Source organism: Melanostigma gelatinosum, assembly GCF_949748355.1.
Source record: "Melanostigma gelatinosum genome assembly, chromosome: 20".
Lineage (NCBI taxonomy): Eukaryota > Metazoa > Chordata > Actinopteri > Perciformes > Zoarcidae > Melanostigma > Melanostigma gelatinosum.
The window spans coordinates 9,370,481-9,431,428 of record NC_136653.1 but is presented as its reverse complement, the minus strand read 5'-3'; the positions used below and the strand labels follow the sequence as shown (position 1 = coordinate 9,431,428).

Here is a 60,948-nt window from a genome sequence, read left to right as displayed (position 1 = left end):
CTCCAGGGTTTTTATTCTCAGCATCTCTCTACTTTTATTTTTTCAACCCCATCCTTCACCGTGGCTTTATGTCACAAAAAGTGAAGCAATATTCTTCAAGGTGAGTTTGTTCCTCAAAAAGAAAAGAAAAAGTGCTTCAAGCTGCATCCCCGTGTGTGTTGGGATTATTTTCTTGGACTCAGTGTGACTCATCTGAATCCTTTTCATCCCTCAGACACTATTCCTGTCTCCTGCTTCTGATCCAGTCTCTCCCGGACCCAGACGAGCCACTGTGTGTGATGTGAATGAATGACTCATTTAGTGGCATGCTAATAAATCAAACCACTCCTGCATACCACGGTGGGTTTCATGCTTTGTATGAGGAAGACCATAATATGCAGCATGAAATATTCTCACAATCGATCTGTCCAGGTGTTTGTATTAGTAAGCAGCATTCACTTAAGTTTGCATTCAAGGAATGTGCGTATTATGTTAATGCAAGTCAGCAAGTATAGGTTTCAAACTGAAAAATATAAACGTGTGTGTGTGTGTGTGTGCGCACGCGTGTATAAGTGCGAGAATAGATGTAAACAGGAAGACGCACCTCCTTTTAGAAAAAGGCCTCTTTGAACCACTTTTGTACTCGCAGCAGCAGGATGCAACACCCAGAATACAACAAGGCACAAACACGTCACCGGAAAAGTGAAACTGACTTCCGAGGATACAAATATCTCAGAGATACACTTAAAACATAAAACATTGTATACGGAGAAATTGTACGTCATCCATGAACTTATTCACATATTTCTCATAACATAATGTTCGCCTGCGAATGATTTTCCTTAAAACCGTTCATACCGACAGCAATGCAAATTGCAAATTTGCAACAGTTTCAATCAAAGATTTGAATAGATCGATGCTGGGAGAGGACCAACTACCAGGATCCTATTGACCCACAGCAGCGTCTGGCAGTCTGTACCTGGTCAAGTGATGTATAGCATGTCTCTGCAATTTATTGTGAAAGGAAAGACCGGAAGAAGTGAATCTGGTAAGTGCTGCCTTTGTCAAGATCAAAAGGAGTCAAAGTTTTGCGTTTTGGTTCGGACTACGGGAGGAGTACCTGTCTGCAGCCAATGTTGAACGTGTAATCCCACCCGTTGATTTCATTGGTTTATCCGTCGAATTTGGGCGGGGTTAAACTTCCGTTTCATTGGGTTTGGACTTGGATGGAGATATGGAACTTCCTCTGGCACTTGGTAGGTCTGCTGTGAATACAACTAGACCTACAAACAATGACATTGCACATCCATACAAACCCCCGTGTAACCTTTGTACATATTGCCAGCTGAATGATTACTGTGTCACAGCAACATAGCGAAGAAGTAACAAGATGTGGAAACTGCAAACATCTGGCAGCCTGTAAATCTGTCAGAAAGAGAACTTAATAAGATTTCACTCAAACTGACAGGAAGTCAGCATCAGCCTGTATCTTTATCTTCAGCGTGTTCTCTCCACAGTATACACATTCGATTCTCACTGCGGCAATGACCCAGTTTTTTTTTAATTTTTTTTATGGGAATCATTAAAATGTCATCTAATCTTTCATCTCATTCCATCTTATGGAGTTTTACAGATAAAAGATGTAGGAATTGGGTTTTACAACTACACGCATGCAGGTTTAGCCCCCAGTTATGTTGAACTATGAAGAAAACAAACTTCTGCACTCAAAAAGACAACAAGAAGAAGATATTTGTTTTGGGTTGTTGCGGAGCAGAGAGTGTCGGTAGTTAAAGTGTCAAACTGATTTCTCCATCGGCATCTTATCGGTGAGACTAATGAGAAACTATCCTGGAAACGTTCAACACTATAACCGGTCATACACACAGTCATTGAACAGTAAAAAAACGCTAAGCAACATACTCAAAGGGGAGATGTTGCAAAAAATCAATAATATCTGAAATAGAGCCAGTTGTCACGCGACTATGTTGATGCTGTTATTGGAAAAATAATGCAAGATTGCAAAAGTTGTGCAAAAGTGGCCCCAGCCTGTGGATTTGGACACTCACAAATTATACTGCAAAAATGTCTGGGCTTATAACATGGCACACATTCATTTAGTAATGCCCTCTTGGATTGAGCTGTTTTGATTCAGCCAAGTGTGTGTGTGTGTGTGTGTGAGAGAGAAGAGAGATATAGACTGTGTTAGTGTGTGTGACAGAGTCCAGCTGTGTGGTGATCTGGCCAGCAACAGGGGGAGTCAATCAAAATAGGGCAGAGGGGTCACTGGGGAAAAGGGGAGAGGAGGAGGAGAAATATATGAGAAAGGTGAAAGCAGAAGATGAGGATTAGAGAGTGATAGCGGAAATGTCATCGGGTGAGGACGAACAAGCACTGGGGATGGCGAAATAAAGATGGAGGATCAAGTAAGGCGGCTAAAACGCTGGAGCAGGGGTTTTATATTTTGGCAGCCCTGTTTCCTAAAAGTTTTGTTCATATACAACTAATACGCAAAGTTTTTTGTTTTTTTTGTAGGCAATGTAATACCACCTGGATTATAGACTTTTATAGTTTTGAGCTGTGTTTACAGTTTGTTTTCCACTCCTCTCTAGTGGCAAAAAATCAGCTAATGCAGGCTTAGCTGAGCATTTTAGAATGCTAAACCTGACAACACGTAGGACACGTTGCCATTTCCTAGGAGACATGGATATATTTGAAAAGTCAGATAGCGAATCAAAGGTTGACAGAGGTGTTCAAAGAAACGACTTAACTGTTACTTTAGCTGATGCTGAAATTTCCCTCAGAATTAATTTTCAAACGCCGTCTTTCACAGGAAATTAATCAACAAAAGGATTATTATTTTTTTCATGGTGGTTTTATTACATCAATCAGTTTCCTTGTTCTCTGTTGTCCAAATCTGACTGATGCTAAGAAAGCTTAGTGTTGGCTCATTCAATAAGTAACAAAAAAAAAAAGAAAAAAGTAAAGAACTGGGAAAGGGTGGTTTATGGAGGGGGTGGAGGAGCAGAGTGGGAACTGAATAGGGTGAAAGATTGGGAGGATGTCCTGTTCGGGTCATGTACTTCAGAGATTTTTACTGTGGGAAAGTGTGTGTGGTGTTGGTGTGTGAGTGTGTGTGTGGTCTGGTTTAGCTACTTGTGTGAACTGAAGGACATTTTGGATAGTCGTCATGGTAATTTTTAGTCATTGACAGAGGCTCTGTGGAGCTGGGCATGCGGCGTTTGAGCCCCGTCAAATGAATTCAAGTCAATACAATGTGTCCCCGCAAATGTAGAAGACCACCATTTGTGTATATGTACAGTATGTATTTGTGTCTTGTTTGTGAAGAGTGTTCCTTCCCCTACTTCTGGGCCTCTACACACACAAACACAAGACATTTATCATTAACTATAAAAGCAAAACATACCACTTGACCCCTGGAGTGATGAGTCACACTGTGTACATTGCATCAAAAATAGAACCATTTGAAAACATGTCTGTGCGTGTGTGTGTGTGTGTGTGTGTGTGTGTGTGTGTGTGTGTGTGTGTGTGTGTGTGTGTGTGTGTGTGTGTGTGTATGCTGGGATGAAGACAACAGAACAGAAGAGGAAATTGATGGAAGGAACTGGGAAAACAGCAGCAACCATTTAAACATGAATAAGAATGTGTTTTCTCCATACACGGTGTCTTAATGAGACACTGTTTAATGTTTCACTTTGATGACAAACAATGAGTGGCAGGGTTCATCATGCCAAAACAAACGCTGAAAAAAGTAAAGTACAGTATATAAATAAAGAAGTGGCCACTTTGATTCTGCAGAGGACTCTTTTTTAAAATTTAATATTGGTCTATTTTGACTTGTGATAAGAAAAAGCACAGGTGTATCTAATAACATCCACGATGAATTCACTCATGTGGAATGGCAAAAAACATACACTACACAGGAGTCAGCATGGCTTGCGGGCCAACAGCAGCAGCCGTCATACAGCTGCCTATCAAACACTTTACTGGTATTAACCTCATAAGACAGCGTGACAGTGAGCCAGCGTGCACTACTGTATACCAGGACCCTGAAACTGAGCTGTTTTTCCTGTGGCATGTCAAAATGTCTAATGGGAGAAAGACATGTTCGGGCATCAGCCCTGTTTCGTACAAATTAAATTCACACATTTATAATCACAGTCCTTGGAGGTCGGTGTGGTGGATGGGTCAAACCAACACAGGACTTTCACCCATGAGCCTACTGTTAGTGTCCCGTGTGAAACCAAAAGTCAACTTTTACTTATTTGAATTCACGTCCCTAAAATGGTAACGTTTGTTACATTATTTAAGCTAGGCTAAGTCAATTTAAACCAAACCATGATGTTTTTACTAAACCTACCCAATAGGTTTTGTTGTGTTTCTGTTTTCTTTCATTTACAATTTTAACCAAGTGTTTTAAAACTGTTTAAAACTTTTACCGTAATCCGGTAGCAAGTACCTGCAGCTTTTTATTCCAACTAAATACTTCCCCAGCTGATTTCCCTGATTCCTCTCAGGTGAAGGGGGTGAACTCGTCAGTAGGGGTGACACGGATCACAAACCTCATGGTTCGGTTCGGATCACGGTTCAGGAGTCACGGTTCGGATCATTTTTCGGATCAACAAAGAAAAGGGGAGGAGACAAATATAACTTTGCTTTCCATTTATTAAAGAACTTCAAGAACACTTAAAGCAAAGAACTTTGGGCGATAGTCTTACATGAAAACAAAAATATTGAAGATGTCCAATTTGAAACAAAATGAAATAAATAAATAAAAATAATACATTCAAGAATTCTGTTTAAGTGCAACATGAGTTATGTTGATATCCTCGTCCTTTGATCAATACTGAAAGAAAGAAACAGCCAGTGAGCTGCTTCTACTGTTTACACTGAACTGAACTGCTCGGCAACAACTTGGGTCTCTGTTTACTTCCTGTCAGGTCATTCAAATACACAATAATGTTTACCATTACTGTGACATTATTTTCAAAAAGATGAGAATATCTCCATTGTCTGGGGAGAGGGTCGACCTTTCTGTGGGGACTGGAATATTATTGGGCCTGTCTAGCTTCACTCTGATACTTCTGTCAGCACCTGAACCAGGTGTGTGTGCGTGACTGTCACAAAGGGGGCGTGTCTACAGCACCTGCCCCAGGTGTGTGTGTGTGTGTGCGTGACTGTCACAGAGGGGGCGTGTCTACAGCACCGGACTAAGAATCACTCCGCCGTGGTGAAAGCAGTCTCTACAGTCTTTTCCTTCTCATAGAGGTCTGGAACAGCTTCACACTGAAGTGGGTGCGTGAGTGGACTTCGTAGCGTGGCTCAAGCATTTTAACCAGATTTAGAAATCCTTTGTTTTCTACACCGGAGTGTCCCCGTCGCTGACAGACGGGATGGTGTCTCTTCATATGTGTGGACATGCCGATGTTTTGCCGTTGTCGTGTGTCTCTCTTTAAATAACGCCTACATACCGTAACGCTTTGTCCACCACCCTCATCCGTCATTATACGTTACAGCAGGGGGTGCGCGAGCTGCCTCTAGGGGGTGCGCGAGAGGAAAAATGTAATGGCGGTGCAGTCCTGTCTCCTAAAAATTACGTTCCCCCAAAACTAAAATGCATTCTCAATTACGTTTTACCACGAACGTATTTTCTCCCTGGTTACGTTTGTGTTTGACGTACAAATACGCTTCTCATCAACATATCTTTGCTGTACTCTCGTCTTTATTATTTTTCTGTGATCTGCCTCGCCTCTGCCCCGCCACCTACAAGTTATTGACCCGCGGCCTGTTCCGAGGGCTGACAGACCCGACGATCGGGTGCCTCACGGCGGAGGCGGCTGGAGACCTCGCGTCCCGGCGCCAACGAGTGAGCGCCCGCCACTCGGAACCATAAAACCAAGTCCCGGATTTCACCCGGGGGACATTCTGGAGGTATTGTGACCGGGTGATGTGCCTCGTTGCTGGGGAGGTATGAGCCGAGAGTGGCGGGGTGTTATGGAGGTATATATTACAACTCGATGTTGTTCCCGTGCGTGGATGAGCGCATTTCTGCCGGAGACAGGCGGCGTGTTGTGGTAGTATTCTGACCGCGTAATAGGGAGGAGAGGCGGTGGTGGAGAGGGAAACATGTTAAAGAGATGGTGGAATGTATGATTGGAGAGAGAGAAGCGAAAAAGTTGGACGTGATCCCGCGTCCAACAACACTGTGTCGCGCGCATCGATGCTTTGTCCGAAGACATCCTGGCTGCATCAGTCGGTCGCGTGAAGAAGAGTGAGTTTTACTCTCTGCAAGTAGACGAGCCTACAGGTGTGGCCAATCTGGCCAATCGTCCGTTACCTTCGTAACGTTACGTCCGTTACCTTTTCGAAGGCACGGTGCAGGAAGAGTTTTTGTGTTTTTTATCTTGTAAACAAACGCCACGCGCGAGCAAACTGTTCTCGCATTCGTCCGATTTTTATGCGGCTCTGTTGCTTTTTCTTTTTTAAGGTGTGTGTGTGTGTGTGTGTGTGGGGGGGGGGGGGGGGGGTTGGGGGTGCGTGAACCCGGTCGGGATGTAGAAGGGGGTGCGTGGCCTAAAAAGTTTGGGAACCGCTGCGTTACAGGGAAGACAAAATGTTCCTAGCGACTTAAATGAAGCCGCGGCTTCTGACGTTCCTCCGCTCGCCATGACGTCACCGTTAAATGCTTCTAAGCTGCTCCGTTCACGTGAACACACTACTGCTTTATATCTGTTCACTGACACTCTGCATTGATATTCGGGGACTTGTTACTTGAAAAGGAACAGCAGCAGTAGAACTTTACACACTATGATGATTACACTGTAAAAAATAAATAAATACTCGATTGATCCGCGGTTCACGAGTGATCCGAACCGTGAGGGGTGATCCGAACCGTGAGGGCTGATCCGAACGGATCACGGATCGATCCGTGATCCGTGACACCACTACTCGTCAGTGAAGTCTCCTGCTGAGATGTAGAGTGAAAACCTGCTGATTGTTCGCCCTGTATGGCACATGGTTCAAAATCCCAAAGTAGGAATCCAGTAGTTTGAAATCTACAATACTAGCAGAAATTAACTTTCAGAAATTGACGCACACCTTGAAAAGCCACAGTTTGGCTGCAGTGCTTTGTGCCTTGCCAGCAGTTCACCCGTCACAACAGTGCAGCCATGCGTGGAAGCGTGGCACTCTCGCACTTCCTGCACTGCTTTTGGTCAAAACCGCTGGGTCAACCCACTTCCCTGTATTCTTCTGTCAACTCTGGGAAAAAGCCTTAATATCCTTCCTGCCTCCAAGACGCTGGCCGTGGAGGCGTTGTAAAAAGCCATCCTTAAGGGCAACTGCACTGCGCCTCAACACAGACTGAACGATTGTCTACTCTGTCTTTGTGTCTCTAAACACTGTTGTTTTGCCTCTCAGAAGAAACAAAAAAAAACCTCTTGTTTCGCTTCCTGGACAGTTTCAGATGGAATAAATATTGCCTGATATCTTGCCGTTTGTTTTGTTTAGGAGGAGCACGTAATGATACTGTGATTGTTTTGTGGTCATTGAGTTTTTCTTTTTCCGGCTTTGTGCCTCACAGTCCGGACACAACAGCAACGTCAACATCATTGACCATCACCCACTGACAGAGATGACTGCATTGTTTGACTCCGAGTGTATTTACATGATACAAAGATAAGATTTGAAACCGCACCACTGGGTTTTCTTTGTATTGTTCCAAGATTTACACAGCAAATCCTCCATGGATCCAGCTGTCCTGTCTCTTTGTAAAGGTCAAGATAATATTGTTGTCCGAATAAAAGAATGAGGTCTGAACGCACGCAGACACACATGCTTGACAGAGTAAACTCTCTCTGTGTTCTGAGGTGTTGAGGCTGAATAAACTCGATTCATTTTCCAAAAGCACATTTTCTCTGGAGTGTGAAAGAAGTCGTTCATTAAGTTTTCCACCTAATCTAAGGAGGCTTTCAGAAAGTCTGACTTTTCCTGTCTTACGTACTAGTTTTGCTTTGTATCAATAAAGGGCTTGTTACACCAGCAAACAGTCAAACTAAATGTGTTCATTGCCGATTGTCTTCCTGTATATAGAGTGTAAGTTAAAGGCTAACACCCTAGCCATCCAAAACATGCCAGTTCTAATTAATAGCTCTACGAGTTCCTTATTATTTCTCTGTTCCTTCTGTTTTCTCCCCCCTGCCATTTTTTCTCTAGGTCGCTTCGGCACAGTTAAGTTAACAAGTTTATCAAACCGAGATATCTGTACCATTGTCTCATTATTGTTTAAAAGACATACCACTTTTGTGGAACAGTTTATAAACTGTAGGTAACCGAAATAAAAGTAGGTAGATAAGTAGGCTTAGTAAATGAAACAAAAAAAAACAATAGCTGCAACACAGTTAATGAGCTACGATGTCTTCCTCCATTTTGGACACGCAGATTCTCGGTTTGCACAAAAGGACGCTCTGTCAATGGGGTTTATGAGCCAACAGCAAGTTGAATACGACACAATGTGTTCTCACTAGCTCATCCACTGATGATACATTTTGTCAGTACAGATGCTGGTGTGACCAGGTTTTGGTACAAATATATATTTGTCATAGAAATTGTTGGGCTGTAAACTTTTCTTCTGGTAATGGTGCTGAACATGGAAGTAAATATAAAGAGCTAAAAAAAGTTGAGAAGAGCTTCATTTCACACTCCTACGGTACAATGCAGATCGATCAGAGATTGGAGATTCATGTATTTGTGTCAGCTTCTCTGTCATATGGTGTGTCCTCCCGATTGCTAAAGAAACGAAAAGGCAAACTGGGACCGGAAGCATAGTTTTGGTTTGAGTGTAATTGTAACCTTATATCTACAGTAAATAAGTCAGCGAGCAGATCTTCAAATGATAACGTGAACGTGCCGATGCAAGCCTGTAATGATTGCGTTTCATTTTGACAGTGATGGATGTTTAGTGCCACACTGACACACTCATTATAAAACCTCTCAGATGACACATTAAATGACTGAATGAGATGAATTGGACAGCCTGGCAGGTTTTATTTGTAAACGGGGGGCCGCTCAGGCGGGTGGAGCAGCTTCTGGACGACATCAGAGGTTTGTTTCATGGAGGAAACACCTGCAGGCTGTGTGATGAATGATGACACTTACTGAATGTGGAGCATGTGAGTGTTTGTTTAAGATGACCCCTGCGCTGGGCTGGAGCTCTTCCAAAGGGAGGTTACACAAAAACAATCCTACTAAAAACCCACCAGAAAGTTAAGTCTAAAGGAGTCGGTAGTAGAAAACTGAAGGAAGGCAGTTTGAATCCAGCATGGGAATGTCGGACCCTGCCACTATCAGTGAAAAAGACTGTATAGAGAGGGAGTTACAGAATGTAAATACAATGAGTAGCTATTGCAGGAAAAAATGGCAACCATATAGTGTCAAAAATGGGGTTTGATTTTGGGAAATCTTAAGAATATTAACTTTAACTTGAGGAGTTTAAGAGGTCTCTGGCAATCTGACAGGTATATTGACTGTTTTTGTTGGCATCTAAGTGGTTAATGACTGTTAGGCAAGGTTTGTAAATGTAAATTAGCATAATTTAAACATTTTAACAGCGCAATAATACCATATAGGGCTATGCATCCTGCCCCATATGTCCTGAAGTCCAAATGTTTTTTTAAAGTAATGAAATATACAATCCATTCGTGAAAAACGTAGGCTTGGTCAGCGGTGGACTAATTGCACTTGACTCCTACGACAGGTCTGGTAAATTGTGTCCGTACCTAAGAGAAAATTGAAAATATAAGAAAATTGGTGAATGCAGACCTGTTCGTACGAGTGCTTATTGCGTGAGGCCCGATGAGTTAAATCACAGATTGCAGAAATTGAGCTAGAAAGTGCTTGTTTTCTGTGTACTTGCTTTGTTCACGTAATCAAGGAGAGCAACCACTTATTTTTAGAGATTTAATCAGTTTCCATAGACAAAAGTGTGAAGGTGAGGGCTGACATACAGAGATTGTTGCCTTATGCTTTGGAAGAAAAATAAAATGGCAGTGCTTGGTTTAGTTTGCCTCGTGGATGTTGAGGATTGCGGTTCAAAGAACCAATGAAGTGCGTACATTAAATCAAGCCGTTCCCCAAAGGGGTTCACTTCAAAGCATCAGTGTATATTTCTCACTGGTCTAAGTAACACTGGAGAGTCAATGCAGATACAGTAGACAGCACGGACGGAGAGCATAACTGTACAGTATGAGGTTTCGATGTCAGTTCATCGTTCTTTGTTTCCATTGAGAACCCCCTCTTTGTGAGTATCAACAGTATTTTACTCAACAGTATCTGATAAGTAACATTGTTATAAAACAGTCCCTTGAGGCTCAGGTAGTCACACAAGAAATGTTAGTCCCAAAAGGTATGGATCATCGTGTTGCTTTGTTTTTGGGTTGCACAACCAGTGTATCCTTTCCAGTGGTGGAGTAAGATACAACTTGCAGAATCAGTATTAAGTCCAAATTTGGCTTATTTTCTTTTCTCCAAGCCATCATAGTATCATGTTACAATGTTGTTCTCTGGGAGTCATTTCCCACCAGTTTAGACTTCAGTCACTGCCTTAGTGACGGGGCTTAGTGGATACGTTGGACTTCAGCAAAGGTTCAGAGGTCTGACATAAATCTCCGAGGTCAGCGATCCAGATCCATGAGCTTCAAAGAATGCCCAAAGATGTAGTCGAGTGTCCCGCTCGTCAATTTACCCATTGAGTGATGTCAAAGTCAAACTCCTCTGTGTCTCTAAGAAAGAGTTCGACCATTTGGGAAAATATACTTATTTGATTTTTTTTAGTCGAGAGATAAATGAGAAGATCAATACATACAATACTCTTTCGTGTCTGTACGCTAAAAAAATAAGCAGCTAGTTAGCTTAGCTTAGTTTAAAGGAATACTTCACCCTTAAAATTGCCATTTGTATATCAATTACTCACCATGTGTTACCTTGAATTCTTGAGGAAAACAGAGTAAATGGGGGCCTCGTTTAACAACAGCAGAACTATATCATTATCCAATAAACTTTTGTTAATCCAGTAGCATGCTCAATACTTCACTAACACATGCATTGTTGCCAAAATCTGACGATTTAAAACACTTCAGTTCCGAAGAGTTTTCTTCCAGAATCCCAGGTAACACGTGATGAGTAATTGGCATACAAATGGTCATTTTGTGAGTGAAGTATTCCTTTAAGGCTAGATACAAGGTAAACAGCTCATATGGCTCCATCCAAATGTAACAAAATCCACCGACCAGCACCTCTAAAGCTCTGTAATTAACAAGTGTTATCTTGTTTTACAAAGTGTAAAAAGCGATAAGTTGTGGTTTTATGGGGGTTCTTTACTATGTCTTGTTCAGGTGCTGCACCAAAATGTATCATTCTTCTGTTTTGGTACGGAATAAACTAACGTGATTGAGTGTGTTAATAAGTAAGCTATATGGTTGCTGTTTTTTTCTTTTACTTTTGGAAAGAGCCAAGCAGCCTGTTTCCTCCTGTTTCTGGCAAAAAAAGACTATTTCCCCCAAATTCTACTGTTGACCATAAACACATCAGATGTTCAACAGTGCAATTAAATCCTGTGCTTAAAAGTCCTGTTGAGCATATTGAGCATATTGAGTCAATGTCAGTCCTGTGAAATTGCAAATAATATTTTAAAATATTAAAGAAAATACTACTTTGTACTCCAAGGCACTACCTTCCTCATTTTCCCTGAAAGTTTAGGTGATTTGTGGCATCACTTATGGGGTAATTGGATCAGCTGAAGCAACCTTCCAAAACCTTTGTGCACGCCTCTAAACATAATTGTTTTAGTGGAGAGGTCCGAACTCAGCCCGTCTCCATCTTCTTCAATCTTCCATCTTCCTCTCCTCCTAAGCCAGGATATCACTCCTCTTGCTGCACCAGACCACCAGGGCGATCATGGCCAATGTAAGGACAACAGGGATGAGGATCAGGATGGTTAGCTTGTCGTCCGGCGGGTCCACCCATACCCCCTGACCCATGGGGCACTTGGAGAAAAAGTGCTTGTGTATCAGGATGATGTAGCTCTCCACCAGCGGATTAGGCCAGTAGCAGCTGACGTTTTCGGCCTTTTTCTCTGTGCAGAGGGTGAAGAGGTGGTACTCACTGGGAAAAGAAATGGGTGAAAGAGACGGGAAGGATTAGAAGAAAATCACAACTGACTTCTGTTTGGGCACACAATAATTTAAAACCCTATTACTGTTTAGCTGGTATTCCTCAAAGCAGCGAAGGCTCTGCAACTAATCCATCATTGTGACCAGGGATATTCTGCCATTTATTTTCTGGCCTACTACTCTGCTCTATTTAAACAAGCTTTCAGTGCTGTTCAGAGCCTCCGTAAAACTTTCCAGGCTCAGAGCTCTGCTTTGATGAATCCATTCAGCCAACCCTAAACCCTCTTCTTTCTCCATCCTGAATTTCAATCAGCCAGATCCAGATTTGTTTCTCAAGACATCCTGGAGCCATTGGTATTCTCAACAGCACATCTAGAACATAATGTAAAGAACTGTATTTCGCCACTCCACAAATAGTTGTTAATAAAACATGGAAGTATCAGAGCTTTCAGGCAGGAGTGATCAAAATGCAGCATGCAGGACTGTAGGGAATAACAAGACTTTTGAAGTTTTTTACACAACAGCTAGCTGGTTTTCAAACCGTCCACACACAATAAACAGGGTATAAAACAGCTTGAACAGGTTCACAGTTGATTTACTTATATTTTGGCAGAGACACATTATATTTGTGCATGCCAGTTTCTGACGACATAAGATACCGATAGCTGATACTGAAGCTACTGAGAGCTGAGCTTTTGTGCCAATGTTTACTTTCTAATATGATATATTTTTTTAGTAGCTGTGCCTACGGTGTGATAGAATCTGAATTGTAAGTCGCTTTGGATAAAAGTGTCTGCTAAATGACAAGCAAGACAACCCACCACATCTGTTTACTGGCTGATGAACGCTGCACATTCATGTTTCTTAATGGTGTTGCAAATGTTCATTTGATGCACCTCTAAATATACATTTTAGTGAAGATGGTTCTCTCGACTGGCTGATACACTATGTGAATGCTACCGACAGTCACTTCATACATGCATCTCGCTCACCTTGATGCATTCACATCACAGACACACACTAACACACACTAGTATAAGGATGCAATGCTGCTTCTCTTCATTGGCATTTACCGTTTCCAGTTGTTTGTTTGTCTTCTGAGACTGATGGCTCTGCTTCGTGGTAAATCAGATTAAACGAATAAACACTTAAACAGTGCGGAAGAGAATTTCTCGCAAATGAGGCAACGCCTTTTTTTGGACTATGTATCCCATGTTTTGTTACTTAGTCATCTTAGGTAGATGATTGAAGTGCGTAAATACTCGTATAGACACACTGTATCGGCTTATATCCAACGATAACAATCAGGTTGGCTGAGTGTTTGGCCAGCAGCTATAGCACTGCAGAGATGCACGGCTCATTTGTCAACGAGAGGAAGCTTTGCAGGGGTCTCTGCTTGTTTAAACATGAGGCCCCTTGCTCTTCCAAGGCCGATCCCCTCTCACCATGCTCTTGTTCCTCTTGTGCCTTCGCTCTGCCTATTTCTTTCCCGCCTTCTTATCACCTTCCTCCAGGCTCCAAAGTAAACTGCCGCTGAGAAAGTCTGTGTATCCTAAATGAAGTATCATACACGAATACACCCAAATGAAACATTCCTCTCATAAAAAATGTGGACTAATGCAGGCAGTGTTCCTGGAAAGGCAAGTCATGTTGTGTTTCCTGCTACGTTTAGGCTATGAAACAGTCTTTGTTAATATGTTCTTTCATCTGTCAATCACACTTGATGTGTCAGACATCACTGAACAGATCAGAAGTTGATAAAAGGTGCTTCTGACTCTTTGAAATCTCTCTCCTTATCCTTAGTTTTGAGTCGGTAAGCATTAAGGCTTGAGCAGAATAAGAAGAAAATGTCAAGAACAGAGCTCAGACTTTACACCACCCAGCCTGCACTTCAGGTAGACCAAAACAGGCCTTGAAAGGATCCAAAAAAAACTAGAATTACCAATCATATTGCAGTTGGCTGTCCAAAATGTCATCACGTCAGCTTTTTATGCTATAAGACATCTGTGTGAAATTGTCAGAACTAGCATATTAATTCTTGAGTTGTGGACAAAAACGTGTTTTGTGAGGTGACAGTGACATTTGACCACCAAAATCGAATCAGTTCAACCTGGAGTCCAAGTGCACATGGGACAAGTTTGCCTTAAATCTCCAATTCTACTTGGTCCTGTGTTATGGTGTTTCTTTTGAAACCAGCAGGGACTTTCTGTATTCAGACAGTATTCAACACCAACAGTACCCCTGTTCAAAAACACACAATCAAACTGACTTTAACCACCTCAAGCTGTTTCACTAATCTTCAATTTATATTTCCATAAAGGATCACTCCAGGTCATTTTCAACTTAAACCTTATTTTACCCGTTTTGAATGATTTGCGTTGTGAAATTCAACAGATCCCACAGGGTTGTGTCGCGTAGCACAGCCAGCAGATCATTATGACTCGGACTCCTGTTGTGATCCCGTCATGCATTTACCTGACAAATGTCAGAAAACACCTGCCTGTACTTTGACTTTAATACTACTTGAGACACAGTGGCGGGCCGTCAGGGCCTGCAAGGCCTTCTCTGCTGGCCTAAACAGAATCACAAAGCTCTATATATATATATATATATATATATATATATATATATAAAAAAGATCTATTTTATAATTGAATAATTTTTCTTAAATACACTACATGTATTATAATTTATAAAAATATTTTTCCCATTATCTTATTTTCTCATTGCAAAGCTACTGTCTTCCTCAGTTGCTCTGCTTCCAGTGCAGCTTGTTTTAAGTCGAGCTTTTATCCAATCAGATCTCACCTCTGTGTCTCTATGTAAGAACAGAGCCAGAGGCAGAGCCAGAGGCCTGCAGACTCTCACCTGCAGCCAGTGCAGATTAAAGTGAATGGGGACGATATTGTTGATTGTCATCGTGTTCAACCAATCAGATCTTTAGTTTGACATGTTGGGCGTATTCTTTGACGTGTCAGCGCCTGCTAGCCAGCCTATAATGACGTCAGCATTACGTGCAGCTCAGTGTTCATCTGTAGCTTTCCCGCTCGCTGCAGAGTGTGCTGTGATTGGTCAGTGGGCGAGCACGTGACTATCGTGAAACAAAACTTAACAGCCAGCAGAGGCTGATGGGTAGTGAATCACATCACGTGATGCAGTTCAGCCAATCCAAATGCATTCTGACTGAGTTGAGCTGCACCATGACAGAGAGTGCTGAGAGGAAGAAAGACACTGCAGAGCAGTACGTTCAATGTTCAAGTTGTGAAAGTAAAATCCTATGTAATCTCTTTGGGTCATGGCTTGTCATTAAGGAATGACAGTGGATCCCACAGCCAGACCAGCTGAGAACATTATATTTTCCTGAATTTAGGCTTTTGCATTCTCTAAATGCTCGACTCGTACCGAAAGGTTTAATACGAAGACGTACATAGTTACAGCCTTAAAAATGAGCTGTGGTGCCACCATAAGGTGGTATTTCAGCTGCAGCACCAGCAGTGAAGGCCCAGGTATAAAATGCACGGCCCGCCACTGTTGAGACACCATTTGGACTTGAGCTCTGTAATGTAAAATACTTGATACTCTTCAATACTCCCACTTGAACAATAATGGTTGGACCAGCTTCATGTTCTGAGCCACAGCAGAAATCCAGTGTTCAGTGTAGCTCTATTTGAAAATCAGAGTATTTTTTGGGCTGTCTCTAAACTGTATTAAAGCTGAGATTAAATGAGAGGAAGCGGTTGAACTTGGATGAGAACTACTGTTGATCCCATTTTTTGGTAAACTTGCATTCAACCGATTGTTTTGGGGCAGTGGAAATGAGTTTTCAACACAACACCAACAATTACTAATCTAATCTAATGTTGCAAACGTGTAAGCAAATATTTGCCTACTTACCCATCAAACGGATAAGGAGAAACATTAGCATTCTTTGGTCATTTTGTTTGTGCCTACCCAAGGAATATTAGTTCAATCACTCTCTTTTAGCTCTGCTTTTGGTCTCCACCAAGTCCTGTTGGAAATATCTGCCTCTTTAGATGCTAAGTGTTCCACTATGTTCACCAGTTAGTTGCCAGCTGTTGTTTGGTGTTGCGTAGTGTACAGTGGATGAGCTTTTTCGCCAAAAACATCTGCCTGCTGTGTCTGGTCATGAGAGAACTATGAGAGAACCAAAACAGTAGGTTTTCAGGCCAGACGACTGAAACAATCATCTGAATAACACTAATCGCTCCATACAGCTGAGGCGGAACTGCAGAATCGGATGACTGAGTCGGTTGACACACAAGTAGTGCTTTGATCCATTAGAAGAATATTGACTGTAGCAGCTTTAACTTAGCTTTGGCATTTGGTTTGCTTTGTCAACTGCCTGGATCTAATTTCACATTTCATCGTACTACAGTTTTGCTATTTTCTTTCCAATTATTGTTTCTGTCCAAGCATTCCTTATATACATTTCCACAAGGCATTCATGAATTCAGTGCCTACAAAGGTCCCACTGCTGACAGCCAGACCAATAGATGGCTGTTGAAATGTCTAAATGGAAGAGTCAGTTGCTAACTGGCCTCCCAAATGTTTACCATGACCATAATGGCTATAGTCAGCCATCTGGCTTTGTGAGCTTCATGTTTAGTTGACACAGTTACTCTTGATGTGGTTAATTTCATCCAAAAGCTTACCTTTATCTCACATTTTGGACTTCCTTTAATTTTAAATTTCTGAAATAAATCAGTGTATGAATGTGAGAAACTGTATTCGTACAAAAAAAAACTGTTGCTGCTAAAAGGTATGATGAATTTTCCTGGAAAGAAATAATGGTTTAAAAGAAAAACAGAGAGAGACGACTGATGGATGAAGCTCGTGGTTCCTCTTCCCAGAATCTTTTATTACATTTGTCCTGAAACTCTTTGAATCAGACGATTATTTTGGCGTTGATTTTAAGCTCCCATGTGTATGTGTGCGCAAGAAACCTCAAGTCCCATGGCTCTCTCCCTCCACCTCTGGCTCCGCAGTTAAAAGAAAAAAAGGCCGAATGCCAGAGGTTAAAGGTGAGCGGAAGGAATGAGGTGGAAAGCGGGATAAAGATAGATACAGATGGGTGGTCAAGGCTCAGATGCTCTTTAAAAACAGCTCTGGTTTTGGGAAGAAAACCTCCAGCTGTTCTCCCTCCCACACACATCCAACCAGCTGTATGAGGCTGAGATGGATTCCAGTCTTTCTATCAATCAAGTGTTTTGTTGAAAGTGCCACCATGTAGAACTGACAACCCTTTAACTGAGACTACAAATATAGAGCAAACAGACAGGAAGACAACAGTACATGAGGAAAGAGGACTGACAAAGATAAGAGGGTGACTTTATATAAGCAGACAGTTTAGTTTTACTCTTTCACACAAGAGATTCTCTACTGTTCTCAACATCAGCTCTTCATTTTTGGGCCAACAAGGAGAATATATGGGCTCTCGGGGAAGGGATGCGTTTCTCTGCTGCAGGCCAATTTTGGATAATAACAAAACCATTTAATGGCAAAGAACACCAAAACCTATTTTGAGAATTAAGCAGGTACAGTTATTCCCATGCTGCTGGGTTAAAATCTTCTTATCGGCATAAATAAGGAGTAGGAGCGTAGCTGCTGATGATCCATTTGGGGAATGTAAAAAAATCACGTTAGGCAGTGAGAAATGCCTCAAAATGCAATTATAACTGAGCTGATTCTGTGTGTGTGTGAATTTCTGAATGACGGCATCTGCTACATGTGATGCAAACAAATGCAGCTAGGTATGGAGGACGCAGCAGAGATGTAAACAAATATATGACGGCATTATTCGGATACACTGAGTGAGGGTCTCGGGACAAGAGGATGTCAAATGTGTACATATTGTAAAGCCCTCTGAGGCAAATTTGTAATTTGTGATTTTGGGCTATACAAAAATAAATTGAATTGAATTTGTCATCTATTGACACAATTTGCCTCAACTTTCACACCACTTCCTCTCATTCAATTCAGACTTTATGTTTTCAGTACCGACATTAAACCACGTGGTTGCTGAGTGTTAGTGCTAACAGCTAAAGCAGTATGACTTTCCATGATGCTAAATCCCCAAAATGTAAATAAAGACACTTCAATATTCGGGGGGGGGGGGGGGGGGGGGTTATCTGCATAACTTGCCATCAGTTTTTCAACAGATTTGTGGTGCAGTGCAAATATAAAGCTTGACAGATGTTGCACAGCTGTGAAAATCCAATAGTGAAGCCTGCACCTTCAGCACAGAAGACTACTACTACTACTACTACTACTACTACTACTACTACTACTACTACTACTACAGAAGACGAGATGAAGTTAGGGAGCGTCTCAAAGTGCATACCAAATGGCCAAGAGATTGCTGCAGATTTCTTTTAAATTCAAACCAACCTTAATTTTCAACCTATATTTTCACGAGGATCTTTATTCAAGGTCCAATGAACTTTCACAGCCCAATTTTTTGTCAGTAGCTTTTCATTCATTTCCCTTCATTCCAATTATAAACACACATAGTTGATGAAAATCATGCAATATGGCCCAATGCAATTTAGACTTGTAGCTATTTACTCACTGTTAAAACTTACTTTTCTTCCACTAAGACTATTCATGTCCATCGGATCTTTAACATTAACACGTCTTACTCATGGCAGTAGCTCTGCCCTGCTCTCATACAGCGGTTACAGCTGATACCGGCGTCCTGACAGAGGTTGTTGTTGCAAAAACATAGCACGCACCTACCCTCTAGTTCCCCCCGGTTACCACTGTTATACACTGTTATATACTATACATAAACATAATGTAGTACCTGATGAAGTGTGTGAGGTTACACCAGTACTGTGGATCTATGTGACCCATGTCCCGCTTGAAGCCCTCTCCACAGACCTCCACCCCCAACTGCAGACGGGACTCATTGCAGGGTTTCTTCGGCCGGGGGGGAGTGGGCTCGATGTTGAAACTGTCAGTGGCTGCGGGAACAGAAAGAAGAAGATCACTTAGAGCTCACGTATCCTGCTCAGTGGGTGTTACCTCTGATAAATGGCCATGTCAGTAAAGTCACTGAAATGAAACATGACAAAGATGGATGTTGGCCTGTATTTTGCTGTTATTTGTGAGCTGTGAATTTGAAAATGATTTCTTTTTCTTTTTCTCATTATCTCCTGTCAGAAAGCTGTGACTTGTGTTTTTTATCCTCTCCATTTTAATTTTAATTTCCACCCACTACCCTCTTAGAACAGTGGAAATGTCAGTTTCAACGTCCCACTAACGCAATCTTATTTTTCTTTGCTGCTTCCTATTGTCGCTGTTTTTCTGCAGCAATTCGGTTCAGTTTTCCCCGGAGACTGACACAGCGTGATCTCATTTCATGAGATGGATATGCTTACCTGACAACCCCCTCATCATCCAGGCATTGACTGTAAAGACAAAAAAAGAAAAAGTGTGTCAAATAGAGTACATGACTAAGGTTCCCACACATTCAATAAGAAAAACAATATTTCTGAATTTCCATTTTCAGATTTCTGCTTCTCTCTGTGACCGTTGATCAATTGATTGCAATCAACTTGTCAATCTCTGTAGTGTTCAGCATTGATAACGAATCAGTTTTAAACAATGCAGGGACTAACTGCTCAAAACATAAGAGCCACAGTGGGCTGTTAGATGGGGATGTGCAGACAGCAAGTTCCACAAGCACCACAAGTATGTCATCAAGGTTTCCCAACCCGAGGCCCTTTTATCGACCTGTTGCATGAGCTCCACTGCATTTTCAGCCATGCTAGCAGCAAAACCTCCCATGAGCCTCGGCTGTAATTAGTGCCAACTAAAGTTTGCATAAGAGAGTGACAGTGGTAAACTCTAATACCTGATAAACATCAGCAGATTATTTGGGGGCATATAAGAAACAGATCATCTTTAGTCTTCATTTATTTGTGCGACCATTTTCGTGGCTTAATGCGACAAAAAAGAAAATTCTACAAAAATAAATTATTTGTGATATGCACTGTCTTTTCAGTTTCCTGCGTTTTCATATTTTCAGTGTTTATGGTGAACACCCAGCAGAGGTAAAGAGGAAAGAGACGGAGCGAGAACAAAAGATTACAGTTGAAGGGAATTGTCCGCTGAATGCAGAAGTGCATCCATCATACACACTTTTAATACACTTTCTCTCCCCTCCCTGTTCTCTGATTCAAACTCACAGCCCACTTGTTTTCCGCAGCAGAGAGTCACGGATGACCAAAGCGAAACGTGCTGCTGCACAGGAAGGTGTATCTCCCTTTGAAGTGGCACACTTACAAAGCAAAGAATCAGTTGGAAAGATGCCCCTCAGGACAAAGACTGCTTGCAAGTTAGCGTGCTAAATATAGAGACTTCCTTGTTTGAGGATGTTTTGAGGCGCAGTGGTTGTGATGGGATGAGATTATTTTATTCATTCTGTTTGTGTGTTTGTCTTAAATATTCTATAGATCGAGTATTTGAGTAGATGCTGGCCTGGTTTTATTAGCTGCACTTTAATTAGCTTTTTTATATGGTTCCACCCTGACAAGTTGTTTTTTAAATGTAGAAGACGGTTAAGTTCACAGATCCTTCAAAGAAATATTCTGACACTTTTGTTAATTGTGCTTTCTTGTTGAGAGTTAGATGAGAAGATGTGTGCTTTTCTTTTCTAGCTCGCTGCAATAAAGCAAATCATCATGTATCCCCAAATATCAAACTATTGCTTTAATATTCTCCAAAACTTCTCCAACTTAAAAGTACTAGTGTTAGCATTGAAAACCAGATTTTATACAAATGTGTAGTTCCGGAGTACGGTCAACTGGTCTTGTTTTATTTTGGGTTTTTTTTAAGATAAAGAGCACAAACCAAATAAAGTGATGTATGGCAAAGCCCAACCTCTCAGACAGATGAAAAAAGTATATATTTATGAATTGAACTTGCTGCATTCAAAGATATAAGTTATAAGAGCAAGAATGCACAATCGCATAATTCCTGCAGCGCTGGATTCCAACAAAAAAGGTAAAAGCTCAAGGATGACAGGGACTTGGACTCAGATGAGCTGTTTCGGAACAAAAGGGGCCCAGAAGGTGACAGGCGAGTTTATCAGATGGGATCGCGAGGCAGCCAGGAGCACTGCCTGAAATCCCCGAGCTAGTCAGATGTCACAAAGTGAAATGCCCATATGCTCATCTGTGTTTGAGGCCCATTGTTCTCTCAAGACATTAAATCCATTTCCTGTCTTCTCTTCAAGGTACACACAGACAGAAAATCATTTCTTAAGATCACAAGAAAGTACGGTATGTCCATAGTGTCTAGTAATCAATACATCACATCCAATATTATGGCAAATTACAGAGCACTCTGAAAATTGCACTCTTTGAAAGTTCTACGACTTCAAAACTTGGCTTTCAGCCCGCTGGTTTCCACAGGTCTCCTGTTTCCTACAAACCTGACACATTTCACACTGCAGTATAGATTCATTTAAGTAGTGTAGCTGTAGGTCAATAATGTAAATGGATGGCCATTGATTTCACCAATTTAAACAGAAAAAGTGAATATCTTTTTGTCTAACATTACTGATTTGGATGTTTTCTTTATAAAGTGCATGACCAGATTACCAAACACCGTCTAGATTAACAAAACTAAATACTGTAAATCTGCTGCAATAGTTCCACTGAATGCTTTCATTTTCAGGGTTTGGGTGTCTGCGTTTATATCTTCTTCATGTTGTATGCAAATTACTATGTAAAGGTTAAATCAGCTAAGAGTATATTGCCTGATGCCAGTATTCCCAGTAATCTCATTAAAATAAACCTGTGCTGCTATAACGCATACATTGCATATGCTGCGTCGGACAATGCTTTCTGTTCGGCATAAAGTTCAACCACGCGGTTTCATACGAACTGCTGAATGATTATGAAGAGACTGAAATCTGAAAATAACACACAACAATCTAGCAGCAGGATTCCCTTCAGCATGAGCTCTGCACAACAGCAGCAGGGGGAAGTTTGAAACGAAACCCACTCGATCAGCTTCATGAGCTACAGGAAGCAGTGAGTATCTGGGAGATTTGATTGACTTATCGGCTACAGTGCCAGAGTATGAATGATAGCTGCTTGGTGCATCTCTCATCCTGGCTATGAGAGTTTGGCAAATCAAAGCATTCTGGATTTGGATGGCAGATACAGAGATGGGACTTTCGCCAACTGTTTAAGTATTATTAACTGTTAGTTTTTTTCAACACTGACATTATCACATTGTAAAGTTGCTGCAGCGAATGTGAAAGCCAATTGTTCATCTACACACAGATATGGAGGAATAATTAGACATTTTGGAAAACAGGCTTATTTGCTTTTCTCTTGGCAAGAGTTAGATGGGAAGCGGCAACACATTGAACTCTCCACACGAAAGCAAATTGTACTTCTCTAAATATCAATCTGTTGCTTTAAGTCCAATAGTTTCACACATTCTAGGATAATCTTGGAACAATGTGCAGCTTTGAAAAATGTACATACAGCATGTATGTAATATCTGTTTTGTCTAGAAAAGCCCAAAGCTCATCACAGGGGACAACCACCAACAAACAACAGCCTTCCAGCAGCATCTCTTCCATATACTTCTGCAGAGGAGAACAGCAGCAATGCAATTTATCTGTTGCTGCCACTACTATCACAAACGGTGAGTTGGCTGCGAGCCGTAGATTGTAGCAATGTCTTTTCAATTTACCGAAAACCACGAGTGTCTGCTGGCAGTATCTCGGTGCAGCAGCCCTTTTTGAATTGCATGAGCTGAGCTGAGACGGCTGTCTGTGTATTTCTTGTCACTTCTAAGAAAATGTAAATGAAATATTTCAAAAGTAATCAATTTCCATTCATTGAAGGCTCTCATTAAGAACCACAATGGGGTACTACAGACAACTGAATGGTTGAGTTTCTCATTAGTCACATGTAGGGTGATGGTTTTCATATTTGTTCATTCATCCGGCTGCTCTACTCTAATTTCAAAACAGCTTTTCATGAGACAACCACATCAATTATGATTATGAAAAGGGGGAAACTGCTTGCATATCGGAATAAACGTTTTGTCAAACATCATCGGCAAAGTCATATTTCAATAGCTTTTTAACAACCTTTTGTCATGGCTTCGAATAACATTGTGCATGCCTTGCCTTGTCCAATGCTTTAATATGAAAGCACCCTCAAATTGCTATTCATGGCGCAATAACTAAACGATTGATAGAATATTAAAACGACACAAACATAATAAAAGTGGCATGATTAAGTCTTCTTTTGTTTCTTAATTTATTCTATAAAGGAAGGAATCACCCATCCTGCAGGATGTTCATTAGATACTCTGCACGTGCGGGGTTTAAAATGAGCAAGAAGCTAATTTATTATTTATTAATTTATGTATTAACAGGCTGTAATTATTGGCTGCCTTCAAGCCTCCATACCAACTGAAATGTGGCCTTAGTTCTACATTGAAACAGCAATAAACTTGTGAATTATGCAGACCAAGCAGGGCTATTTTAAACTAGGAGATCACTAAATCAAGGTGCTTGAAGCTTTTACACACTTGCCTGCGTGCCAATCGAGTATCTGCTCAGTTGGCACCCTGTCATCCACTGCCTGTTAGGTTGACAAGATAAATATTGATGAGAAGAAATAGAAGATGAAGGAAAGTAGATGAATTGCTAGAACTGTCCAAACAGCACAGGCACCAAGTGGCGGGACTTGTTCAACAACCCCCACCATATATCAGGTCTGCCAGGTCATCATCATCATCAGGACAGGTTGGTTGAAACACATGGGAGGATGGAATAATGCATCCCCAACAGGATATGAAGAAGGTTTTGTCTCACTCCGTATCTATGCCGAGGGCAATAATGTGTTCTATATTTAAAATCGAATCTGAGAAATTAAAAAAGGGAAATAAATCAGGTGTCCTTTTGTCTATTTGTCTTCCTGCTGCAGCATCTGTCTTCCACTGTGTCTTCCTCCACAGACCTAAGTCACTGAAAACAGCAGCAGTTATCGTGCTGCGTTCCCATACTTCAGAACTGAAGACCACTGAAGGATTATGAACAAACGGTGCACATGTGACGCGAATCAGGCAAAGACTTTGCTTTTCTGAAAACATTTGAGGCTCGTTTTTATCTGCCAACAATGCTCAGCATTCATGAATAACACCCTGACCTCTCGCTCCACTGTGAAGATCATTGAGTTCTTAGCTGTTCAAGCCGCGCAGCCCCCCCATGTCCAGCATCTGCAGAGAAACAACTGAGAACACAACCCTCCCAAGGAAATGTTTATTTTGTTTGCATTGCAGATGACCTCTAAGCAGGCCAGAAGGAAGCAAAGGAATATAACGGGTATCTTATTTCAGAACAGCGGTCAAATGAGACTTTTGTGAGAAATTGTTTTGCAGATTTGTTTGCAGAAATTCTAATCGATAAAGATTTTTAAAACATCACAATAACTTTAAGAAGCTTTAGAGACCAACGAAATGTTTTAATGTTCCCTCTCCCCTTCAGATGAATGGCAAGCCTTTTAACTACAGCAGGCATAACAGAGTGAATGGCAGGTGCATGGAGAGTGTGATGTGGGGATATCGCACAATTTTACATCTGAAAAAATGCTTCAAGAAACACCTGTACTCGTCCTTTTCGTTGTTAAATTAGGACTTGCTTACTCAACTAATGCCAGTTACAAAATCTCATTTTGCATAGTAAACATACTATTTGACGAGTTGGTAGTGAGAATGTGTTGCAATATACTCCCTGTTATCTGTAGAGCTCACTAACAGGAAAATAAATGACCTCGTAGAAGAGGGGGCCACCGTGGCATCCTCATCTGACAAAACAAGAAGGGAAAGATGTTGCTGTGAGAGGAACACGGTGCTGCCCGGGTCACGTTAGGTTACACAGCATCACTACAAATCATTGTTTATGTGAGAGGATCCCCGCTGGTACGAGGTTAGAAAAGAGAAAAGAAAACAATGTGACAACAGCAAATAAACAAAGTTTTGCTCAGTCTGACAAATTCCAACAAATATTCAGCTATTAGAGTAGACATATTGTATTTATGGTCCCTACACACAGTAATAAAAGTCTTGGCGCACCGATATCTTTGTACTTTTGTTTCACTGTTCAATAGCTCATATCTTTTCTGCTAGTATTATCCAAAAATTGCTATGTTCCTTTTTTCATGTTCCATAATATATTCCCTTCTCATGGTTGAAAACAACAAGTTGTAACAAACTCTTTTCAGTCGTTTTTTCTGTCGCTGTGTTCACAAAGAACTCTCCTTCATACAGAAGATCTATCCAAACTGGCTGATATCAAAGGGACTGTTTCTCGATTTTTCACATGCAGTAGAAACAGTTTACAGAGCGGATCGGGGATTTTCCTGAGTAACTAAGATATCGTTTTTGGAAAGAGCAACAAGAATGTCTCAGAAAGCTAAAAGCTGCATTTTTTTCAGACACTTGGTCACAGCGCAACAAGCTTTAAATCCAATATTTCCTATTGCAATTAGCCAGAAGACTCAAAAAGCTACTTAGAGCTAAAAGTATTGATTATAGCTTCAAGATCATATGAATCATGATCAATTGTAATATTATACAGTTTTTTCTGGATTTTCTCTATATTCTCCTCACTTGGAAAGGTGCCAAATTACAGCAGCTTTATTTTTAGCACATAGGTGGCATCAGTATAAATCAGTACACGTATGGAAGTGAGCAATAATGTGTTGACAGCATTGCATTTTGTTAAAGCAAGCTGTCTGATTAGCTCTGCTTTCAGAACAATTTCAGCACATTTGCCAGCTCATATCCAACAAACACTGCAAGTTTACAGATTATGAACATCAGTTCTGAGATGGATATGTCAGCTGTCAATGACTGAGAGGACTGCTGCTACAGGACATTCACATCTTCATTTCTCCTCAGTCAGCCATGGCTACCAGCCGCCTGCCGCTGCTTCCACTCTAAAGCCTCAGACTTGATAAAAAGCTTCAGATGTTCTGAACCACATTTTTGGAAATGCCCAGAGTCACAGGCAAACACATGTGATTCTTTTAATGTCCTTGGCTTAGTTTGGAAGTTGTTTTACTCAAAAGCAAAAGCAATCACCTCCCATTGGAGATGAGAAAACTATGAGAGGAAACTACGTAATCAGTTTCTATTCTCACACAGTGCTCATAAAAACAAGCCTGTTGGATTCGCCACAGTGATAGACTGATGGGTGATTATCATTCAGCAAGCAGCTGGTGAGGAATGAACAAGAAAGCTGTTGGGAAAAGCAGAAAAATAGGTAAATCTGGACGGTGAATATTGCACTAAAGGCAAAACATGTTATTCTTATGGTTGAGTGCACGTTGCCACTGATTTCCTTTTAAACCAAAGCTAGCCTCTCAAGGATAAAGAAGAGTGTCACTTCTTTACATGCGGTGCAAGATAAACCCAGACGGATACTCCCTTCTCTCAGGCCTGAGTGAAAGGATCCAGGCTGGTCCTGTCAAAGTGTGTGTGTGGGGGGGTCAAAGAGAGAGAGGAAGAGGAGACTGGACAATGACACACATGTCCAAGACAGAAGAATATTGGCAAACAAAAGCAGGAAGAGAGGGAGGAGAATAAAATGCCAGTGGCGGAGGAGAGAGAATCTGTGACGGGGGACTTTCCGGAGGCAAATGCAATTTTCTTTTTAAACCTGTTACACTGTTTGTATGTGTGTAAGGCAGGTGGTGGAGCGGGTCGGCTTGTGATTGCGCGGTTGTGGTTTGATAGCATGTTGTGGGTGAATACGAGGCTCTATGAATGGCGTTTGGGATAACAGCTCTATATAAATGCCGTCAATTTACCATGTGGAGAGGAAAATTACCGGCAAGCTTCAGCAGAAAAGGCCCCCGCGGTGAGAATCCATCTGTCTATGAGCTATCACTGCACTCAGCGGCTCATGAGCATTTTGTCTGAGGAGCGCCTAAACGAAATGGGGGAAATAAAAACTGTCTTAGCATTTGTTTTTGTGAAAAAGTGTATTCGTATGAGCCTAAACAGGGCAGGCCTGATAAGGAGCACGGATGTGATTATAACATACTGAATTGGCAGAATCAGCACAGATGAATTCCCAATCGTTCTTCCTTAGCAAAGATAATTACCCGGGAAAATAACATTAGAGAGGCAAAGCAATTCAGGCTTTCATTAGTATTCCCCATGCACGTCCGAAAGCCACTCTATTTCACCCTCTTTTTGACAAACCACAAAAATGAGCTGCGTTGGAGTGCTTGACTCCAACAAAAAGCAAACATTTGTTATTTGAAATAACATCGTGACAGGCATTAATTATCCCCTTTATGTAGGCTTTCTGTTTCGAAAAACACCAAATTCTTCTGATACAAAAGACACAAAGCTATCGAGGTTCAATCGAAATGGTTTGCTTTTTCTTCTCAGATAAATGAGGTGTTTAAATTCGGGCTCAATGTGAAATGCAGGACACTTTACTGTTGTGCCCCCTTTGACCAAAATGACACATGCAATTGATGCACTCTTGACCGAACTTGTTAAACCACAGCAGCAGTAAACTCTTTACTCCTCTGAGTGATGCAGTCCCCCACAAAGCCGATCGGTTATAAATATGTCAACTTGTTCTGGCCATGTGCCTTGTGCCGTGGCACAATCTGTGTGATAAAAGCCAGAGCACAGCGAAGGAAGGAATGCATTATCACTCCGACTCTGGCCAAATTCTCATCAGGGACGTAATGGATATACAAATGGACAGATGGGATAATATAGCAATCACATAAAGCGATGGTCAAATCGTTTTACATCTAACTACCCCATTTACCCCATTTTCCTTGAAAAAATTGATTGCATAAAAGGCAATTGAGTCAGTTGTTTGTTCGGCATTGCCAAAGACCTGTGAGGCAGCAGGACTGTGCCAACAAGCTGTTCATCTGCCTGTTTGACAGACAAAAGGGCGGTGAGAAGAAGACAGCAGAGGAGGCCAAGAGGGAGACAGACAAGGAGAAAGTTTGGCACGCAGAAACAGAAACTCTGTGATTGAGTCATGAATTCAAATTGCAACACCAGGTCAGAGACTGAGGACAGACGGGAGTGTGAAAAGGGCAGGAATGAATCTAAGCCCTTCATTGACATCTTTGTTCGGAGCCAATACCAAAGAGAACTGTAACATCACTGGGGCAGCCCTTCTGTGGAAGTATCTGTGCTCTCTTTGCTCGCCACTCTGTTAATCAAAAACGAACAAAATCAAAATCTGACTCGTGCTAATTTGTGTGATCGACCAACGACTCAATCACACAGGGTGCAGTGGATTACCGTTGGTTAAACCGAGACAGATGTAAGAATTTTCCTCATTCAGTTTGTCAGACAGTTTCAAGTCATTACATTGTGTCTGCTGTCGTCACATTTACTAATTTCACCAGACCATTACTTTTTGGCGGTGCATCCAAAAATTGATAAAACTATTTCTGGCCCTCTCCTGTCATCATCAGCTCGTTTCAGTCTGTCATCGTTCATTTCAATCACCAGTTATGACTTCCATTCAATGCTCAGTTTATTCGTGCTCATCATTCTATTCTGAATATCTGACTGGTGTGTGGCAGAACACCGCCTCTCTGTCAGGTCTCCCATACTCTGATATAAAGAGACCACTTAAAAAGTTGAATCCATCATCAAACTAGTTGCTACTGAATATAAATATATTTCTAACGACATTGTTTGTGGTGCTCTTCCACAGTCAGATGGAATAGTCATAACAGATAAGCGTTGAGGTAATACCTGTTATGTATTAAAGTAAGTAAGTAAAGTAAGTCTATAAAGTATTAAACGCCTCTGCAGTCAGACACACACTGCGACTTGGAGTCAGCAAGACCTCAGCATGAGACTTTGATGAGGGAAGAGACAAAGATCAAGACCTTTCTGATACATGAATCCTTTTACAGGCAACTGAAAGATGAATAATGCTCTCAACATGCTTCCACTGCAGATGAGCTATATAGAGAAATATCAAACCCCCTACATCAGCAAAACATTTTATCCGCACAAGGATTTCTTACACCAAGCATGTTTGCAACAGTTTCAACTCTACATGGTGACTCTTTAGGGTGCAGTGACGGAGATGTGGACGTCTGAATGCCGAACAAGCCTAGCGTGGCAGAATGGACCAACTACTGTCCGGACTAATCAGAGATATTCCGAAGATATTTCGCTGTTTCTTTATGTGTTTGTGAGTGTCGTGAACACCATGTGACCTTACTGGTCAAAATTTGCACTGGGATGGCATATTTATAAATTCTGACTGCACATCTGTAGTTCTTATAACTTTTGACACTTCACAATTCTGGGTGTTTTTGTAACTGTGTCGTTTTAAAAAATATGGTTTAAAATATTTCTTAATATTTGTGTCACACCCTCTATCCTTACGCCCTTGATTCAGAGAAGGGAACCCCCTTGGTCTTTTTATGTCTTTTTTACAGTAAGACAAATACCAGATTCATCCTCAAGGCTGAACAAATCAAAATGTAAACTTTTCCACTGATCACACCGACACGCGATCTGCCCTTTTCCCGATATCTGACTAAAAGCAACGTCTCACATTTACTTTCATTTCATCAAATGATTTGTCATGATTGCTGAACTTGAAAGCATTTCATTCCCTGGAACGTGCAGGTGATAAACACCACCGTGTATAACGACACCCGTGTGTAAAGAAACTGCACGGCTTATGGACATCAGCCACATGCGCTGAACTGAGCTCAACACACTGGCAATAGCAAATGCACTATGAATAGCATTTCACTCAAATAATTCTCAAAAGTGCTGTTTTTCAGATGGAGCGGCGGAACCCCGAGGCATTTTACCTTGCTGTGAGAGTGTATAAATAGCTGTTTATTGGGGTAAGCAGATGCTTCGCAGTCAGATGGAGTCGCTCTTTTTTTTTTCCTGCGGTGCAGATGGGGACCATGTACTCTAGTTCCTGCTGCATCAACCACACTTGCCTCAAACTGAAAGTAACCAGGGTGATCTGGTTCTCCTTGAACGCATCTGGCCTCCACCTGTCTTCTTTCCAATGTGAAATGATTTTTGGCTAGACGCAGCATGTCTTTACATCATTGGGAATATAGCCTCTCATTGCTTTGATAGCAGCCGCAGCTGCTGGGGAATTTGTCACAGATGAGTCAGTTTGATCACACAAAAAATATTTTTCTCTGTTTCCCATTACCCGAGCATTTTCAGAGGCCGAGCTATTTTTCTGCTTGGCCGTACGGTGCTGCAGGGCCACAGCTGTTACATGGTCGAGATCCAGAGGAGTCCAGGCTGAAGGACTTGGCCAGACATGGACCACATTCTACATACCATGTAAAACTCTGAACATTTTCAAAAAGCCTTCCTAAAGAGTGTTGCATCTTTCGTTATTGATCCATGTTTAGGTTGACCGCTCCAGAGGAACCAGGGTAAACAGCAACACTCCTCCAGATAAGCGCCTCGGTTTGAAGTCTCTCTGAACCACAGGCCTTGAAATTGAAATCCTATATCGACCGGCTCGTGCGTCCACATGGGAGGAAGCCAGGTCATTTCTATCAGCGTCAGACCAGGTGGCGCCGAGACCAAATATCAGCTCAACAACTGCTCACTAAGAGCGCTCAGCTTAGTTAACCAGCTCCTGAAGAGAGTCACTGTGCTGCATATCAGCTCAATACCTGAACTCCTCTTCAGCACTGAGTCATATGTGCCCAGTGCTGCCTCTGCTCTGCTTACACTGCTACAGTTATAAGAGATAACATGGCTTAGAATAACAACAGATTATCTAAATGCATGCTTTGGACTCATCTCAATCATCATCTCAAACGCCCAGCATCACTCTGGCGTCAATACGGATCAGGACACATTCGGAGCATCGGCACAAACATCGTAATCGTGACAACAATTCAACTAGTGTGTACGTTTCAGCGAGGATTCGCCGCTCACACACATGAAACATTATGTCATACATGATTTCCTCCTTGTACCACCAGCTAATGAGCCAGATCCAGAAATCCCCATTGGACACGATATAGGTCAGCTCTGTCCACTGGGGCATGGTGGCATGGTGCAGTATACTGTATATTCCCCGTTCAATGCATGTGCTGTGAGATGTGATTGATGTTCCTGATCCTTCGCAGCAATCCTTATTATGTGCACTTTGCAACCTGACACACTGAGGCAGCACTGAGGGGCACATAATGTGATAGATAGAAGCATGCACGATGAACAGTGATACATTGGAGCAGTAATACACGAGATAGAATACTATTGAGTTGCTATCGGCTATAGATACCTGACTATTGGGGAAGTGGGCAAAATCTGCTCAAACAAGGGGGCTTTTGTGTGATGCTGTCTTAACACAATATCCATTTTTCAGTCGTTATAATGTCATATGATATAATATAATATAATATTATATGTAATGAAATCTACAAATAAAGAAAAAAGAAAAAGAAAGATCAATACTCACGCAAAATCCCGACGACAAAAAGTTTCAGTCCTGTGAACTCATTTGTATCCATCACGCTGCGGGAATCCAGTCGGACTTTGATATTGAAACCTCAACTGCAGCTCCGTGGCAATGTGCGTTTGAAGCGAACCATTATTAAGATCATCCCGAATGTGCAAGTCCGAGCTCCGTCATGCTCTCGTGAGCCAAGATAAATTATTGAAGGTTTCGGAGGGGGGGTGGGGGGGAACCGGACCAAAAAAAACCCAACAACAACAGAAATCTGATCCAAGAGCGTGATTTCTAACTGTCCTCGTGGTGATCGCGACCACTTCTGTCTGCAGTCAGAAGTCCGAGCTCAGGACCACTCAACACTGTCCTGCATCCTCTGTGGGAGGAGAGGGGGGAGGAAGAGGGGGGAGGAAGATGGTAGGGTTCCTCCGAAGCACAACTGGATTATGTTTACCGAGTAACTGAGAGTCAACCCTTTCATCCTCAGCATGAATTGGAGACATTTAAATGTGAAAGAACCCAACATGTAACAGTGGAAAAAAGGCTTACAGCAGCGTTTTCTCTGTATTTTATTCTTATTGTGTAGACATCTGAACACATGCACAAACAACTACAATTAATAAACAGTCAATTACAAACAGTAACATGTCGATTGTCTCCAATTATAAATTGCACTGCAATAAAACAATGTCAATATCATCATTATGATATCACTGTTATATAATTATGATCTATGATCACCTAGATGAATCTGTCAAAATGAATCGATGAACTGCTGTTGGTTGCAGTTTTTTTTCTTTCTGTGAGACAACACTGACCTCGTCTGGTGTATTTTTAAATTGCACCTCGATCAGACCACAGACCAGCTCAATCTGTCCAGATTAAGCACAGCAATCACAAACGCCTTCATAAACATCACTGCAACAGCTCAGATCATTTTAATCCTCATTAAATTGAAATGACTGTGGGCTTCTTTTTAACCTCCTTATTTCAATTTATCTCATTCATGTTTAGCCTGAAAAAAAACTTCATTAAAGGATATGTTCACTATTTCTTTCACGATTTTTTTGAGTTTCTTTGGAGTCTTAAAACGGCAGCCGGGTGACCATGTGTAAATTCGTCATGCTCACAGTGGACATGAAGAGATCCCCTCCTAACGTGCTTCAAATGTAAGTGGTGGGAGACACAATCCGAAATCCTCATTCTGCACAGAACTGTATCCCAAACTGTATCTGTCGTTAATATGAGGCTTCAGCAGTCAGAGTTAGACAAATCAAATAGGAATCTTCCAAAGTTACAGTGTTTTCAGTGCAGAATTCCATCTTTGTGTCACAATCCCTTCACTGCAGCTCAACAAGGAAACACTGTTCAGGGAATGTTGTACAAATAAAGTATGTATCTTTGGAAGATACTCATTTGATTAAGACTGTCGAAACCCCATGATACATTTAGACGGAGTTGCAAAGAAATGTGAACCTTTTCTTATATGGTCAACTCTCTGCATCTGATATTATTTGTCAGCAAAACCTTTAAACTTCATCCAACTCTAAAAGTCCCTGCATCACCTCTGATTCCCTCTGACTGCCCTGTTTAGTTTATGTATGTTCAGAACTTGAAACCTGCTTCTGTGGTATTGACAACACTTTGATTTGAACACTAACAATGCATCCTTGCAGATGAATTCAAGTGGAAAACCCCCTCTTTATGCCAGCAGAAACAACAGTAACAGTCAGAACAGGAAGGGGGCGCTGTTCCTCGTCTTCGTGCAGAACGGAGCTGGTAGCTGTTTGACATTGGGACTTGAATCGTGTTGTGATTTCTGAATTGGCACATGTGCATCTTGTGATTTATAAAGTTTGCATTCAAGGTTTTGCACAAAGCAAATCTGCAAAAACAGATTGTCCTGATTGTTTAATTGTAATGTGGGTCAATAATGTCTCTGTAGCCTAGCTTTACACTTTGGGAATGTGTAGTTTGTCACAATGAATCTGTATCTCTTCTACAATATAGAAGCACCAATTAGCTGAAGTGTCCTGATAAGGAAACGACCGAATGGGGGGGGGGGAACTCTTTTTGTAAGTATATGGTCGCACTGGTTCCGCTCAGCTGACAATCAGGAGGTGTTGAACTTTCACCTCCACAGTGACACAGTAACACATTGACACATTGCGCTGAATTCCACACGACATTTTGTTCAGGTGCATCGTCTTGTCGAACAGTGACGGCTTACCGAACCGGTTAAAATAGGATGTCAACAAGTGACGCAGGACAGCTGGAGCTTCGAGTTGGAGGAGGAGAGACAGCAACGCCTCTGTTCAGGACAACACGAGCAACCAGCCGAGCAACCAGCCGAGCAACGCGCACTACAACTGCGAGGTAGGTGAAAATCTATGCGAACGAGTATTCTAACAACGAGTGTGTACTTATCCTGTGTTCATTGTACTCCGTATCGACCTGTTGTGTATGTTGCTTCGCACTTTTTGTGTCTCCGTTTGCTTTCTGGAGACTTTTTTTTTAGCAGCGACGCGAGTTGTCCTGTTGAAGGGAGAGAATTACAAACTGCGTGTATAAATATGTGTGTTTAAGTTTTCAACGCGTGTCTGCAAATATATATATACGTCTCCCTCAGTTCAACAAAAAGCTCTCACGAATCATGACCATATTTGAGCATATTATTCGGCATTGAGCTTTTCCATTAATTCAACATTTTACACTTGGTTCACCGCTCGACTCTGCCAAACACACTGTGGTTGAAAGCTTAAAGGAAGGTATACAACTTATTGAGGGAGTCGAATTTGCATAAAAATATGTTTAATATGTTATGTTGGATAAATACAGGTGTCCTGTCGGTGGAAAGTAGCCGGGAACGATTCGAACTGTGTTCTCCTTGGTCTTGGTTTACGCAATTTGACAGATGTTTGAATGAGGTTTGTTTTGACATCTGATCTTGTTTGCCTGATGCATCTGACCTCGAGATAACGTTCAGATGTTGAATATAGGAAATACCCAAGGAGATTCTGAACGTAGAGGTTTGGGACTGAGTACTGTGGCTATTATGTAAGCCCATCATGTATGACGCGTTTATTACCAAGCACTCATCGCCTCTGTATGCATTTCCTCTACACAAGACAAAACACTGTAATCCAAATATGCCCAATGTAACCCAGCATCATCAAGTTGACATATTTCAGTGGCTTAGCAGGCGAGCTCATACATGCACCCCCAGGCCTGCAGTTTGACAGAGTTACAGCGATACAGCAAGCAGCTGCCTGTGCATATTTGGAACCCTACCTGTGTCGATTATCTGCACATCCTCCTGCTAATATCCTCTAAACCCACCTACTGTATACCCACCTATAGGCTCAGTAAATAAACAAATCCCCTGGAAATCTGACAGACAACGAAGGTGTGGCAGCAAACAGAGCAAGTTTCACGTTGCCCTGGCCTTTTTTGTTGCGGCTCATGCACTGCAAAGTCATTAAGTTCAATCTTAAGAATACATTTAGGGTGTAAATCCTTTCGCGTTTGTTGGAAGAAATTGCACGCATTTGCCAGTGTTGAGTACACACCCACACTGAAGTTCAGGCCGCATTCATTTTGTAAGTGTTGGCTGGCAGACATGGGCACACACCCACAGCGAGGCTGACAGCAAGTGAAGAATACACCAACATACTTGTATGAGACACACTGGGCATAATGGAGCAGCCCAAAGAGCCTTCCTAACATAACAATGATGCATTATATCACAAACCATCAAAACAAACGGAGACAGTTTCACAGCCCAAATAACATGCACGCTACATGGCTGCAGCGTTGACTGGAGGTTGCAGTTTGTTTATGTTTCGTCAACACAGGATTAGCAACTTAAATGCCTTTTTTATGCTATAAAATGAATAAAATCCGTACTAAATCATAGTGTCCCCTCACCACAACTGTTTTGGAAAACTAGTCCTTTTTTAAAGGCGGGCTGCAACCATCAAAATATTTGATATTTCAATCTGTCAATTATTTTTCTCCAGTGACCGGTTATGTCTGGTAAATGCTGGTACAATGGAGAAAAATGCCCACTAAAATTTCCCAGAGCCCAAGCTGGCATTTTGAAATGCTTGTAATCACACCTGCAGCCACAAACCTACCACATACGATGTGCTTGAAATGCTGACTAAAACAATCACTCAATTGGTTGATTAATCATTCAAGAGAAAAATAATCAGCAACAATTTTGATGTTGGATGAATCGTTGGTCATTTTTCAATGAAGAAAGCTTCCCAAAACATAACATTTTGCTGCTTTTATACCTTAACTAAAGGAATATCTTTGGGTTTTATACTTTTGTTGGACAAAACAAGCTAATTGAAGACGTCAATGGTGGGCTCTAAAGAACTGTGATGGGCATTTCTCACAGTTTTCTGACTTTCTTATGGACTGAACCACTTATCTTAAACTTCAGACTTCTGTACCTTTTGAGCTCAGGTGGACAAAATGAGAGGGAAACATCACCCATCAACACTTACTGCTTCAACTATCCAAACATGGTTACCGACATGTTTTCAAGCACTGATATTAGTGTGATGTGATGCTGTTCTTCTGCTGCCTCGGGGAGACGTAGGATTAAAAACACTCTGTACCATCCAAATGGAAGACATGCCATCCTTGGCACTGAAAAAGCTGTTGAAGATCCTCCCTCCCTCCTTTTATTAGATCCTGCTTTTCTCTCATGTCATATCATGTTCGGCTTTTACATTAGCCAAACAGAGATTAAGCTCTAATGAGGTTCTTCAGGTCGCCCCTGAAGGCAAGGCGGATAGGGAGAGGCCCGAGATGCTCCTTGTTATTTTCGAAAGAAATCTAAATGTGTCACTTTGTGATCACTTGAAGCACCACAGGCTACCTTTTATACAGTAAACTGCTCAATCAGATCGAAAAGAGCGAAACGGATCCTGGAATGTAACGTGGCAGACGATTGCTTTTAATTTATGTTGATTGAACAAAGGTCTGGGTGACGTACATGTCTTTAGATAACCGCCTCATCTTTGTTCTGCTGTCGTCGGCGTGCTCAGCAGTTGGCAGAGTAGCGTGGGTCAGCGTCGGGTTGCAGCAGTAAATGTGTATGTGGTTTATGTTTTAGTGACTGTGCGAGTGGGAGTGTTAGCTCTGGTTTTAAGAGAAAGTGTGGAGTGAGCAGAGCGGAATTGTTATATAACTACTGCTTATCAGGCCAGGGTTGTAGAACTCATAAGATGAGGGAAGCACGGCTGTTTGATTTCCCTTCGATGAACCTTTGGCACTTATTTAAATTGTCTCTAACATTGTGCTCGTGCAATATATATCTATATATATATATATATATCATTTATTTATTTTTTTTAACTTTTTTTAGACACAATTATTAATGATTTAAAATATTCGGCGTAGTAAAAATAATAGTTGCATCCATACTTAAGGCCTCACCCATTTGATGCTGGGCAAGAAATGAAATGCTTACAATTTAAGCTTATCTGTTTGTGCAATTAGGGGTTACCTTGTAGCTACGGCGCACATGCACTAAGCAGCTTAGTTCACTCTGTTGACCATATCCAGCTTGAATGTACCCACTCTTGAATTGCCATTCAGCAAGGCACTTACGCCCGGACCACAGTGCCTGCGTGAACCTCTTGCTTTTTATTTTTCAGCCCTCATGTTTACAGGCTAGAGCGCGGCAATAGACAAATTTTTCTGTCTAAAATCAATTTAAATTACATTCTGGCCATCGGGAAAGGCAAACTATATGTAGAAGAAGCGCTAGCAGCTGCAGGAATGCTGCTTCATTAAGGAGCTGTACTGTGGCCGGCGTTAGGGCTGGAACCAGCAGGTTTTTTTCCACAAGTGAAAATCTTAATCTTCTGTTTTTATTTTGTTTCTTTTTAGAAAACAGCAGAATGAAAAGATCAGTGAAAGGTTCAAGCAGGAGAATCATTATGATGATGATCATTATGAAGAAACTCCATCTGGAAAGCAGTGTCACCCATCAGCCATCAGACAGGAAGAAACACACGAAGGTGAGATTAATATACACACACACACACACACACACATCAGACAAATGCACAACATGTGTTATACAAGGAGTATTTCTGTACACTTCGGTATTCTTTTCAATCTTTGAATTTACAGCAGTGACCAAAACATAATCCCAGATTCTGAATCTATTGCAGGACTAATATTAAGGACAGACCGACGAATAAAAGAAGAGGCTGCCCATTGTGTTGAGTCGAAGGTCCAGAACCAGAAGCCCACTGGACTCAGAATCACCTCCTGCCTCCTCTTCAGACTCTCCAGAAATCTCGGCCTTGACAAGCCAGAGCTAAGACTCGAGAAGAATTTAGACCCCTGTTTGCACAGGTAAGCAAGCAAGGAAAGGAATATATTATTTCCTGAGCCAAGTATTAATGAAATTCAGTGTATTTATGAACTGCTTGCTATCTTAAATGACTGCTATACCAACAGTGGGGTGTCGGCATTTAGCTGAACTCAGCTACATGTTTGCCTTTCGCTGTCCGTGCTCAGAGTCACTGAAATCACACGTCCTCTCTAACATTTAGTCAAACAGTAACTGAACCACTGAACCCAGTCTGCACACTCAAGAATGTGACACATGATCTGGAAGGGCCAGCTCTTTTGTATGAACAAGGAAGTGCACCCGCTTGTGTGACCACGAAGAATCGGGCTGAACATGTTGTGATTATTTAGTTTGTTTGTCTCTCCATGAGTGAACAGCATGCACATATTTGTTAGGATGGTAACTTCACACTACGCGCCCTGGTATCCAGTCTAGGAAGATATAAAGTTCCTACCGCCCTTTCAGGAAGCCTGACTTTATCATTAATCATCTACCAGTGGGCTGTTTTTTGTTTTGCAACAGTACTTCCTCAAGGCAGCAATATAAGACAGTTGGAGGTCATTTTAGGTTAGGCTTCACTCCTGAGGGACTTTTTCTTGAGATACAATCTGATGTGACTTAATTGCTTTTGACATTGTGTCTGGTGGAGAAGGTTTGTTTATGCATGTGCTGCACATTTTCCCTTGAGCATATTTGCATGCCTATATGTGACGCAGTGTGTGCACAAAACCCTTATCATTAGAGGTCATTGATCAAACTGGCTTTATTGGATCAAGCGAGAACACACCCCTTTTAGTGTCTGCGTGCCACTTGCAGTCTTTTCATGCCATCCAACATGACCTTATATAGACAGTTTGCACTGAGTGTGATCTAGTGTGTGTGTGAACACTACGCCCATGCGTTATCATATTCAACACACAAATACCTTGTAAGTGCTCTCATAAATGCTTATGAGGTGTGACTTCAGTGCACATACTGTGAGAAAACTGTTTCGTAAACTGACAGGGAAAGAGGGACAGAGGAGAGGAATGCTGACTGTCCTGTTGATCAGCATTGCTTTGGACAATTGTGAGACATCCATTTCCTCAAATGTTTCTCACAAAAACAGTAGAGAGCACAGGATGGCTGGGTATGTAATTAGCGTTTACTGTTAATTATATCAGCAATCACATTATCAGTTTCATAATGTTTTTAGCTGGTTGGTCCCAATGCCAATGAAGTCTTGCTGTGTCAAACCTAATTTAACAATTACGATTCCTCAACTTTCCCAATCTCAAAATCAAATATTGCACAATACACAACATCTAAAGCCAAGAGTTTACACAGGCATTCTTTCCTCTCAAACTATTTAAGTGTCCATATATCTTTGAACGTGTAGAACAGTGCAACTTACATGATGAGTGAAAGCAAAACTCGCGTCACCTGGTTGATTAACTGATAGGGAATTTCTTACTGCCTTCATTTTTGATGTGAATAACACATCCAGTAACAACAATAATAAAGCCCGCTTCTAGAAGCCTCAATTCTGCAACAAGTAAGGGATAACGCTTTATTACCACGGTCATTTAATATATTTTCATGCGATTTATAACACAATCTAAAGCTATTCACAAGCCATTCACTCCGGTTTCATTTTATGGAGGAATTTTATTTTGACATAAATAAGATAGAAAGACATTAGGACATCAGCGGCGCAGTTTTCTCATAAGTGAGAGACATTCGAAGCCCCGCCACAACAGACAGATGGAAGAAAACTTTCCACCAATGCCTATGGTAACGATACAAATATAAAAAGAAGAAATTGATTTGGTTTAACCATTTTGTATGATTATGTTGGACCCATGCTATTTTAGCTATAAATGTAATGTGGTCGTACATGGTCACGTAGTACTTGCACTGCAATGTGTTTCAAGGACAACACATGAGACGCTACTTCTGCTGAAAAAGAAAGTTGATAAGAGGCTGTGATGCGCCCTGCTAACCAGACATCTCCTTCATACAAAAATCAAATATCGAGTTAAAAATCTGATGTTTGTAGAGGTCTGCATAGTTACACTGACGCACCCTTGTGTCATTTTTAGGTGATTTGATGAAGGTAAACACAGTAAACTTAAAAACTAAATTTTTTTTTAACTTTACATCAAAGCTATTTCATATCTTTTTTTCTTTTTACGATGTTTTTAAATCAAATGCAGTTAAGTGCCTGGTGGAATCCTAATTAGTATGCCTAATGGTTTTCATGTCTTCCTTCTCTTATGTTCTGCCAGTTTAACTGAAACACAGCAGGTTGAGACTGGGAACAGCAGCTGTCAGGTAAGAATTTGCTGAAATCATATTGCCATCTAAAAACAAATGTTAAGCATATTCCCAACAAATCAATACTTACAGTACCCAAGACAACACGTTTTTTTGAATCCACACAAAGTAATTATCTGTGTAAACATCACAATATAACTGAAATTGAGTGTTCTTAAAAACATCAGAATGATTATTATTTTAGGCGTTAGAAGGAACAGGGCGTGTATGCTTTTGTGTGTGTCTCCTTGGAAATCTCCTGTCTTTCAAAATAACCTGTTTGTCAAGGCCTGAATCTCTGAAATAGCTACACCATGGGAAACTAATAAGCTTCAACAAAGCTCTGGCCTCTGCCAGCACACAATTTACAATTGAGATAGCAGGCCACTGTTGCATACTTACTGTAAAAAGAAAGCATTTTACTTCAGCATGCAAGTAATTTGCATTCATGTGATATAAAGTTGGCATATGAAAAATGTTAGGCTTTAATGATACCACCATACAAAGCTGATCTTTGGTAACAATGCAAACATCTAGTGTAAGATATTGTCTGGTCATATAAATTGTTAAATATCAAAATTGATTTAAAAACATTAAAATATACAGTGGATTCCAGATGTTAGCATGAATAAATAAATCAGGATAAAATATCTGTTCACTTGCATTAATCATTTTTCTCTTGACAGGTTAGTGGACAAACGTCCCCACCACACACCTCTATAAAGAAAGCCAGTGACTCTACATTATCTGAAAGGATACCATTCCCAGCCAAGAAGAAAGAAGAGGTTATCTCAGTTGTTTGCAATGAACCAGAGATTACCAGAGACTTGAGTATAACTCATAGTTTCTCAAATGGGGAGTTTGGATCACATGAGTTTAATGGCTTGTACATATTTCCATGTGGGCCACAACCAGCGAGTGATACTAGATCAGTTGAGTTAGAAGAAGATATAAAAGACCATACAGGGCTTGAGGAACATACTGATCTTGTGGAACTGTCCAACCCTACTAGAGCCATGTTGTCTTCCACTGTGGTATCAGTTCTCGCTCCTCACTGGAATGGCCGGCTAAGACGGACCAAAAGACCTGAGGTAACGGGCAATTTTGAAGCCCAGGCGAGTTTACAAGATGTGACAAACACTGCGGCAAACCGTGGCCATGAACGCTTTCAGGAGACGATAGACAGATTATTGACAGATCGATCGCAAGCCCAATTAAGGGTGCCATTTCTGGGTACCAGGAGGAATACAGTGGGCTGGTCAACAAAGAGTGGACCTGCAAGCTTGGACTATGAATCTAAGAGGAAAATAATTCAGACTGTCTCTTTGGATGTGGACTCTGGAAGGATGGACAACAAAGAAATGTATGCAGGCGCTGTACACCCTGTACCCACAGCTGTGTCTCCCCTCTCCCTTGAACCAAATGAACAAAGGAGGAATCCACACACTGGTCATCAAGGAGGATTGTCATCTTTAAGCTCGAAACCAACAACCAGCAGGATGCTTCTGTCTTTAAGAAGATGTCACTCAAATGGCAGGAACACTAATGCTGCCTCCCCCATCCCCGAGATAAATCCTTTGCCTGTAAGCAGTTCGCTTTGTGATCAAGATGGAAAATTATTCACAACACACCTTTCTCAAACCTTTCTCAACAATAATAGACAAGAGAGGTCAAAGCCTCCACGCTCTCCATCGTCCATTTCTTGTAGGACAACTGAAACTGGGCCGATAATTTCCCCATCATCCTCCAACCAAACAGAAAGGAACACATTTGAAACACGCTTCTTTTCAGCTACACCCACGAGCAAATACACAGAAGACACACCCTCTTCCCAAGAAGCTCAGACAATGACTCGGACCCAGCCCAGTCTTTCATGTTTCAAACACGCATTTCCAATTAGAGAGCCAACAGAGAGGCAAGAAAACTGCAAGGGTTCAGACCAAAGTACAAATGTATTCTCAGAGGGCTCTGCCTCTTCACCAAGACATTTCCCATATGAACGGTCTTCCCTCCTAAATACCCATTCCCTCCCTGGAAAGACCACCCTGACAGGCACTTCCTGGTGGAAACAAGTTACCCAGGAAGGTACTGCCCCTCTAACCCTCAATGACACAATGAACATCAAAGAAAAATCAAACACACCCTTAGTTCCACCCTGCAATGATAATAGAGACTTGGCCTCTCCAAGTCCAACTGACAGCAGAAGATTTAGTAGTAAAATTCCCAATAACCGAGACAACAATAACACAACAGAGTCAGTTTGCAAAGGCAACATGAACCTTCTTATGAAAAAACAGGGAGGAACCGACAACGTCAAACAAAGAATAGCTGAGGATTCACCTGTCCACGGATCAGACAGGCTTGTCAAACAGCAGTATGGCTTCAATTTGAACAACAGAGAACCACAAAAGCCTTATAGTTTGCCTGATGTTTTTTCTAGTTCTAAAATTAGCAGAGCTACAGAGCAAACAACGCTGTGTCATCCTCCTAAAGACCTCAGCAGGCATGATGTAAATACTAGTTCATTTACAGCAAACGTAACTGAATTACCACCTACTTTGCCAAATCCCAAGAGCTCAAATACACCCACTGAGAGCAGCAGCAAGTACAATAATAATCGTTGCACATCCAAAACCAACAGCACCCCCACATCTTCACACAACAAGGACTCTCAAAAGTTTCCCAAACCATCTCTTTCTCTTGCTACCACCAACACTCTCAATAGTCACGGTCTTACCTCTAAAACTATCTCTGGTCGACCCCTAACCCCAAACACTAAAACTACTTCCTCCATCCACTCTCATCCAGTTGCTTCACAGACCGATATTTGTGCTTTACCATACACTGGTCATGCCACACCTCTTGGCTTTGAAAAAAACGTTGCTTCTGTTCACAAGCCTTTCCACCCTAAAACTGTATCTAGTCTGAGTCCCACAGTCAATGTTTTCTCTAAAACAAACAACAGTCCATTATCCACTGCTTCCACCAGCTATTCTTTTGCCACTGGCAGCCATCCTGTAGCCATAACTGCTTCCAGCACATCCCTCCTTACTCTTCCTGTAACTCCTGCTATTGCATCGTCTCCCACCACTACCACCTCTCTCTTAGCCCCACCTGCCACCCCTAACATTATTAGCTCCAACAACTCAGTCACTTCCAGTCTTAAGGAGGGAAGGACATTCTCAAACAGCCCAGAAAGTGACCCAAACAAACTGCACCATGTAGAGGGAAAGAGAGTGAGACGAGTAACATGGGAGGACTCAGTGGATCTGAAGCATTCGGAGCCTGTGACAGTTGAGAAAGCAGAGCCATTTCAAGTCCCAATGAGCTCCAGCTCCCTGCAAAGATGCAAAGTTCCATCCATCTTTTCCTTTCACAAATCAAGCAGTCCAACCACAAACGCATATCATCTTTGCTCTCCTTGCCCAAAAACAACCAGCATACAGGTGGTGAAAGGAGAAAAGTATCGACCTTTGTCATCTGACCCTGCTGAAGTATTGTCCAGAGACCAAGAGAGGTCTAAGCAAAGACCTACTGACACTATGATCCTTGACCAGGGAAGAAGGGACGTAACCACACCCAGACAGGAGAGGACACTCTCGGTGGAGTCTGGCTCACTTCAATGCCGTTCTTCTGCTCCTCTCTCCCTCCCTCCTGACTTTTCAAGTGGTTATAAGCTTCGCTATAGCTCCCCACCTTACTCTATCCTCATGTCTACCAGGTCAACACAGGGAGAAACTAAGACTATATTTCCCAGATCACCCCTCTTCCAACAGTCTCAGTCAAATTATACCCCACATCTTTCTATGTGTACTGATTCAGTTGTAGCCATGACCTTGCCCACATCCAAACACCCTCTGTCCCCGATCAGCCTACCCCAGCCCCTACCGTTGCCTTTCCAAGTCAAAACCACCACCCATGGACGTGCAAAAGGTGGGGTTTCAGAAACTGATCAAGTCAACAATAATCACAGCAAGAGCAACAGCCAAGATTACCAGAATGGTCAGATATTACTTATCGACAACAGACTTCATGAGGCACATAGCTCCTCCTCAACATGTGTAACTGAGACTCTAGTTTACAGTGTTAAATCTAAAGTAGATACAGCTACAACTGCCCCAATGAAGACCACGCCTAAACCTTTGCAACATACCGCAAACACACAGGCTTCAATGGAGACCATGTTAAGTCAACAGTCACACAGAATGCAAAGTAAGGAAGCTGCAAGAGAACCACATAGTCATTCAGATCAGAGCTCCAGTGGAAGCAGTTCAAGCTCTAATGGAAGAATGAAGGAGAATGTACTGGGTAAAAGCAGATTTTTTTCAGTGGAGAGCAACAATGAACAAAGTCCAAAGAGAAGCCGGTTTGCTATGAATAAAAGTGTCAACACACCAAACTCCAGTTTGTCAATATCACAGTCCGAAAAGGCCAGCAAGACTAATACCAAAATTGACCAGGTCTTTAACAGACTGAGACAAACATTCAGCGGCAGACGGTCTGATGATGATATGTTGTTTCCATGGAAATGGAAGCGAGCCTCTCAAACGCCTCCTGTCAGTGGATCAAGTGATGTCACTGATATCACTGTTGAGAATACCCAAAAGCTAGTGCAGCAAGAGCAGGAGGAAGGGATGTTGCTTATGGACAACGAGAAGGGAACAGATGCTACCAATAGATGGGCAACACAAAACAGATACACTGTCATACCACCCTCAGTTGCTGGGAGTACAATGGCAGGAGATGAGCTTTACATTTGGTCAGACAAATCAACTCCGGCAACTAACCGAGACGAGCAAACTGCTTGTGCAGAACACATGGAAAGTCAAAACCAACCTCGTTTGACAATAACCAGCCCAACAACGCACCAATTAGACTTTTACAAAGACAACGGGACAGATTATAAAGCAACAACCCAGTTCCTCTATTGTAGAGATCCCAGTCCTTGTAGGAGCCCTAGCCCCTCTGCTGACTATCCCACTCAGTTCAGGAAGTCCACATCCAGTCCCAGGAGCCCCTTCTCCCCCTTCTTCTCTCTTTCCCCTGTCTCCCCTGTCTCCCAATTGTCTTCAATGGATGTTACAGACGACAGTGTCTTCTATAGCCCAAAGCTACAGCGTCACAGAGAATCCCCCTCACCATGTGAGCCGGGAGAGGGAATCCGCATGGGGGGTTCAAGAAGAAGCCGGGCATCCACTGGTCCTCCAAGTGCAGGTCCAGGACAGGACAGCTTGGCATCCTCCTATGCAGACTTAAAGTATGGCATTGAGCCTGGGAGGTCGTTTTCTGTGAGTTCCGTACTGTCCAGTCGTCCTTCAGGGCCTGGGCGCATCTCCACTGGATCCAGGTTCATGAGTGTGGGTGACCTCTCTGACTCTGCATTCACTTGTGGAGACGCTGGCAAGGACTTGGATCAGTGGTCTATTACTCCTGATTGGACCACAGAATATGATTGCCAGCCCAGTAAGGACTGTCGACTGTCATATTTCACCAGCGACCCTGGTAAAATGAGATCCAAATCTCTTCCTCGATCACTGACGAGGCGCTTAGCGAATTGGAGCTCAGAAGACTTTCCTTCTCCACCTGTAACAACTACAACCTCAAAGTTAGCCCACCTTTGGAGCCCTAACATGAACACTTGTCACATCGCATGGGATAAAGAAGCTCCTCAAACCCCTTCTCCAACCTCTCCCCTGTCACCAGTGTCCAGATGCATGTCAATACCTCCCAGCCTTTCCTCCCCCACCTCCCCCAGTTCACCAGGAGCATCACAGCAAGTGGACAACCTGTCCCCCAGAGGGCTGTTGCCCTCCAGAGGTTATGTATCCCGCCTTAGTACCTTTGATGAGTCTTCAGACAGCAGCTCAGACACGACAACAGATGATGAATATTACTTAGAAACAGGTGAAGGCAAAGAAAAAGAGACAGAATTGTGAAGGCAGAACAATTGCTTTAAATCCTCCTTTCTGTCAAGTCTCTTGAACTTCATTATGTACAAGAAGCAAGATGGGTGAACATATATCATATTCTGTAAGGGGACTTACTCTGCTTGTCTCCTGTTTTTTTGCCTGCATGTATTGCTTTTCAAAAGTGGTGGTTGTCAAAAAGACATTAAATGAGCAAGCATGATATTGTCAGTAAAGTTTTAAAGATAATAATGTATTTATGTACAGTATACTGTGTAAAGGACCTCTGAGAATGTGTAGTGTATTTAAATAGATTGTTCCTTTTGTATGTCTTTTATTTTGGACGTTTTGTCACTGCAGTCGGTGCATTTCCTGTTGCGCTTTTATTCTGAAGGTATAAAAACCGGAAGTAAGAGGCCGCGGGAAAGCCGTTAAAAAGCCTTTATAAAAGTCAATGAAAGGACGGAAAAAGTAATTTAACAAGGAAGATGGATACGGTTTTATTGTTTTAGCACCTGGCCGATATAGGCACAAGTTCTTACGGTGTGTTCAAGGAGTGATTCATTAAAGACTTATGGACCATCAGTTCAAGACTAAAGACCATTATTCAGCCGGCATGCTACATGCTGTGTATAACTGCAGAACTGCAGTGCTTAACATTTATAGTTTTGACGGTTGCATGTCATCAGTATCGTTGATTTAATGATCAAACTACTGTGTAAAGGTATACTTTTTACACAACACTTATCTTTAGGTTTGCATTTTATCCTGCTAGTTGTTAAGTGCAGAAGTAATGTTGATAAATGTGCTGTCATGTAATATTTCATTGCCTGTTTTCTTCTATGATTGAAGATTGAAATGAATTGTGGTAAATGCTATAAGCATAATGCAAATATAAGTTGCTTTGAAAAAATGTTGAAAAACCTTTTTTTTAATTCTGAGGTAATATGTAATCATGCTGTATGTTACAATTCAATATTTAATGTCAAACATTATAAAGTGCTTTATATAGTGTTTGCTCTTATTTGCACAGTGACTATATCAAGTCTTAAGATATCTATTTTATAAATAAATGTAATATTTCCAGCAATAACTGTTTTTGTATTTAAGTTTGTGTTAAATGTGTCTTTTTGCTGTACAAGTTGGATACTCTGGCTGCTGATTTCATCCAGTCTTACCTAGCATGGTTTCTCATCGCAGTGTTTACATGCCATCATAAGTGAAATGGTATGCTAAGTATTTGCATGACAAACAGAAGATTTGATGCCTGAGGCCACATTGTAGTCTGCAGAGAGGTTGCCCAATGATGCCTGAGGCCACATTGTAGTCTGCAGAGAGGTTGCCCAATGAACAGATTAAGCACTATATGCTTTGCTGGATGCTATCTACTTTAAGAAGTGACAGTTGTTAGGTGTGTCTTCAACAGTTTCACATTGTTCAAGTGGGTGTTGCCTTTTTGTTCTTGGCTGTGGCAACACAAACTGTTATGGTGATGGTTAGACAAAACATCCATTCGCCTGGGTGGACTGAGTTGTAAAATTGTTGCTGCATGTGTATGATTGCTAGTAATGTACTTTGTATTGTTGTCCGTCTCTTGGCTGTTTGATTTTTCCTACAGAGTCATCCACATGTAAACAATACAATCTGCTTCGTATTATTAGCCATGACATCAATTGGGAAAGGCAATGTTGCTTCACATCATGTCATCGTCTTCAGAGCAATTATTTTGAGACAGTTTTTCCATCCTATGTCATCGTGAGAAAGTGAAGCGCTGGTTTCACTGCAGCGGTGCAACACTTGCTCCAGTCAGCAGCTTCATCAAGAGCCCTGGGTTCCCTTGGTAAAGACTTGTTAAAAATATGCTCAGAGAGGCCGACAAGGGACTTGTCTTGTGTTTTGAATGGCGATAAAAACCACAAGCAGCAATAATTAAGGGCTGCTTTACCTATTCATGTATTTGGCTTGTATACTGAATAAAGTCCACAGAAATGTTTTCTTGTGTTCAATAAAATTATATATTTAAGGCATACCGAATCCACAACCCAAATACAGTACGTATATACGTTGGTCAAAGTGAAACAAAAGAGATACCAAACATAAAGAATAGCTTTGAACGGTAATTTGAAGCACAATTATAATATTATCATACATATTGGTATGGAGTAGGGTTTTATTTTGAAATATTAGCAAAAATAAATGACAATACACAGTAAGAAATCTATTTTAGATTCAATAATTATATCTGACTATAACATCAAAAGTGATTTTATCCTTCTGAGAAATGTGTTTAGCCTGTTAATGCTTGTTAACCACCACACTTGACAGATATATTGCTTCAAATTAAAAGATATATAATTGACATTATCATGGAGAGATACAGTTTTGTGAGTGGAGCTCTTTGAACATCTAGTGGCTGCTTAGTGTAGTTGAGAAATAATATGAACTGAAAAACTCACCACCCGAGAGGATTCATTCCACACTGTTCGGGTCACGTGACCTACCATCCTGGCAATAGCTTGATTATAGAGTGAATACTGTGGGCAGCGTTTTGCAGGCAAGCTCAGATGAGATGTTAACAATCATAAACAACGCTTGATATTCAGCTTGACTTTTCCTGACTCAAAACAGTAATATAATCTTTACCAACTCGTGCTGTTTAATAAGTCCCATCAGGCGGCGTCTCAACCACTTGCAGCGAGGAGCAAAGGTTTGAACTCTTCTGCTCTCAAAACCAAAGCAACTCTTTTGGGTTGAACACTGTTGTCGGGAGGTGCTGCATGCGTTTTTATTAAAGAGATACCAACTCACAGTCTTTACTTTGCTTTTCTTTCCTTTGTAGTGTAGTTGTTCACTCGGTCATTTCTTTAATTTAATTTATAAAATGCAGGGGACATAAACAAAGTTGTGCATTCATTTATTCTTTATTCACTCATGTTGCATGGAGAGCAAAGGAACTAAAATACTACAATCAAACTACTGTTTATCCTTGAAGAACCTGTTGAAGGCGTCACTCTTCATGTGTTTTCTGTACAAAGAAAAAAATGTTATACAATCAGATTTTTTTTTCATTAAAGGTACTCACTCTGCTTTGCATGATTCCAAGATAATTACTAATTAAAAGTTGCATTATTCTTAATGGTTACTGACCTTAGCACCAATGTCACGGCTCTTCGCTCTTAGCTTGTTGACCTGAGACTCTGCGATGTCAGCCCTCTCCTCTGCTTCCTCCAGCTCGTGCTGTAACTTGCGCAACTTGCCCAGATTGCCATTGGACTGTTCCTCCTAAACAAATCAAGATGAGAGGATGGGAAATTGTGATTGAGCTGACTCCTAAAGAGGCAAATGGACCACATTTCAGTAAATAAAGGAGTAGTATTTTCGCTTACAGCCTCCTCTGCATTTCGCTTGTAGGATTTAACTTTCAGCTGCAGCTTATCCACCAGGTCCTGCAGACGACTCAGATTCTTTTTGTCTTCCTCCGTCTGTTGAACCAGTACATAAGACATATTGCTTGTCAAAGCATATAACCTTTCATCTTTTGGTGGATGTTCATCATCATTGTGTCTGTAGCGCGTACCTGGTAGGTGAGCTCTTTGATGCGCCTCTCGTACTTACGCATACCTTTCACTGAGTCACTGCTTTTCTTTTGCTCCGTGTCCACCTCATTTTCCAACTCTCTCACCTTGAAAAGAGCAGTTATGGATGGAGTGTTATTGTATTGTACGCTGGTGCTGTGAGGTGGAAGTTAGAAATACTCACCCTGGCCTCCAGCTTCTGGATCTGCTTCTTGCCACCTTTCATGGCTATTTGCTCGGCTTCATCCAGACGGTGCTGCAGGTCTTTGATGGTTTGTTCCATGTTTTTCTTCATACGCTCCAGGTGAGAACTGGTGTCCTGTTCCTTCTTTAGCTCCTCTGCCATCATGGCAGCATCAGTGATGGCCTTCTTCGCCTTCTCCTCTGCATTTCTGCACTCCTGCACCGCCTCCTCCGCCTCATTCTGAAGCTGAGCTATGTCGCTCTCAAGCTTCTTCTTCTGGTTCAGCAGGCTGGTGTTCTGCACAGAATCATAGTTTCACACTGATCACTTTTAAACTAAAAGATACAACAAATTAAAAGAAGTGTGCAACTTAAATATACTGAAATACCATGACATAAGGATTTCAAATACCTGCGAGTGCAGCAGCTGAACCCTCTCACTGACATCCAGCAGCTCCTGCTCAGCCAGCTTACGAGCTCTCTCGGACTGCTCCACCACGGACCTCAGCTCATCAAGCTCAGCCTGCAGCAGGTTGTTACGTCTCTCCACAATGGCAATGTTCTCCTTCAGATCATCATTGGCACGGAGAGCATCATCCAGCTGCAGCTGCGCGTCCTATTCACAAAGATTTTCTTTTTCTTTTAGATTGGAATCCTTTATTTCAACAATTAAAAGAAGAAAGAAAACATGTATAGCCTCTACAGTACCTTCAGGTGAGCATGGACTCCCTTGAGCTGCTTCTGGGCCTCGGCTGCCTGCCTGTTGGCCAAGCTCAGCTGGATCTCCATCTCATTGAGGTCTCCCTCCATCTTCTTTTTCACCCTCAGAGCCTCGTTCCTGCTGCGAGTCTCAGCCTCCAGAGAGCTCTGCAGAGTGTCCACCACCCTCTGATAGTTACGCTTGGCCTGCTCCATCTCCTCGTCCTTCTCGGCCAGCTTCCGTTCAATTTCGGCCTTCACCTGGTTGAACTCAAGCTGAGCTCGGAGGATCTTACTCTCCTCGTGCTCGAGGGTGCCCTGTTAAAAGCAGTAAAGCACTGCATATCTTTTAAAGCATCAGAAAAGTAATTCCAACAAATAAAAAAAAAGTCATGTAAATTGTCCCCAACATTTAATATTTTTTCACCTCAGCTTCCTCTAGAGCAGATTGTATGTCGGCCTTCTCCTGCTCCAGCTGTTTACGGATCTTCTCCAGCTCGTGGATGCTCTTTCCTCCCTCACCAAGTTGCTCAGTCAGGTCAGAAACTTCCTCTGTTTTGTGTATATTCATTTATTTTACTATTTGCCCAACCTGTCCACTTTATGCACCGTATGTTTAAAGGGACATCATGTTTTGTTTTCCTACCTTGGAGATTCTTGTTTTCTCGTTTCATGGTCTCCAGGTGGTCTAGAGATTCTTCATAAGAGTTTTTCAGTTTGAAGATCTCAGTGCTGAGGGAACGAGCCTCTTTCTGGGCAACTTCCAGCTCAGTCTGGGATTCCTCATACTTCTGCTTCCACTCAGCCAGGACCTAATTGAATTGTAAATGATGGTATGTTATTAAATGATACAAACACTTCAGTGCACATATCTGCGATGAGTCCCTGTCATTTTATGTCATTACTTTGTCAAAGTTTCTTTGTTTCTTGTCCAGAGCTGCAGCAGCAGCATTCGATCTCTCCACATCCACCATGAGGTCCTCAATCTCAGCCTGAAGCCTGTGCTTGGTTTTCTCCAGGGAGGAACCTTTAGCATTAGCAGCTTCAACAGCTTCTTCTGCATCCTGTAAGCGTTGAGCTAGCTTTTTCCTAATAGAAAAAAATGAAAGTATCAAATTATTACCTCTCAGATAAAATGGGAATATCACAGCCAAATTTAGGAACTGTCTCGAGATAGGTCAACTGAATTCTTACTTTGCTTCTTCCAGCTCCTCTGTTCTCTGGATGGCATCAGTTTCGTACTTGGTCCTCCACTGAGCCACCTCAGAGTTTGCCTTGGACATGCCGCGTTGGAGCTCGGCTTTGGCCTCCTGCTCCTCCTCAAATTGCTCCCTCAACAAATCACAGTCATGGCGAGAAGACTGCACTGCATGTGCAAGTGCGTTCTTGGCCTTTGATAAAGAAACACAAGGTAAAGTAATTTTGCCGGAAGACATTGGGCTCTGTATTTTGAAAGCATAAGTTCTTATACGACTGTACCTTGACTTCCTCTTCTAGTTGTCTCTTGAGGTCCTCAACTTGCTGAGTGAAAGACTGCTTCCCTCTGGTCAGCTGAGAGACGAAGCTGCCCTTCTCCTCCAGCTGCCTGGCAAACTCACCTGGAAAATAAAGGTTTGTAAGCCCCCACATCAAGCTGCAGCGTCTGCATGCACTAATAGTCTGGGATTTGTTGCTGCAAGGCATGTTTCGGCAAGAGTAAAAATGAAATGTGAGTGTATGTTGAACTAACTACCATTTTCAGTTTGAAGCTTTGCTTTTTGCGTTGTTAGGTCATTGATGATACGCTGGCCTTCCTCCGATTTCGTCTTGTATTCACTCATTTGATCTTCCAGAGTGCGACACATTTTCTCCATGTTGGTCTAAGTTAAATAATTCATATTAATTAATATGTAAATCATAGCATGTATACAACCCAATAATAATTTTCTGTATATTATGTATTAAAGACATAGGCTAGTTTAACATTTCGGGAAATCCGCTAATTAGCCTACTGAGTGTTAGATGAGAACATCAATACCACTTTCCAGACATGTCGTTTCGATCTTTTTATGTAACTATCTTCTGTTGTTTGTAAGGCAAATTTGGAGCTACTGCCTGTGACCCGTTTGCTTAGCTTAGCACAAAGACTGCAAACAGGGGGAAACCGCTAGCCTGGCTCTGCCAAATTAATTTCTTCTCACCTAACTCTCTGTAAGAATGCAAATACAGCATATTTCACCAAATATAAAAGAATGCGTTCAATGTCTTACTTTAACTTTGACAACGTGCTCCATGTTAGACACCACATCATCCAGCTCCAGTTTGAACTCGCTCTTTTCTTTCTCCAGCTTCTGTTTGACTCTTTGCAGGTTGTCAATCTGCTCTCCCAGGTCAGCCACGCTGTCTGCATTTTTCTTTCTAAATGCAGAAGCAGTGGCTTCATGCTGTAGAGTGGCCTCTTCGAGGTCTCTGCGCATCTTCTGAAACTCCGCCTCCCTCTTCTTGTTCATCTCAATCTGGGCAGTAGTGGCTCCTCCGGCCTCCTCCAGCCTCTCACTGATCTCCTCCAGCTCTCTGGCCAAGTCAGCCCTCTGTTTCTCCACCTTGGCCCGGGCGGCTCGCTCTGCCTCCAGTTCTTCCTCCAGCTCTTCAATGCGAGCCTAGATGAAATTCATCAGATGATTATAAAGTTTAAGTGGGAAGATGATATGGAAGATAATGCAACAAATAAGACCTGCTTCTTATTTACCTGCAACTCCTTTAGTTTCTTCTGGAGTTGGGCACTCATGGCTTGTTCATCTTCAATCTTGCTTAGATACTGGCTGATTTCAAAGTCTTTCCTACATTTAAAGACAAAAGTGTTCACTTGAGTAATCATCGGTTCTCGCACAATGGGTATCATGTTTGCAACTGTAAAAGTTTAGCTTTACTTTTTGAGTTTTTCATCCAGCTGCTGCTTGTCATTCTCCAAATCCATCAAATTTTCTTGGGTTAACTTTAAGTCCCCCTCCAATTTTCTCTTGGATCTTTCCAGATCCATCCTCACTTTCTTCTCTTGCTCCAATGATCCTTCGAGCTAACAGACATGCCAAACATTACTCCGTAAATTGTAGCTGGAGAACTTGAGATTTTAGTTGCAAATGCCACTGTACTCACATCATCGACTTGCTGCTCCAGCTTGGTTTTGGCCTTGGTCAGAGTATTGACTTTGTCCTCCTCACTCTGCAGGTCGTCCAGTGCTTGCTGATGAGCCTCCTGAAGAGCTTTCTTCTCTTTGGTCAACTTAGCAATGATTTCATCCAAAGCTGCCATCTCTTCAGTCATGTTTTTAACCTTAGGAATCAGATCACAGTTGGTGTTAAATCAGGAATATAGAAATATTCTTCATTAATTCATGTCACCAGTCTTTAAAGCGTTTTGGGGTTGTTTTTGGCCACTTTTACTCAAGTCGATGGCTAACATGTTGGCATACAGTTGCCTGTTTATACATCAAGGAAACACAAAGCATCGACATTCATTAAGAGCCATGTTTTTGGCCACCAAATGTACATCCAATATTTTCTCTGGTTTATGTCTCTATTCTTTATATATTAAATGTGCCAATCATTTTACCAGCTAATAGCAATCTTTATTTGTTTGCTGTTTAGTGCTGGGCAGGCAGTGTGCGAAATACCCTTGACTGACACTTGAGACCCCCAGAAAGTAAAATAAAAAAATATAGAATGTCACTTTAAAACTGTCTTTTAAAAGCTTACTAATGTCAAACAGTGTGTCCAGTTTATTCAAATGCCAAACCCTTGTAAGAGTGACATTATTGTATTGTCAGTTTGCAAGGTGGTAATAATGCAGCTTAATCCTTGTGTTTCCTTGAACTCTGTTTAATCTTGTATTTTCCTGTGCCTCAGGTTTTTTCCTCGCCAGTCTGCTTCCCAGCCTCTCTGTCTGCCCCGTTCCACCACAATCCCCGGATCAACTATCACCACCCATTTCTCAAGTAAAACTGATTGTGAACCTTTGCAAACCTCTGTCCGGGTTCTGCTTTTGGGTCCAAAATTCACTCTAAAGAACAGGTTTGCTCCTGCAAACCGATAATCGGCTGCTTTCATTACCTTGTTCTCTGTGGCATGCTTTTCCTTTTCCACTTTAGCCAGAGTCAGCTCCAGATCATCGATGTCCTTCTTGAGTTCTGAACACTCGTCCTCCAGCTTTCTCTTCTTGGAAGTCAGCTCTCCATTCATCTCCTCTTCATCTTCCAGTCTCTCTGTTAGCTCTTTGGTTTTGCCCTCAAGCTGGATCTTACTCTTGATGAGACCCTCACAGCGCTCCTCAGCATCTGAGAGATTGTCTTGTTCCTGCAAACAGTGGATTTAACAAATTTGTTATTCATCACATTTCCGTAGGTACGTCGTTGTAAGTTGTAGGTAAACTGAATGACTCATCTTACAGCTTGAATGTGGAGCTGCAGGTCGTTCTTTTCTTGGAGAAGGGTGACCATTTTTTCCTCCAACTCTTTCTTGCGAGATTCAGATTTAGCAAATGCCTCTTTGAGCTTCATGAACTCCTCCTTCATGTTTGCCATCTCCTTCTCAGACTCAGCTGATTTTAGCAGAGGTTTGATCTTGAAGTACAACTTCATCCAGAGCCAATTCTTGACACCCATGAAGGCCCGCACGTTCCACTGGATCACCAGTAAGGAATCCCTGTAGACAACATCATTTAGCTAGAATCTATTTTTATGTACCCTGTCCGGTATTTCATTTTTTACAGTAAATGTTAAAAGTAAAGCACTGACCTGCGCTCAACAATTTTCTGGAACTCAAGTCTGGCGAGTACTCCTCTGGATCTCGCTTGAATTCCTGTAATGATGAGAGAGAGTCGATCGTCTCTCATCTCCTCAAGAAGACCAAGCAGACCAGCTTTGAAGAACACCTGAAATTGAAAGAGTTTTTCATAACCTCATCCGGCACAATTATTTATCCCAACATTGAACCCTCCTCCATGTAAACCGAACAAACCTTTGTATGTCCCAGTTTGTACTGCTCATGATCAAGAGGCAAAGAGCCCAAAAGTTTTTCTGTTCCTTTCTTATTGTCAATGAACTGTCCATCAGGGATAGCGTTAGGGTTTAGAATGCGATATCTGAAATGGTACAACCATAAAATAATTAAAATAATTGAATGGATTTGCAAAAGAATTACAGCAACAATGCCATCAGTGATGCCTTTGAATAAAATATTCATAGACCCGAAGTGCCCGATGACACCAGGTTACATGACTGATGTTGTGTCCAAGTGCATTGCGAGATTTGTGAAAGAGCAATCAATGAACATTGTTTTTCTTGCCTTTGTTTGAAGTCTCCATACTGGATCCTATTGGGGAATCCCTTCCTGCAGATCCTTATGCCTTCCAGCACACCGTTACAGCGCAGCTGGTGCATGACTAGAGGATTCTCCATCGCCCCAGGAGTCTTGGTCTCGTTGGGGATGAGGCAGCGTACAAAGTGGGGGTGAGTTGACCTGAGATTGGTCATCAGTTTGTTCAAGTTCTCCTGTAAATGATGACAATGAATGTGAACAGGTCCCATATAATAAATATTAGACACATACCAAACCTTAATCTGATTCTGATTATTTTAAAGCCATATTTTACCCTATGCAGTGCAGATACAGTCTGGAAGGAAGAACCTTTCTTCTTTGCTCCCTTTCCCTTACTTGCTGCATCTTGGGTTTTATAGAAGTTGTAGATATCAAGGTGTGATTGTCATTTTCTTCTTTGTTGATAATCTGAACAATTCAAGGATGAATAATCAGTGTGGTCAAAGACCGCTTACCTGAATCTGCACCGGCATACCCAGCAAACAGGACACCCAGTAACTTCAGGCTGGACTTCTGAAACAGTCCAACCACGGTCTCATTCAGTGGGTCCTTGTTCTTCACCAGCCAGTTACCGATATTGTAATCAACAGTACCAGCATAGTGAACCAGGGAGAAATGAGCCTCTGGTCTCCCCTTAATTATCCTGGGCTTCAGGAAGTTGGGACTTTTACCGATATGGTTGTCGTACAGTTTGGCTTTAAATGTTGCATCACTGGCTTTGGGGAACATGCACTCCTCTTCAAGGATGGACATGATGCCCATGGGCTGAAGGAAGAAATTGATTATTAAACCTGTTAAAAAAGACTAGCTTTTGCTTGTTACAGGAATTTAGAAATCCAATTTAACACGGCACCAACCTTCTCAATGAGTTCAATGCAGGCTGCCAGGTCCATACCAAAGTCAATGAACTCCCACACAATGCCCTCTTTCTTGTACTCTTCTTGTTCCAGCACAAACATGTGGTGGTTGAAGAACTGCTGCAGCTTCTCATTAGTATAGTTAATGCACAGTTGCTCAAATGTGTTGAACTAGGAAGAGCATTCAAAGAGAGAAGTTAGTAAAAGTTTATTTTGTACTCAAGTCTCAATAAAACATTCTATACTCACATCAAAGATCTCAAATCCAGCAATGTCCAGCACACCAATAAAGTGCTGACGAGGTTGCTTGGTATCCAGATTTTGGTTGATTCTCACCACCATCCACAAGAACATTTTCTCGTACACTGATTTGGCCAGTGCACTGATAGAGTAGTTCACCTAGATAATTGCATAAAATCAATTACAATGGAATTTAAACTCACTTTATTCTTCACAAATGGATTTCAGTGGAGTGCCTTACTTGCTGCACACTTTGACCTTTGGTGACCCACTCGTTGCCTACTTTCACTCTTGGGTGACAAAGGCCCTTGATGAGGTCAGCAGAGTTCAAACCCATCAGATAGGCAACTTTGTCTGTATCTGTAATGGATTGTGTGTAAGAGAAGCATAAATTGCATTGTTTTGTGTCAAAAAAGTAATAAACTGGTGGTAAACTCTTCTATATTGTCCTAATGATCTTTTACCCTCTGTGCCATCAGGCTCTGCTTGCTCTTCCCTCTGCTTCTGTTTGAACTTCATGTTTCCATAATGCATGACGGCACCAGTCATCTTGTATATGCCATTCTTCTCCTCTTGGGTGAAGCCCAGGACATCAAAAGCTTCCTTAAACAACAAAAATGACATCCGAGTTAGTTGTGAAACTTCATGTATGGAGTTTTTAACATGCACTCTGTTTCTTACATCAGTAGCCATCAGCTCGTCTGCATCATCAATAGAGGCTACAGTTGTCTCTCCTTGGGAGATGAAGGCGTAGTCATAGGGGTTGTTGGTGATTAGCATCATATCTGTTAAAGAAAAGTTTCAGTTTGTGTGTGTTTGTGGCGTTTCTTTAGGTTCAAATATATTCTATGGTTCATCCAGCACTCACCCAGCAGTTCTGGTTTCTTCTGGGACAGAATCTGGTAGAAGATGTGGTAGTCTCTTTCAGCCTTGAGCTGATAAGTGACACGGGACTTCTCCAGCAGATCTGACAAATATGACAATGATATGGTCTGTTATAGTGCACAACCTCCCATGGTATTGTTTTGCACAATGGAGATGTTCATGTCACACTCTGCTTACATGTCTCAATGTCAGCGGAAGACAACTTCCCACTGACACCAAAGTGGATTCGAATGAATTTACCCTGTGAGAAGCAAGAAAAAGACAATTTGATTGGACCATTCCAAAAATGTAACTTCAGGAAAAAGTCACAGATTTTGTGTTAGTGTCCCGAAATCCCCTCATTTCCTCCAAAAACGGGTGTTTGGGAACTCAACCGTGAGCTGTGTTGAGATTGAAGCATCAACAGTAACCTGAGAGGAAATCTGGGTTTGGGGAGCTGATGGGCACAATAGTAGGTCCTATTTAATAAAATGAGTCATAAGGAAACTCACAAATCTGGAGGAATTGTCATTTCTGATGGTCTTGGCATTTCCAAAGGCCTCCAGAGCAGGGTTGGCCTGGATGATTTGATCCTCCAGCGTACCCTGCAGATTTAATAGATGCACATTTTAGGCCACAAAATTTAATATTATGTGATCGTAAAAATAAAAAAAAGAGTCTTAATAGGTATAATAATCAAACCAACCTTTTTCTCCTGAGCAGCATCCTTCTTGCCGGAAACAGCTGCAATGCTGGCAAAGTACTGGATGACTCTTTTAGTGTTCACAGTCTTTCCTGCACCAGATTCTCCACTGTGGATTAATACAAACATGAACTGTACATGTCGAAGAGATAAAACAAACTCTACTCTTCAAATTGGAATGAGATGACACTTTCATGAAAAACATACGTGATAAGGACGGACTGGTTTTCTCTGTCTGCAAGATTAAAGACAATGTTCAGTTGTCTTTGAATGTCTGGATGGTGTTAGAGATTGTAAAGTGCTGCATCAGAGATGAAATGACATATAGAAAGAGCTGAACATACCTGACAGCATGTATTGGTAGGCATTGTCAGAAATGGAGTAGATGTGAGGAGGAGCTTCACTCCTCTTCTTTCCTCTGTAGGCGTTGACCACCGCCTGATTGTACACTGGCAGCGCCTTGTAGGGGTTGACAGTCACACAGAACAGCCCTGAGTAGGTCTGTGGACAAACACACATTAAACTATTTATTTATAGCGTATTTATTTGGACTGAAGATTTCATGCAGAGGGAAAAAAAGAAGGTCTGCGTTCATTACATACGTAGATCATCCATGCTGCATAACGCTCTTTGAGGTTAAACAACACAGCAGGTTCATGGAGGAAGGTGAACATCGCCATGTCCTCAATTTTATCAAACTTTGGCGGGTTCTGAGGGTGGATATCATCCTCCTTATGGGTTGTAGTCTGAAAATATTTACCATAGAGAACATTTCGATTAGAATTGCTGTAAAAGTCATCAAAGGTGTACACAGCGTTTATATCTCACGTAATTACTTTTCCAAACTCAGTTTCAACGGTGACTTTGCCGCCGTCTCTGGAGGTGACTATGGCTTTAACATACTCCACCTCAGGATCAGGCACAAAACACTCCTTCTTAATGTCAAAGGATCGGGTCTGGGCCTCCAGACGCTCCCTATCCGACTTTCTCAGGAAGGAAGCGGCAGGCCCAAATTCCATCATGAGGGCGTCGCATGACATCGTGGAAGCTGTGAACCAAGAACATGGTTTGAAAGCATTTCGATTGCATGGTCCCTGGAGCAAGTTTCTGATTGAATGCATTTCTATGCATAGAATAGTTTACAGAATATTGCTGCCTTAAAAATGCCTTGATCAACGGCATTTTCATATAATTCAGAGGTGCTTCAGAATGTTTACTCATGTCATTTTGGGTCTATAAATTTTCATATTTTGTTTTTATTTGGAAAAACAGACAGGATGGAGATATTTACCTGTTTCCTTTTCCTTTCCCTCTTGAAAAGTTTGGTGTTGTGCGTCTCTAGATAGAAACAACAAAGGGGTCACAATGTGTTTTCAATTTGCGACATGATATTTAAGTCAGGAGTAAAATGTATGTACTTACCTGGAGGTGCCGTGTTCCTTTCCTTACTCCTCTTTGTGAACCCCTCTTTATATTCATCCAGGAGGCAGAGCTTCAGCACCTAGCCGACCTATGAGGGAAGAGCAAGAAAACAAAGGACGCTAATAAAAAAAAGTAAGATCTGTATATGGAGATAAAGGTGTGGACAATAGCACTCATGTAACCATTGGCCAGTGAATTTAAACAGATGAGCTGGTCTTAGATCAGCATCTATTTTTATTTTGTCCTTCACTTTTTTTCTTTTGTCCTGACTGAAAAGTTTTTTAAATTATAGAAGATATAAAGATAATTCAGCTGATGTATGAAGTTGATTTCATTTTTATTATAATAAACCATGTTTCTTACACATTTTACATATCGTCAGATATGTGGCTAAATCCCTGTTTGTTCCTCAAGGGAAAATGTTTCGCGGTAATATTAATTACATCAAAATTTCAGCTTCCTTACACTTTTAAACATTTTCCCATATACATTTTGTTTAAACTAAAGACAACAGCACGACATGTTGGTCTGTCATTTCTATAATAAGCACTTTCTGTGTGTCTACAGACAATAGCATTGTCTGTCTTCTATTATCCTGGAGGACAAAGATAAACTTGTGAATTTTCTGACTTGGATTACTTCTCCTGGCCTTTGTTCGCCTCCCAGTGGATCTCAGCTGACCCTCCATCTAAAATAAAGCATCTAATATGACAGCTGCCTGCTTTCAGAGGCCATACTCTAAATAAATACAAATGGCTCGTACAGAACACTTACCACGTCCCTCGTGTACACATCTT

The 60,948-nt window shown here is 41.7% G+C and overlaps 2 protein-coding genes across 2 annotated transcripts; both read right to left on the bottom strand.

The window, feature by feature from the left end:
• Nucleotides 1–10,006: 10,006 nt before the first annotated feature.
• Nucleotides 10,007–31,896, bottom strand: LOC306794210 (receptor activity-modifying protein 3). Its single transcript, XM_079292189.1, has 4 exons — nucleotides 31,684–31,896; nucleotides 19,565–19,594; nucleotides 18,988–19,147; nucleotides 10,007–12,156 (listed from the first exon to the last, which is right to left on the bottom strand). The coding sequence occupies exons 1-4, from the start codon at nucleotides 31,733–31,735 to the stop codon at nucleotides 11,901–11,903; spliced, it is 498 nt and encodes a 165-aa protein (XP_079148315.1). The 5' UTR covers nucleotides 31,736–31,896; the 3' UTR covers nucleotides 10,007–11,900.
• A 17,260-nt stretch (nucleotides 31,897–49,156) lies between these two features.
• On the bottom strand, nucleotides 49,157–60,197 carry LOC306794116 (myosin-7-like). Its single transcript, XM_079292033.1, has 38 exons — nucleotides 60,152–60,197; nucleotides 60,021–60,067; nucleotides 59,566–59,777; nucleotides 59,332–59,475; nucleotides 59,074–59,230; nucleotides 58,937–58,964; nucleotides 58,733–58,838; nucleotides 58,539–58,631; nucleotides 58,225–58,288; nucleotides 58,031–58,129; nucleotides 57,627–57,947; nucleotides 57,404–57,522; nucleotides 57,172–57,321; nucleotides 56,923–57,093; nucleotides 56,521–56,830; nucleotides 56,340–56,410; nucleotides 56,033–56,238; nucleotides 55,706–55,829; nucleotides 55,483–55,619; nucleotides 55,135–55,390; nucleotides 54,800–55,042; nucleotides 53,847–54,023; nucleotides 53,621–53,766; nucleotides 53,440–53,530; nucleotides 52,961–53,350; nucleotides 52,444–52,570; nucleotides 52,191–52,309; nucleotides 51,906–52,102; nucleotides 51,617–51,800; nucleotides 51,358–51,523; nucleotides 51,139–51,263; nucleotides 50,721–51,029; nucleotides 50,425–50,628; nucleotides 50,014–50,310; nucleotides 49,832–49,936; nucleotides 49,641–49,736; nucleotides 49,402–49,536; nucleotides 49,157–49,279 (listed from the first exon to the last, which is right to left on the bottom strand). The coding sequence occupies exons 3-38, from the start codon at nucleotides 59,767–59,769 to the stop codon at nucleotides 49,262–49,264; spliced, it is 5,889 nt and encodes a 1,962-aa protein (XP_079148159.1). The 5' UTR covers nucleotides 59,770–59,777; nucleotides 60,021–60,067; nucleotides 60,152–60,197; the 3' UTR covers nucleotides 49,157–49,261.
• Nucleotides 60,198–60,948: the final 751 nt, after the last annotated feature.

Excerpts from the sequence above, each read along its gene's own strand:
- LOC306794210 (XM_079292189.1), bottom strand. The coding sequence starts at position 31,735 with ATGGATACAAATGAGTTCACAGGACTGAAACTTTTTGTCGTCGGGATT. Across the intron at positions 19,595-31,683 it reads TTTTGTCGTCGGGATTTTGC|TCAATGCCTGGATGATGAGG; the intron begins GTGAGTATTGAT and ends TTGTCTTTACAG. Across the intron at positions 12,157-18,987 it reads AACCTCACACACTTCATCAG|TGAGTACCACCTCTTCACCC; the intron begins GTACTACATTAT and ends TTCTTTTCCCAG.
- LOC306794116 (XM_079292033.1), bottom strand. The coding sequence starts at position 59,769 with ATGTCATGCGACGCCCTCATGATGGAATTTGGGCCTGCCGCTTCCTTC. Across the intron at positions 55,620-55,705 it reads ACAAACTGGGACATACAAAG|GTGTTCTTCAAAGCTGGTCT; the intron begins GTTTGTTCGGTT and ends TTTCAATTTCAG. Across the intron at positions 52,310-52,443 it reads AAAGCTTCAAACTGAAAATG|GTGAGTTTGCCAGGCAGCTG; the intron begins GTAGTTAGTTCA and ends TTTATTTTCCAG.